This window comes from Adiantum capillus-veneris, chromosome 6, assembly GCF_014529385.1.
Source record: "Adiantum capillus-veneris isolate H3 chromosome 6, ASM1452938v2, whole genome shotgun sequence".
Classification (NCBI taxonomy): domain Eukaryota; kingdom Viridiplantae; phylum Streptophyta; class Polypodiopsida; order Polypodiales; family Pteridaceae; genus Adiantum; species Adiantum capillus-veneris.
In genome coordinates, this window is record NC_140936.1 from 159,492,925 (window position 1) to 159,565,013 (window position 72,089).

Below are 72,089 nucleotides of genomic sequence, written 5' to 3' on the forward strand. Positions count from 1 at the left end.
TTGGAGCCAATATATCTATAGATTTTTGAAATAATTCTCCAAGAAAACCATCAAATACAGGGATTTACCCCTTTTGAGAGACTTGATAGACTCTTTGACTTTTGATAGTAACAAGGAAGAGTCTATCTAAAGGGCTATAGAGTTAGCCACTTTTTATGTCTACACTTTGATATTTCTATTTGACCTTTGATTTTCTCCTCTAATATGAAAGGGAGGTTAGAAAAAATGTTGTTTATGAACTTTTACCAAGTTTTAAAAAGTAAAATAACTTACCCCTTGCCCTATATTAAGCATCGGGACGATATTCTGAGCTTTCTTCTTCCTTAGCAGACTACGCATCCCCAGTGTTGGTGTATCCACTTTGGGCAGCCATCAACTCTTGAAATATGCCTTTTTTTCTATTGAGCTCATTGGTTTTGGCATTAAAAAGTTCTAGCCTATGTTGTTTGATCTCATTGTGTACTTGTTTTTCTCTTGCCCTCCAAGGTCTTCCAGTCTCTTGTACCTTGGGAGTTTTGAATATTTATAGCTTGCTTGCTATACCATTAGAAAGAGATTCCTATTTCTCTTTATCACTTGCATCAAAGATTTTGAAGGAGAAAGAAATTGACTAAAAGATGATTCTCATATAGCCTGAACTTCCTACTTTAACGTAGGAATTTCTAGGATGAAATATTGACATCGAACTACACTTGGAGAGACTAGAGTAGTGACATAATCAATGGGTAGTGATAAAAAAATGCAGCTAGTTTTAGAGATTTTAGCATTGAGCTCAGTGAAGAAAGAAAGTAGAGATGTAGAGATGTAGCATTGATATTTCCTATAAATAGGACCTTGTTGTAGTTCTGCCATGAGAAGTCTCCAATGTCCCCAACATCTACAAGAAGAGATAGAGAGAGAGAGAGAGAGAGAGAGAGAGAGAGAGAGAGAGAGAGAGAGACAAGGATAGAGAGAGGAGGAAAGAGAGACTAAGGTAGGGTCTATTCTAATTTAGAGACAAAATTTTGTCGTGCACTCTACCTCCTTCCATGGACCATCTTGCAAGAAAAGCTCAAATTTGTTGAGGATACCAAATTTCCGTGTCCGCCCATTTCTACCTTTGGTTTGTCGATGAGACTACCACTTTGTCAATTTTCAAAATCTCTCTCTCTCTCTCTCTCTCTCTCTCTCTCTCTCTCTCTCTCTCTCTCTCCATTGGTGTCTTTCTCTCCATATTCATGGGTGAAAATGTGAGCTAACTTTCAAAAAAATACAATAAAATCTCATGGAAAGGTTAATTGTATTGCCTAATATACGTGAGAAATTTTTTTGCATGATAGCACACATCAACTAGCGTTCATTGGCTAGCAGGGGCTTGAGGCATGCAAAACTAGGGCTGATGATAGTCCAAGGGGAGGCATGTAGATTGAAGTCAAAGGAAAGATCAATTGGGGGTGGAAATTGCAACAAATGGTGGGGTCTCGGTGATGCCAATTACAAGCAAGAGTTGTCTATGCATACACCTCATATTCATGACCTAATAGGCACTGCCCTGACCTATCACCTTCCAATTTAGAGTTTTGCAAACCCTCTTCCTTTAAAATTTAAAGGTCTTTAATCCCTTGATTTTCTCTCATTTGCCTCTTCAAATGATTTCATATCTGATACGTCAATTCATCTATTTCCTTATACTTCAAGCATTTCTAAGGTTATATGAATAAGAAAATCAAGGGACTTCTATTATATTCAAGCAATAGAGAGCATCTTCTCTATATTTGGCATATTTTTTGAATAAAAATGAATGGGTATCCCCTACTCATAAAAAATCCCCTCAAAATCAAGCCTTGCAAAAATAAACATAGGTGCCAAGCTGGAAGATAACATTGTTGCCGTCTGTGTGCACTTGCACTCTAGCTCCAGCTTCCCTACTTGTTCATTGGCAATAAATATCATACAATGGAGAGCTTCTATTTATTAATGAGCCTGACTAGCAACTTGCTAGAAACCTACTGTTGTTGTCGCTACTAAATTCGACGAATGGCCTACTATCAACGGACCACCTGACTGCTGAATCTGACAATTGACCTGCTGGAAGACGAATGACTTGATGGATCTGACAACATTGTAGTAGTAAGGTAGCAGGTTTATTTTAGTTTTTTAATCACCTTAGAAATTAAAACTCTAGTTAATGGAGTTGATGGTTATATTTTCTTATGGGTGACTACCATGGATCTATACCTTGCACTTTTCTTGAAGGTGAATGTAGCTTATTCTAGATTCATCCAGGTATAGAACTTAGAGAAGGTTTATTTTTTTCATCTATGTTAAAAGTAAAGGCTTAAGCTTTAGAGCAAGGCCTCAAAGTGCATCAAGTGGGCAAACCCACTACTTAGTTTGTAGTGTAAATTTCTTGGCTGAAAATGGAAAGTCCTTATTGTAATTTGATTGGACTTTGATTTCAAGGTCAAAGAATTGGGTCTTTTAGTTATAAATTCTTGCAAATACCTCATATTTTGACATAAATATTGATTCTTTGACTAGTTTGCCCTTTGAAAACAGGCTAAGAAAATGGTTTTTCTTTTAGCATTGCATCAACCTACCAAGTGTCATTTAGTAAAATAGTAAACTCTGTAGAGTTTAGTCACACATTGCTTACATTAAATGAGTGGTACTTAGGACTCTACATATATGTTTACATATTTCCTACTTTTGATATGCATTTTGACTTAGTGTGTATTGTGATGGTTTTGTTGAAGCTAAATTGTAGGCTCATTGTAGCTTTTGTAAGCATTTATTTAGAAGATGAACAAGATAATGTTTTGACTTTGAAGGATATTGATTGCACATATCCATGAAGTATCTTGACATCACAATATTTTGATGATTGTTTTAAACTTTTAATTCAAAAAACATTTTATTTTTTAAATATATTTCTGTCCCAATATGTGAAATATGGATGTTTTCTACAATGCCTTAAATTCCATGTGGGAACCTACTAGGTAGGTGGCTTGCATTTTTAAGTTGAAAATATGATATCTATTTAAGGGGCACTGTATCAATTTTTTCCAAAGAGTGATTTTCATGTTAGTAGTGAAAGAGCATTCAACACTTTATAGATAAGCTATTTCAATGTTGATATATTGAAGCTTATTTATGATTGCAATGCCTAAAATCCCATTTTGGGATCTTAAATAGTAGGTGACATGTATTTGTTGACTACATATATGAAAGTGTATTTGTTGGCAAAATTTAGTCAAGGATTGCTTATTTTTTGTACAACAACATAATAGGGTTAGTACAGGTAAGATATGGGGCTTTTGGAAATACTCAAAAACTTGTATGTCGGGCCCTGTCTATGTAAGTTGTTATACGATCTCTATAGGTAGGGGTTGGGCCAGTGTGCATTGTTCCGTATATACGGAAGTTTTGGCTCAAGGGTTGCTCATCATAGGCAATGGTAAATCCCCCACTATGCTCTCCTCCACAAGCACAAAGATGTTTACACACCTTTTCTACTGTCTCTTGAGAGACGCAGTTTCTCGGGCACACACTTGCTCGAAGAGACGGAGTTTTCTATATTGATAGCATAGGAGGAGAGCGTTGAAGCACTTTCTAGCCAAGGTTTTCTATTCTGATCTTGTACTTTTTCTAGAGTTTTTCTACTGTGGATTTGTTAGGAAATAGGGCGTATCTAAGTAGAATAGTTTACTTAATGGAGAGAGATAATTTTCACACACGAGAGATATTATAGAGTAGAGAGAGAGAGAGAGAGAGAGAGAGAGCACAATATAGGTGGTTCGCCCAATGTGGGCTATGTCCACGGGAAAGTATCCATACAATGGCTTTAGTACTTCAAACTAGAAGTAGGTTACAAAGGGATTATACCCTTAATGGAGCTCCCACCTTGCTTTACTCTCATCTCCTCACATACACCTTGTTTCATGAACTTCACAATGCATTTTGTGTGTAGAATAGGCCTCCTTTTATAGGCCAAAAGGGCTTCCCTCTCATGAGAGGCAGGCAACCCTGGTTGGACTCTCTCACATGCCCATATGTGGGGTCTCTATGCAATCTGAGCCTCCGAGCGACAACTTTAGCTTCCCTAACTTGGCTCAACCCTCTATTAAGGAAAACACAGCACCTAGAATCATTGGCCATCGACCATTGAATTTGGCCACCGGCCATTGAATTTCAATCACCGGCCATCAACCATTGACTACTTGCCACCAGCCAACCGATCGGCCATTTTCAGACCACTTTTCGTCGTTCGGCCATAATATTGACAAAATGAGAATATTCCGGTAAACACGGTCTCAAGAAAACCTCAAGATTGGGCATGAAATTTTGGTTTTTTGGTGAGTAATTTATCTTACGCACGATGGCTTCTCCTCGTAAAGGGGGCCTTAGAAATGTGCATTTTTAAGACTAAAAGTTACAAGGGGTGAATCAGGCTCCATACTTAACCATCTCCCACTTGGAGACTGATGTCCACATCAAACCTGTGATTGCTTTCCATCCTGGCTTCTCATCCTTGAATGCCAATTGAAGATGAGCAAAAGCTCAACTTCTCCTTGTTGACCACCTTTGTAAACAAGTCTCTAGGGTTCTCACTTGTGTGCACCTTTCCTAGATTAAGTTGTCCCTCTTCCAAAAGAGTATGCATGAAGTGACATCTCTCATCAACGTGCTTTGTCCTTGAGTGAAAGGCTGAATTATTTGCAAGATGAATGGCGCTTTTATTGTCACTATACAAGACACAATTGTATTGCTTGTATCCAAGCTCCTTCAAGAATCTGTGAAGCCTCATTCAAAATCTCTTTGCTTGCCTCCATCATTGCTACATATTCTGCTTTTGTGGTAGAAAGTGAGACCACTTTTTGTAGCTTTGAAGCCCAACTTACTGTTGTGCCTCTAGCTGTGAAGGCATAGCCACTAGTGCTCCTTGGAGTATCTTTGTCACCTGCCATATCTGCATCAGCATACCCTTGTAAGAAAATATTAGTGTCTCCAAAATACAAAGCATTTTTTGTTGTCCCTTTTAGATACCTAAGTATCCACTTCATGGCTTGACAATGTTCTTTACTTGGATTATCCATGAATCTACTCATAATTCTCACTACATGTGCAATGTTTGGCCTTGTCCAGACCATATCATACATTAGAGAACCTATCGTTGCAACATATGGAACTTTAGACATATAGGCTATCTCTTCTTGTGTCTTTGGACACATTTCCTTGGTTAGTTTAAAGTGACTATCCAAAGGTGTAGAAACCAATTTTGCATCTTGCATTGCAATCATTTCTAGTACCTTCTTGATGTAATCCTCTTGAGATAGCTTTACTGTTTTCTTCGCCATGTCCCTTGATATCTTCATACCAAGTATCCGCTTTGCAGTACCTAAATATTTCATTGAAAAAGATTTAGAAAACTTCTCTTTTAGGTCTTTGATATCATGCAAGCTAGCACTTGCAATTAGCACGTCATCAACATACAACATTAGGATGATGAACTTACCATCTTCCAAATTCTTCGTGTAGACGCTGTGATCTGAGTTGCATCTTTTGAATGTGTGATCTAGCATCCATCGATCAAACTTCAGTACCACTATCTTGATGCTTGCTTGAGACCATACAAGATCTTCTTTAATATGCAAACCATTTTCTCCTTACCCTTTACTTCATACCTCTTTGGTTCAAGCATGTAAATTTCCTCCTCCAAATCACCATGAGGGAATGTCGTATTAACATCCATTTGCTCAAGATTTAAGTCATGAGCAGCCACAAGGCTTAAGACAAGCTTAATTGAGTTCATTTTTACAACCTAAGAAAATATTTCATTGAAATCAATACCTTTATTTTGAGAAAACCCTTTTATCACAAGCTTGGACTTGTACCTTTTATTCCCAGCTTCTTCTTCCTTTAGCTTGTACACCTTTTTTTTTTTTGTAGTGTCTGCTTACCTTTAGTCAACTCAACCAACTCCTATGTTTGATTTCAATGTAATGAGTCCATATCCGCTTCCATGTCCTTCATCCATTCTTCTTTGGATTCCTGTGGCATAGATTCTTCATATGATTGTGGCTCTCCAGAATCTAAGACCAAGAGATGGTTGAAGGAAGGAACAAGCCTTTTTGGAGGTCTACTTGCTCTCATAGATCTTTGAGGCATAGGTTGAGGTTTTTCATTTGGTTGGCGTTGTTGCACATTATCACCACATGCACTCCTTGAGTCTTCACCGTCCTCAAGCTCTATGTACTCATCATCTGTATCTTTTGTTTATTTTCTTTCCAAGTAATCTTTGTACATATTTTGTTTGTTGAAAACTACATCCCTACTTCTTAATATTTTACCATCTTCAAAATTCATAGGCGATACCCACCCTAACACTTTGAGAAATGCATAATTCATCAGTTTACCTGTCCATGCCTCTTCTAGAACTCCCCCATCCAATGCCATTGAGGGTGATTGATTGATTAAGTACACATACGTACTTATTGCTTCCACCCAAAGCTCAAGCGATAGGCTTGCATGTAGCCGTATGTTTCGTGCTCGTTCCATGATTGTTTTGTTCATCCTTTCCAAAATGCCATTTTGTTGAGGTGTCCTTGGGTTTTTCCTTTGCCTCCAATGCCATTTCTAGCACAAAAGTTTTCAAAAACTTAGCTAAAATATTTGCCTCCATTCTCGGATATGAGGCATTTAAGCTTGGTACCTGCTTCATTCTCCACAAAGGCTTTCCATCTTTGAAATATGAAAAACACATCAAATTTATTCTTCAATACATAAATCCATGTTTTCTTAGCATCATCTATGAATGTTATATAGTACAATAAGCCACCAAGGGATGGTGTACGTGCAGGACCCCAAACATCAGATGAACCAATTCAAGTTATTTATTTTTCTTTTATTTCTTGATTTTTGAAATTTTATCCTCTTTTGTTTATCATAAACACAATCTTTATAGAAATCTAAATCCGCTTCTTTCAAACCTAGTAGAAGGTTCTTTGATTGAAGGATTTGCATTCCTTTGGTACTCGTATGCCCAAGCCGAAAGTGTCACACTACAATGTTGACTTCTAAAGTTGTTGCACAAGTTGAAGATTGTGTGCTAACAGTACACAAGTAAAGTGTACCAACCTTTTCTCCTTTGGCAACCACCATGAGATCTTCCACCGTTTGTTTTTGAATGCAATGTTGTGACCTTCATCGTCTAGTTATCCTATAGAGATCAATTTTTTGTGAAGAGAAGAAACATGCCTAACATCTTTAAGCTTCCATTCATTTCCATTTATAGTTTTTACACAAACTGTACCTTTGTCAACAATTTCACAAGCTTCATCATCTCCCAAGTATACATACCCAAAATTACCTTTGATGTAATCTTGGAAATGTTGCTTGTGTGGTGTCGCATGAAATGAACGCCCGAAATCTACTATCTAGGAATGAGACACATTATCTAATGAGAGAATTAGAGTGTATTTCTCTACTTTACCTACCACATTGGCCTCCAATGTTGGCTTGTTGTCTTGAGACTCAGACTCCTTCTTGTTCTTGGACCAACAATCCTTCTTGACGTGGCCTATCTTGCCGCAATTCCAACATTCAAGAACTTACTTTGTGGGTGACTTGCTTCGCCTTAAGCGATCACGACCCTTTTGGTTTTTGAACCTCTCCTTTGATATTCCCCTTGTTTTTTATGATAGTGCAACACTTGATGATTCACTTGTGCTTCTCCTTTGCATTTCCTTGCTTAGGAGAACATCCATAACATCATCAAACTTAAGAGTCTTTGTGTCAGAGAAAAAGTTACTTACAGCCATCACAAGGTTGTCCCCACTATCGGGTAGAGATGATAGTATAAGGAGGGCTCACACTTCGTCGTCAAAATTGACCTTCACTGATCAAAGTTGACTTATGTTGGTGGTAAAGTCTTTTAGATGTTCTACAATTGAGCCACTTTCTGCCATTTTTAGATTGAACAAGCACTTCATGAGAAATACCTTATTGGATGCCGATGGTTTCTCATAGAGGCCATCGAGTAACTTCATCAAGTCCTCCGTAGTCTTCATCTCCAAAACGTTGAAGGCCACCATCGATGCAAAGCTTAACCGGATTCTTCCCAATGCCTTTCAGTCAAGGACAATCCATGCTTCATTTGCCATCATTGAGGGCTTCTTTGCAAGATCGTCTAGTGGCAAATAATGGTCCTTTGGGTAGAGATAGTCTTCAGTCTGAATCTTCTAGTGTTGGTAGTTGCTGCCGTTGAACTTGTCAATCTTGAGCTTACCTTACTCCACCAATGCTCTCACTCAATTCAAGGAATCCTTTCCTTGAGATACTTTAGCTATAAGCACACCTTGGTCTGCTACCAATTGTTAGGAAATAGGGCGTAGCTAAGTAGATATTACAGTAGTGTACTTAATGGAGAGAGATAATTTTCACACACAAGAGATTATAGATTAGAGAAAAAGAGAGAGAGTACACACAATATATGTGGTTCACCCCATTTGGGCTACATCCATGGGAAAGCATCCACTCAATGGCTTTAGTACTTCAAACTAAAACTAGGTTACAAAGGAATTATACCCTTAATGGAGCTACACCTTGCTTCACTCTCACCACCTCACATACACATTCTTTCATCAACTTCAAAATTCATTTTGTGTGTAGAAGAAGTCTCCTATAATAGGCCAAAAGGGATATCCTCTCTCATGACAGGCAGTCGTGTGTGCCCTTGTGTAGACAAGTCCAAGTCGGCGGACTCTCTTATTCACCCATGTATGGCCATCCTTAAGAAGACAAGTCCACTTAGAATTCAGCCACCAGCCATTGACTACTGGCCAATCGGCCAATCGATCAACCATTTTCTAACCACTTTTTGGGCACCATCTGACCATAATATTTTGGCAAAAAGGGAATATCCTGACGAGTGATTTTTTCTTATGCACGAGATTGGGCATGAATTTTTGGTTTTCCTGTGATGGATTTTTCTTACGCACGATGGATTCTCCTCATAATGGGGGCCTTACAATGTGCGTTTTTAAGACTAAAAGTTACAAGGGGTAAATCAGGCTCCATACTTAACAAGATTATGATGCACAGGTTATGTACTCATGCATGACTGTGTGGGTTACTTTAGAGAGTATTTCAAGCACAATTTTTTGCATTTTTATCATGTATGTATATGTGGATACAGAGCGATCTAGTTAGCTCGTAGGTGGTAGATTTACAAGATTTTGGATAGGTACAATTGTCCATAGAGCCAATCGTTCAAGAGTGAGTTAGATTGCCAAGATTCTGGAAATTTACGTATACCACATGTGGATTTGATAATAAGACATTGAGTTCTTGTTTATGGTCTATGCAATTTTTTGGTGAGATTTTTCTCAAATTTCAAGGAAAACTCTGCTAGATTTTTCCCAGCTTCTTGCCATGCTTTGTTGATATTTACAATTTACTCTCTGATGGTTTAGTGGTCAAGTGTAACTCTCACTTTGACAATGATCGAGTTTTTTACAACTTTGACAGGTTTTGTCAGTTTTGGACACGGATTGGTGTTCTTGTATCCACTCTCACAAGAGTGAAATTTGTGTATGCTCACAGCGGCTACAACTTACATCTAGAGTCAAATGTTCTACATGTTACAAGGATTTTATGCTCCTTTGAGAGATTCTTATCCCAGCCTTGAGTCTTTGATACTTGTTGTGACTTCATTATCATGTGGCGCTTGTTTATGCCTGATAGATTCTATAGGTTAGAAGTACAACTTAGTTGCAGTTTTTAGATCTTGCATGCAGATTTGTGGAATGCATATTGGACATCATCTTTTCTCTCTACTTATTCATATGGTTATGCATTTTATGCTATGGTGAGAGCTATTTATCCCAGTCTTGGTACTTGCTACTTGTTGTGCGTGCATTATCATGTGGCACTTGTTTATACACTGACTTTTCTTGCTTTCAAAGAGCAAAGGTTGGACACTACTACTGTACATTATTTTGGTAGAGCCACATTGCGCACATGTGAGCATCATATTGATGTAGTGGTCATGTGATATCCCACTTTGTGGCCATTTTAGCATGGTTTATGGTTGTGATTTTGATTGAGATTTTGATCAGTTTATAGGGGAGTCTCTACCACTGTTCTCCTAGGATTTCTTGCCATAGTTTTTGTTTCTTGGCATCCATATAATAGACATATGAAAGTTCAAATTCAACAATAAGGATTTGTGAGAGACAGCGGTCTTGTAGTTGCCGATATATGTGATATTGGCACATTAGGCATTATTGCTTTTGACGAATGCAAAATACAGATGTGGTTTAGACACATACTAGAGAGGTGGATTCGTATTCCAATGATGGTGATGTCATTCTTGACTCAAGTATATCTCTTGCAGATATGTCTATGGATAACATATTTTCTCCACAATGGCTACTAAATGGTGATGTTGTTTTCCACATCACACCATGTCGTGAGTGGTTTATGAAGATTGGTCATGATTGCCAAGGGAGCCCAAAGGGGCTTGGTATATCCTATGCATGTATCTAAGGTATGAGAGATCATAGTATTGATTTTTTTGTTGGCATGCATTGAGTGAGAGACGAGATGAGACATGTCTCCTTGGCAAGTGAGTTGACCAAACATAAAACTCTTTATGCGATGCATGATGGCTTCAGAGAGTAGCATATAGTCAATCACACTATCCCCATTATGTCTTCTACATGTAAATCCATTGGTTCCACTCCACAAAGATACACCATTGGCAATGAGCATACCCGTGTTATTACACATGTGTAAAACTAACTTTCCATAGTGATCCGGCTCTTTCTCATCCATTGAAGTACGATCATACAGGTGAACTTCCTCCAACTCCCTTGAAATGTATGGCATATCAAATTGTTGAGTATCATGTTGCAATGTTTTTGTGCGAGCATTCATATCCCCAAATACAATAACATCGCATTCACGTTTGAAATAAGCAATGTCCTCTTCCAAATCAGAAAATGGTTGATCTTTATCCATGCAAGCATAAAAGGGAGAATCATGATGAGGAATGTAGCAACCGGCTACAAAAATGGGTGCTCTTTTTGGTGTCATAATTTTCAGCCATACATAACGTTTGTACTTGTCATCTTTCACAATTGATACAAAATCTTCCAATCCTTTCTTAACCATACATGCTAACCCTCCTTGTCCTCTTCGTTGCTTGAGATTCTTTTACCACATCAATGAATGTACATTGTAATCCTCCAAGCCATTAATCCTTTGTGTATCATGCTCCCAAGTTTCAACAAGAAGTACAACATCGGCTTTGCTTGTTAGTTCATCAATGCCAACCCCCGCATTCCATGGGTATCCATTACAATTCCAAAAGCATATTTTCAATTGTAACTCGGTCTCATAGGTCACGCATCCCTATTTGCTTGAGAGACTTGCCTCCTCCTTGGGCACATTTTCTTCATGAGAGATCTCCTTGTTTTTATTATTCTTTTCCTCATATGCCTTGCGACGCATATTTTGTTGCTTAATAGTGCGATCTTCACATACAAAACATTTTGTATCCCTCAAATAGATCCAACTATTATCAAGGATAATCTTTCGCTTGGTCTCATCCGGCATGGTGCATACAATTGGCCGTTCTCCCGAGCGAGGAGCTCCTTGCTTCCCCACTCTATGTGCTCCATATACCATAACTTCGGACATGCCAAAGTGGGTTTTGAAGAAATCTTCAATAACAATGGCAAGAGAAGGAGGTGTCTCTAACTTCTCTTCGGGAATTCCACGAATAACAATGTTCTTGGAACGTCGCTCCCGTTCCTTCAACTCCTCCACATCCACATTTTCAACATTCTTTGTTTGAACCATAGCTTGCATGAGTGAGGAATTAGAAACCACATTGCTACCACATACATCAGCCCAAGACTTGTTTGTGCATACATTTTTCATGTCGCATACATCCCGGCTCATAGTGTCAAATTTCTCCTCTTTCAATACATGGTCATGCTCTACTTTGCTCATCCGCTCCTTCAAAGCATTCAAGTCCACAAGAGAGCGTTTACATTCCTTGACTTCCTCTTCAAGTTGCATCAAACGTGTTGTTTGCATCTCAAGTGTCCTCTTGAGATTCTCATTCTCAACCACAAGTACCCTTAGTGTGCCATTCTCCATTGCAAGTGCTCGTAAGTCTTCGCCTTGTTTGTTTACGGTCTCTTGCAATGATACCAAGTACGCCATGATCATGGTTTCCGATGTCGTTGGTTGGGTGGTTGTGTTGCTATCTCCATACTTAGGAGATTTTGGATCATTTTCCACAATGTTTGTGGACCTTGTTGAAGAAGAAGAACCCTTGCGAGTGCCGGAAGACATTGTATGTAAAATAGGAGATGAGAATCAATTTTGCTGAACCTGTTCACTTCGGAAATGCTGCTACAGAAACGCCTTCCATAACTCTGAAAATTTTTGTCTTTACATCAATGCGTAGAGGACTTTGTGCTCTTCGATTGAGGCTATAGATCACCCAAATCGGAGTTCGGATGAAGAAGTTATGATCAAAAGAGTGGACTGCTGTCTACTAGGTCAAAAAACGGCTACATGGTCATGCTCTACTTTGCTCATCCTACTCCTCGGATAGACATTATGTTGATGTTGGAACGTCATCCTATATATATATATATATATAGAGAGAGAGAGAGAGAGAGAGAGAGAGGGAGATAGAGAGAGAGGTAGAGAGAGAGGGAGAGAGAGAGATAGGTAGAGAGAGTATATATATATATATACTCTCTCTCTACCTATCTCTCTATCTCCCTCTCTCTCTCTCTCTATCTACCTCCCTCTCTCTCTCTACCTATCTCTCTACCTCCCTCTCCCTCTCTCTCTCTACCTATCTCTCTACTTCCCTCTCTCTCCCTCTCTCTCTACCTCTCTCTCTATCTCCCTCTCTCCCTCTCTCTATCTCCCTCTCTCTCTCTCTCTCTCTCTCTCTCTCTCTCTCTCTATATATATATATATATATATATATATATATATATATAGGATGACGTTCCAACATCAACATAATGTCTATCCGAGGAGTAGGATCCGGCTAGGGCATGGAAACACACAAGTGGCTTGTGCGTGCCAAATGGAGGATTAGAAGGTGAAACCTACACAAAAAGAAAGCTACGGAGAGGGTATGATGTTGCTACGAGGAGTGAGCACACTACTTACTCTACCATTCGGTCTAATCTCTCACACACAAGCTTAATCACACACTACTCTCTAATCAATAACTAATACCACTCTCATCAAGCACACAATGAGCATAGAATGACCACACCAGGCACCAACACTCTACACAAGCCTACACACACTTAGTAGCATGCTTAAACAAGAGGAAAATATGAAAAAAAAGAGAGAGATTAATTGACAAATCAGCCACTAATCTTTGATTAATCAAGCATTGAGTACACCATGAGCAAATGAGAGAGAAGAGGTTAGAGTTTAGCTATTGGCATGAGGCCGAATCATCCATGCACGCACGTAGAAAGCTCAAGAACTCCATAGCCATCTCCTTCTTCACAAAGCTTATCTCAAGTGAGTAAGAATCCCCTTTCACATTGTGTCCTTTGAGTTATATACTCTCTAGGCTTTTTAGAAGTGGCCGGGCACCCAAATGGCCAAACTCACTTAATCTGCTATCTGCACTGCCTAGGATCTAAATATAGCTCATTGTTTACAACTTGGAACTCTTGACGAGCCCAAAACATAATTACAACCCGCATTTGCGGTCATTTGACGGAAAATCCTAAAACTTAAGGGACCGTCAAATGTGACCGTAACTCCATAGATAGTCATCAATTCCAACTCTTCTCTGTATATGTTGCTTGTATTTGCTTCATCTTCATCTTTACTTAGCGTCCGCGTCATCTGGCCTCATTAGCATTTACTAAAAATAGTAAATAGCATCTTTGACTGGCCCGTTTGGCTATTGTTGACTTAGCCGCCAAACATTCCCCCCATCCGATTTCAGTGCATGTCCTCGTGCGCTGCCGGGTTGGCTTGCACTGGAGAGATTTGAAATTGGTGGTTAATGTTGTTCTGAAGAGCTGTAAGCTATTGGGTTGACGTGTTGCTGAATATGAGATTAGGCATTTGGGTTCAAGTAAAAGCAATTGGCTTGATTTATTATGGGAATAAAGAAAAATAAAAGGCTATGTATAGTGCTTTAGGGTCTGGAAACCCTGGATGACCAATGGGGAAAAACCTCATGGGAAAAATGCCCAAAGGTATGTGATCTTATTATGGGAATATACAATGATGGGTGTTTAGGGACTGAATTGAGTGGGCTTATATAAATAACGTGAAAGTGAATTGTTTAAGCCTTCTATCCCTTGAAAAGGGTCGATGTTTTGCCTTGAGTCTGGAGTTGCTTTGCTACTGCTTGTACCTGCAAGGTGTGTGCATGGGTGGAACAATAAAGAATGCGTAATGCAAATGTTCAATTATGGGACATTCGATATGCTTGCACAGATTTATGCATGGGTAAGATTATGCTGTGCAAGAGAAGTGTATTGATGTGTGCTTCTCAGAGTGAATGCAGCTAAAAAAGTAAATTAAATTCACTTTACTGGCTTCCACTACTCTTGAGAAGGGCTCTTGATGCAATGGTTTCCACTCTCTGAATGTGCGCAAGTGCGTATGTGTTTTGTTTTGAACACTTCGCCTTTCCACCATGAGTAAAATAATACATTGACTATGCTCACCTATTTAGAATGAGCGACTTGATATTATTAAGCTCCACTCTTCCAGCTTGAGCTGTAACCTAAGTAGCTAGACTCATAGACCACAGAAAAATATTAGGACTTGAAGCTTAGGTCTAACACTCTGCTCATTTATCGGCTCAGCTGCCCGACTCTTGACTTTTTTTTACTTTTTTTTTACTTGACTTGACTTGACTTGACTACAGTAGTCTTGAGCTCTCAATAAAGTATATATCTAGACATTTAGAGCTCAGATCCTCAAAAAGAGGGTTATTAAATGACCGTATTGGCAAAGTAGGTTTTTTTTGCCATACCTGGGTGACCTTGGTTGTCAAAATTGCTTGTTGTAACTTTTGGTCCATTATCTGAGAAGATTGGCTAGTTTCATTTTGTTGGAAGTTGGAGATGACTTTAATCTTCTCTTACTGGTTTGTCTGCTTTGGCACCCATACGTATCTGCTATTTGTTGTTGGCTTATTTTTACAGACGACAGATTGACGTTTTGGACCTATATCCTTGATTTGTCGGTGTTTGTAGTTGTAAGTATCTTTAAGTTGTGTAAAATATGGTCTTGGTGCCTTGGGTAGCCAGATTTGTTTTTGTCCTTTGTAATATCCCTGCACTTGAAGTATATTTGATGGCACAAATATTTTTGTCTGTACTTTTGAATTCAACTGTATTTGTTCCTTGCACTTTTTGGGACTCACGGTTGGTAAATTCCCTTGAAGATATGTAGGCCTTCTAGATTGAGAATCATTTTTGAACCTGTTTCTAGCCCTGTTGTTCGATCTCCTCTTTTGAGTTGAAATTGATCTTGATTTTCCTGTTTGTTGTTTTGGTTTGAAGCCATTTGTTACTGTATAGCGTGATATCTTTGGTTTAGGTAACCAAACATTTGGTTGACCACTGTAGTAGCCTTGCTCTTCTAAGCTGTACTGGGAGGCAATCCATCCCATTTGTTTACCTGAATTGTCTGGACTATGATCATTTACCCAAACTGGACCTTTGACATTGATGTCATCAGCCGTAACATAGGTTTTGATGTTCTGCTTGTGTCTTTGTTTACTCTGAGTTGGGTATTTTGGTTGAAAGACCTTTTTATACTCTTGTCGAGGTTGTTGGTCTTGGTTTCCCTGGGGTGCTGAAGCCACTGCTATTTGCTTTGATTGTTTAACTGTATTTGTGACCTCCTTGTTGGACTTTTGTTCTTCAGAGGAAGAGGTTAAGCCTCCTTGGACTTTTGCTTTTCCCTTGTCTTCTACTGATAAACGTCGAGATGTAATTACTTGGGATGTTTGTACCTTTTCTTGTTGATGACATGCTTTGGTGATTTCTGCATTTAAACTGACTTGAACCGTCTTTTGTGCCTCTATTTATGAACAACTGTTTGAGTCTTTAATTTCTTCTGTAATTACTTGGGATGTTTGTACCTTTTCTTGTTGATGACATGCTTTGGTGATTTCTGCATTTAAACTGACTTGAACCGTCTTTTGTGCCTCTATTTATGAACAACTGTTTGAGTCTTTAATTTCTTCTGATAGCTGGACAGAAGTAAGTTGACTCTTTTCTTCAGATGCAATGCTTACCATGGCCTTTGGTTCACATTGCTCTTTATTGATCTCTTTGTTTATCTTTTGATAGGCTCCATGTGCTTGATGCACCATTTGCTTCTGATTGTTCAAGTTAATGATGATTTGTGTCACCTTTGGCTCTTTGGCATTTTCCACTGGCGAGACAATATTAGTATCTGACTTTATGACCGGCTTTGCTTTTTGATTCTTGCCATCATTTGAACACATTGAGATGTCTTTTTCTTGGCTTTGATACTTGATCTCTGCTTCTGTTGAATTCTTGGGTACATCCCTGAGCGATGAACTATCTGTGCTATTAGCATTATTATGTAGAATCTTTGATTCCACATTTCTACTTGATGAAATCTTCAGTGGCATGTCCTTGACTTCCCGTGCCTGCTCTGGTTCTGGATCACAGATAATTTCTTCATCCAATTCCTCTGACATTGGATCGTCCACTGCATCCTTGTCGAATCTTTCGACTTCAAGCCTGAAGAATTCCAAGTTGACCATATGTTGCAGCTGGTCTTTTTTGGCAGCTTGATTTTCAATTGAAATATCATTGACCTCTTTGACTCCAATATTTTAGTCTTCAGTTTGTCTCTAGTATCCTTTGACAAGATATGCTTTCTTTCGGGCGACTTTTGACTTGGAGACGTTTGCTTTAATGATTCTGCTGCTTGCAGTCTGATACTGTCTTGGTTTTGCTGCTTCATCATATCTAAGTGCATCTTTACTGGGCAATTGGGTATTAGATGATTAATGCCACATCCGTAGCAATGCACATCTATTCCTATTTGTTCTATACCAGGTCAAGGTATCTGTTCATAGTATTGTTGTATTCGTTACCCATAGTATCTTTGATCAAATATGTCATTAGCATGACATGTAGATACTTAAAAACCAACACTGACACTGGCTTTGACTGATTGCCCTTATCTTTTTCGACCGTGGCATCCTCAAGAAGCTTGTAATAGCTTCCATTGTAACCTTGGTAGATGGTCGTTTCCGCCCCTGCTTTTGTGACCAACTTTAATTCTATGTCTGTTATGAACATGTCATCCTTTATCTGTGGCTTTTGTATAGTCTTAGGACTCTGTTGTCGCTTCGATCCTGTATTTGGCTTCTGCTGTCTACTGAATTGTAAGAAAGCATTGCGACTCTCGTTTGCTGTTTGCAGTTGATAGGGTTGTCCTGATTGCAGTAAGTGAGGTGGAGATTGGACTCCCCCCATACGAGAGTGTTCCCTATCTGTAAGAGGCATCTTGCTTATGCCAGATGTGGATATTTTAGCTTTGTCATCTAGCTCAGCTGATTGAGCTAGGTCTTTGTGACGTCGTGGTATCTCAATAGTTGATTCTTCCATTGATTGTACATGTGTTTGTGTTGGTACATTTTGTGGTGCATGTGTAGTGTTCTGTACCCGTGACTGTTGTGTTGTGGCACTCATCTGTGTAATGAAAGAAGTTGAATTGTGCTCATACAAATTCAAAGTCTGATCATGTTTCAGTGGAAGCCTAGAGATTTTAAAGTGCGCTTCCCTATCTTCTAGTGATTGACTTTGTGCAATAGTGGTAGTGTGACCAATATTTACTTGGTTAGATCATTTCATCATGTGTCCGTTGCTCAATTTGGTCTTGTGGAGTTGAAGGTGACAAGATGAAACCTGCAGCTCTTTCCGAGAATTTATCTGCAATAAGATCTAATTCATAGCATCTTCCATCTATATCATAGCTCCTGTCCCCAATGCGCGTTGCCGATAGTGTCCTAGGAACTGACTCGCAAAATGTCCTTACCCCCGTGACTTGAACCCATCTTTGTTCATCAGAATCTACATAAGTTGGATCTTTCCATCTTGTTTCGTTGATCCAATGAAGGGCTATTGGTTCAGATTGGTTGTTGACTTTTGAAGTGGTTGAAGGCAACTGTCGTTTACACATAGCTTCAAGGAATTCCTTTCTGTTGGCTGTGTCTTCATTTTTTGGCAGATTGATTATAGTAGGCCCCGTCTCTTGAGTGATTTATTTGTTCTGAACTACCACTGTATCTGCATTGGAAGCTAAAGGTAAGCTCATTACCAAGCGGTAAGTATTACCAGTTGTCGACATGTATTTGTATCCCAATTTTGAACCATGTTCATGAGCTATGAAGCACTGATCTGGCTCTTCCGTCACTTGTTGAGGTGTTTCTGCTTTGTACCATCTACCCTCCATATCTCTATAGAGACTGTTACAGTTTTTGTCCTTGTAATTTGACTTTATCAAGTGCACAGTGACTCGGCAACTGCTAACCTCTGAAAGATCTTGCCTGCGCAATTTTATTATGTCCAACTCACTACCTGGTTTGAGCTTCATGTACACCGATCCTAAACAATCTTCCATTAGGTTTTTCTGTGAATTAGCCAAGTTGGTAGCTTCTTCTACTTCCACTACCTGTATTGTCGAGCTTTTAAGAGCATTTTGCTTGGACTTTAGATAGAGATTGTCTGAATCATCCATGTAGCATGGAAAGTCTTTGAAATGACCTATTAACTCCAACCTTACGCCAATTGATTTGACTGTTAATAATGAGTTTGAAGTTGCGTCATAACTGCTTTGATTTACCGATGTTGCCATTGACTGTGGCTGTTCCATTTGCTGCTCCATCTTTCTTTCAACCCTACTACTGACCTGCTGAGCACTTGTATTCCCTTTTTCTAGCCTCTCCCATAGGTGACCAGTGGTTTTCCTAATTCAAAGTTCTCTGCTAGGCTTAGCTGTTATCACTGCTCTGACTGTTAGCTGCGATGGTCTGATTTACCTGTATAGCTGTAGCACCAGTTGGCAAGTTACTTACCACTGTACTACAACGATTGCTCCCTTTGTAGCAATTCTTGAGTCGATCTAACCTGTGTTCAGTTTAGCACTCAATCTGCAAAATTCTATTTAGCTGGCAAACTTTTTTCCACAATGAATGCAAAAATGTTGATGTACTTTTGACGGCCCCACTTGTGCCTTAAGCTCAAAGGTGACTCTCAAGTTAGCACAAGAGAAGTATGCACAACTTGCACTAATTTGCTAGCTAATGACCGGTTCAGAACTCTACAGACACTTGCGTTTTGATATCACAAAGTCATGGTTTCTTGTGTATGGTCTTACCGTACCAAATTTGTCAATGAACTCTCCATTTTACACTAGGCCGCAATTAGCTTTTACACCTTCCCGTGAGTGACCAATGGTCTTCCCGAATGATAATTTCAATCTGGTTAGAATCAGTAGTCTTTTAATGATCAATTTGAAGGCCCAAAGACCAAATCTAGTTCAATTTTCAGCTTTCCAACGATGCAAAAGTCGCCTGCACTTGTGTTCGCTCTAGGTCAACTTACTCGGTTGATTTTAGTGTCTGCCCAATATTTGTCCTTTACTTCGATTTAGAATTCCTGCAGGCTTGCAAGAGTTCTCATAAGAAATGAAGCCGATATCGTCAATAAATGACTCACTAGCCCCTCTCCTAGGTGCTCAATGTCGTAGGTCTAGTGATGTCAATGTGAATCTCAATACTCAACAATGTCTCAATGGCGCTCACTAGCTAACGGCTCAAATCTAATGTCGCAAAAGAGTGAGTCATCGGACGTGTCAATGAGATCTCTAGGATAATCGGCAATCCCAGTCATCAAGCTATCTCACCTGCTCTATGTGCAGTGAGGGTATGTTCAGTGTAGAAGGTCACAGAATTGCAAGATATGGTCTCACAATTACTCTCAGTGTGATGCTCTCTACACTTCACCTCGTCTCAATTGTTGCCACGTGCTCAGTTGTGCTCATAGTACATTGCCGACAATCTCAATTGTAAGGTGAATGTGTGTAATAGGCCATCATCAACGTGTGCTATAGGTCAAAATACCAAACGCTTTTTTCAATTACTCAAGTGTGTGCTATCAAAGCAATGGAGTATGTCGATGTGGGCTCGTTCTCAGTGGCAACCTAGGTGTTGTAGATACTAAGTCTAATTTACGTGTCAAGAGCCCCCCTTCACTCATAGAGCTGTGTGTGTTGTGTGGGGTCGGCGTCGACAACCAAGGCGGTGGGTCGCCAACTGTGGGTGTGTTAGTGTGGGCCAAGCCAGGCGGGCAAGGCACCTCGAGCAAGGCGGGGTGGAAACGAGGGTTTTTATTTTATTTTTTTATCTTTTTTGTTTTTTGTTTTTTGTTTTTTTTTTAATGGGCTACTGTGTGTGTGTGAGCGTGAAGCAGCGGGCATGATGGCGAGCAAAGGGTGAGGGAGGGAGAGTGTGTGTATGAGTGTGTGCGTTTTGGATTGCATGTTTGCAAGTGGGGTCGGTTGACCAGGCAAACGGGTAGGCAGCTGAGCCGATGCAAGTGTGTGTGTTTGAAACGCCGTCACTGCAGATGAATCAGACAATGCATTTCATGGCAGGCTAGGTTAGTCAATAAAGGGGAGGTCGGGTCGCGGAATGGGTCAGCCTGTGCAGTGTTTAGGTTTTCGCGCGCTTGTATGTGGAGATCCGTAGAGATGGCGTGCAAATGGCTATGCTTTTGTGAGTGTACCTTAGCCAGGCGGCGTCAAGTGGGTGGGGTGTAACTCCGGGTCAGCAACGCCGATAGCCAAGGTGGGACCAGTGGGCAGGTGGGGTCGCCAACTCGTATGCGCGCCAACAGGTGGGGTCGCGAGCTCGTAGCAAGACCCATCGGCAAGGCTCAACGCGTAGGAGGTCTCGAGGCAGCAACGCATAGGACGTCTAGGCGCAGCAATTCGCGTAGGAGGTCTCGAGGTAGGAGGCGTAGGATGTCAAGCTAGCAGTGATTTCGTAAAAGGTTAGGTCATGTCCGCGCGAATCACGGTGAGAATAAAGCCGGGCGGCCAACTTCCTCAACGCTGCGAGACAGCTGAGCCAGGTGAGTTTTTTTTTTAATTAAAAAAAACCAAAAATAAGAAAAACACACGAATAAGTTAAAAAAAACTCACATAAATAAATATATATATATATATACAAAAACACACAAAAATGAAAAAATTAGATTAAAAATTTCAAAAAATCATACAACAATTCAAAAAGGCTCACAGAAGATTTAAAACTCACAAAATAAATTAATAAAATACTCAAATAATCAAAAACACATACAAAAATAAATAAATGCGCACAAATAATATAATAAAAAACACAAATAACTCTAAAACACAAAAAAAAAATCAAAACATGCACAAAATTACTAAAAATTACAATTAAAATATAAGAAATAAAGAAAACACAAAACAATCACAAAAATATCCCAAAAAAATTAAAAAAATAGAGAAATTAATAAAATACACAAATATAAATAAAAAATCAAATCTTATCAAACAAAAACATAAAAACATAAAAAAATTAAACTATCACAAAAAAACTCTCAAAAAAAAAAAAATTGCCCCGGCACTCCACAATTCACTCGAATTAGGCGATTTATCAAATTTCTGAGCATAATTAGCACATTTGAGTAAAAATTAGCAAAAATTTACCAAAAATTATCAGAAAAAATTCTCAAAAATTCTAGATGAGCCCACCGACCTAAACATTCACAATCAAGCAATCAAAACACTGAAATTGATCACTTACTTAATCAAAATCGCACAAAATATCATTCCTTAAGCACACAAATCATCTCGAAACTGCGCGTAAATGAACACAAAAATCACTCACTCTTGCACGATGACTAATCGCACTCAAAACAGCATTTTGCATCAATTAAACATCAATTCGAGCATCTAAATCTCAAATTTAATCAATCATTAACACGTTTTTTGCATCAAATCATGCACATAAGCATACATAACCAAATTTGACCGAATTTCGACATCATTTCGGCATCACAACGGAATTAGAAAAGCATAACCATAACTCATTGACAACCATAAGCAATCACATGCTTCTCATAAGCAAATTGGACTCCAAAACAGCCCCAAATTACCCCAAATTAAGCACTTCCGCCTACACTCAAGCGGGCATAAACCACACCTAGTTTTGCATTTTACGAATGTACTTGGTCTATGAACCAAACCTGCACCTAAAATCATGAATTAGCATTAATTTCAGCACCTTAATTAGCCACAAACTCAGCGATTAAGCACTTGATTAGTGCCCAACACACTAGTGTGTGTGTGTGTGTGTGTGTGTGTGTCGATCCCGTAAAATCACCTACACACAACCAACAAAAATATCAATGTGTAGCATCGTTTAGCATGAATGTAAACACATAATCATCACGGACATGCATCAAATAATCAATACAAATCAGCACTTTGCAAAATGCCCAAATAATTAGTGAATGAAATTAGTGAAAATTAGTGAATAATAGGTGATTTCGGCTACGATTTGCGCACAAATGGAGTAGGATATGAGTGTGTGGATCACATAGGCATGTTGTCCATACACCCAACTCACTTTCTACTTGTGTGTAGCACAAAAAACACTTACCAATCAATGGGAAATTAGCATCAAAGTTAGGGGAAATTAGTGAAAATTAGTGAATTTAATGGTCAAAATTAGTGATCAAAATCAAGAACTAATGATATGTGTGGGTTGTTTTGTGATGTTCTAAGCATAATCAATGCTAACCCAATCACTAATCACACTAAAAACCACTCAAATAATCAACACACCTAATCTAAAAACTAACAAAATTAACAAAAAAATTAGAGAAATTAGTGTCTCCTAATCACACCTATGGCACCTCTAGCTTAGGCAATCGCTCCCCGGCAACGGCGCCAATGTTGGAACGTCATCCTAGCATAGGGAGGACATCAACATAATGTCAATCCGAGGAGTAGGATCCGGCTAGGGCATGGAAACACACAAGTGGCTTGTGCGTGCGAAATGGAGGATTAGAAGGTGAAACCTACACACAAAGAAAGCTATGGAGAGGGTATGATGTTGCTACGAGGAGTGAGCACACTACTTACTCTACCATTCAGCCTAATCTCTCACACACAAGCTTAATCACACACTACTCTCTAATCAATCACTAATCCCACTCTAATCAAGCACACAATGAGCATAGAATAGCATAGAATGACCACACCAGGCACCAACACTCTACACAAGCCTACACACACTTAGTAGCATGCTTAAACAAGAGGAAAATATGAAAAAAAAAAGAGATTAATCAACAAATCAGCCACTAATCTTTGATTAATCAAGCATTGATTACACCATGAGCAAATGAGAGAGAAGAGATTAGAGTTTAGCTATTGGCATGAGGCCGAATCGTCCATGCACGCGCGTAGAAAGCTCAAGAACTCCATAGCCATCTCCTTCTTCACAAATCTTATCTCAAGTGAGTAAGAATCCCCTTTCACATTGTGTCCTTTCAGTTATATACTCTCTAGGCTTTTTAGAAGTGGTCGGGCACCCAAATGGCCAAACTCACTTAATCTGCTATCTGCACTGCCTAGGATCTAAATATAGCTCATTGTTTACAACTTGGAACTCTTGACGAGCCCAAATAATTACAACCCGCATTTGCGATCATTTGACGGAAAATCCTAAAACTTAAGGGACCGTCAATTGTGACTGTAACTCCATAGATAGTCATCAATTCCAACTCTTCTCTGTATCTGTTGCTTGTATTTGCTTCATCTTTATCTTTACTTAGCGTCCGCATCATCTGGCCTCGTTAGCATTTACTAAAAATAGTAAATAGCATCTTTGACTGGCCCGTTTGGCCATTGTTGACTTAGCCGCCAAACAATGAAGATGAATATGTCAAGCTTTCACTTGCTTGGATTTGCATCCATAGCCAAGCTCTTGAGCATAGAGTGCATCTCTACAGCTCCCATGAGAGAGAGAGAGAGAGAGAGAGAGAGAAAGAATTTTCTTGGCCACTCTTGGCACTTGAGAGTGTGCGAATGAGGGAGAAGGGGGCCAAAAATCCAACGAGCTCTTGCTTTTATACTCATGCAGACTTGTAACTAGTCTTCAAATAGAATATATACAACTTGACCAATGAGAAGTAAACACTCCATAATGAAGCTCATGCATGCTCACACTTGTCCAAGCTTGCTATACTTGAAAAACTCACCCCTCCTTCCTTGGACTCTTCTTGTTAAGTGTACACACCACACACACTCACACACACTTGCTAACTTCACATAACGTAAGTTGGTGCTATTTTGGACATGTGGTCTAGCCAAGATTAGAAATGAAGGACTAGAGTCAACTTTCAAAATAAGGAAAAACCTTATACTTTAGCTTTTCCCTTTCGTTTATTAAAAACCATAAACTTACCCTTAATTTACCTAGCACAAGTACAATAACTTTGCACAAACCTTGGAGGCTTTATGATACTGACTCAGGCTACAATCTACTTGCTAATTTAGGACCTGCTAAATTAGTATTGACTTTGCTAAAATGAAGCTTACCCTTGGACTTTAAAGCTTCACCTCCCATGAAAAACCTTAGCATAGTGCTTTGGAGATGTTACCAAGATGATCCCAAAATCTACTAAGTTTGGATAATTTATGGCAAGTTAGAAATTTACCTAAGGCTTGCCAGAATTCATACTTGGAGTCTAAAGAGTTATTTTAATGACTTGAACTTAGCACAACTGCTTTCTATTTCTAGACTCCTATAATTACTCTAGGTAGTCTCCTTTGTCTTGTACCTTTGATCAAGGATTCTCAAGATATATTCATCCTTCCTCAACCTTTACCTATGACTAAGATAACTAAATAGAAAGTACTCTTGCTCTTTAATGGCCCCTTATCCTCTTTTGGTCCCAAGCCTTTCGTCGGGTGGTCCATAAACACTAAAATCAACTTCACTTCTTCTCTTTTATTTCCCCAGACTTAAATGGTCAATCTAAGATGGAAAATAAGTTTAGAAGGTTAGAAATTGATTTGCATTGCATTATCCCTCCCTTGAAATCATAGTCATCCTCCTCGACTATGGAGTAGGGAAAATAAAATCATAGCTAGTCCTTTTGATTTGGGTAGAGGATCCCTTTTTACCAGTCAACATTCTTCCACAGTGGTGACTAATTCCACTTAGTGCTTGGAAGGCTCTATCACAATCATGTCTTTATTTAGCCCTTATCTTTCATAGTAGATTGGCAAGGTCTAATAGATGCTTAAGAGACTGAGCTAGCACAAGCATGATTCATGATATGTATACACTTAAAACTTATAAACATTTAAATGAAATATTAGATTCAAAACAAGATAAATTTATTTATAAAACTTACTTTTTCATACCTAGTTCTTACCTTTGACAACAACCATTGTTGTAAGTATTTACAAGGTTTACATTAACCATCCTTTAGCTGGACATAATTCATCCACCTTGCATCTTCATGGGGATAGTTTTTAAATTTGACAGTATATTGTTCGATAGTCTTACCACTCCTTAAAATGTGGTCCTCATTTCATAATAAGCTCTTTGGCTACAAATTTTCTTCTTATCCTTCAAACTTAGGTGGTTCTTCAATTACTGGTTCTTTGGGTGGTTTGCCCTTATAAGGTTTTGAGAGGCTCAAATGAAAGGCATTATGAATGAGCTTGGTACTTGGTAAAAGTTTGTAAGGTGATTCGTTCATAGGCTTAAGAATTTGAAATGGAATATAGTATCTTTTTGCTAACTTAGCATAATATTTTTGGTGACCCCTTGGGAGTCCTTGTGTTCCCTTGTCTATAGTATGGCTTACGCATCCTTTTGGAAACTTGACCAATACCCAACCATTTTCTTTGAAGGTAAAGGCTTGTCTATGCTTATCAACAAGAAACTTTTTCTTTTGTTGCATGATGGATATAGTTTCCCTAATCTTCTAAAAAGATTCTTTAAGGTCTCTATTATACTCACCAATAACAAACATCTTTCCAAACATTTTGACTATCGATGGGAGCTTGGGTTTTCCTTCAATTACCTCAAACGGTGCCTTTCCTATAGAAGTATGGACAGTGCTATTGTACGCATACGCTACTAAGGGTAAATACTTTTCCCATTGATCTCTTTGATATACTTTTGTAACATAGGCTTTGAGTAGATCAATAATAGTTGAATTTTCTATCTCACTTTGGTCATCCATTTGTGGGTGATAGGCCGATGAGAAATGCAATTTAGTACCTATATCTCAAAGAGACCCTTCTAAAAATTGCTCGTCATTCTTGGATTTCTATTGGATACTATAGATGTTGGTAACCCATGATACTTAAAGACCTATGAGATAAAGAGGGTTGCCATACAGTGTGATTTAATAGTTCTTTTGGGCTGGTATAAAACGTGTTTTCTTGATAAACATTGGGGGGGGTCACCTAAGAATTTTGTGACTATCACATGAGTGCAACGAAAGGGGTTATTAAATTTCATTTTTTCTCACATTTTCACATACAGGAGCATATTGTAAAAGTAAATTGGAAAAAAAATTTACAAATTGAATTGAAAAATAGTGTGTTATATTTGTCAAAAATTCACACATAAGGAGTTTAAAAATTAGTCCTTGAACGCACACAATATACACACTTTAGACATAGTGGCACCCCCCTGGATAAACCGATCTACTATTGTCCATATTCTTGGAATCCCATGAATTGATATTGGCAATCCAAAGATGAAATCCATAGATATACTTTCCCATGGGGAATCTTGTATAGGAAATGGTTGAAGCAAGCCAAAATGATTTTCTCTATTGTACTTTGTCTTTTGACACACAATGCATTTGGCAACATAGTCCGGTATGTCTGCCTTCATTGTTGGCCAAAAAAAGTACATCTCTACTCCCTGAGAGAGTAGCTTGAATCCCCCTATGTCCCACATAAGGTGGAACATGAAATTCGTACATAACCTTTAAAATTTTATATAGGCTATGTGTAATGCATAACCTATGCCATAGAGAATATAACCATATTGCACATTGTATGGTTCCTCTTTCTTCCCTAGTGCAATGGCTGACTATTGATACAACATTTACCCTTGGTCTTGGTGAAAGAGAATCAGACCCTTGGTTGTGCTTATCAGCTATGTGGGAAATATGAAAGTTAAACTTTTAAAGAGTGTTTTTCCACCTCATTTTTTTATCACTTGATTTGGTTTACACCAAAAATTACTTCACACTTTGGTGATCTATGAGCAAAATAAATGGAGTGCCTAGCATCTAGGACATGTAGAATAACTAGAAACTCTTTTTCATATATTCCTAGATTCTTTTCTTGGTAAGACGATGATGTGGCATGTCTCGTGTGTGAGACTTCTGACCCGGGTGAGGAGGTTCCGTTGTGTAGCCCCAATGCAACTCTCTCCTTCTGTTCAGCCCATCGTCACCGAGAGTGGGCGCTTTGATGAATAGCCCGCTCGCTCAATCTATTGGCGATGAAGATTGCCCAGTTGTTGCATGAGCGCCACCTTATTCTGTTGTTCCACTCAAAACACGGTAGAAAGAATATATATATATATATATATATATATATATATATATATATATCTCAAAAAAAAGTTAAGCTTTACTCTTAATCTACAACGTTTTCATTAGGATCGGAAGAACTTGATTCCATAAAGAAGAATAAAACTTGGGAGTTGGTTCTACAGCCTACCAAGTAAAAAGTGATTGGTCTCAAAGACCAATTGGATGGTTATTTGGACAAGCACAAAGCATGTCTCGTTGCCAAGGGCTTCTCTCAAAGTCAAGGTGGGGACTATGATGAGACCTTGGCACCTGCTGCAAGGATAGTGACCATTCATATGGTTTTTTCCCTTGGTGCCTTTTTTGGAAGTATTTGGTATGACTTAGCTATGGATCCCAATCAAAATTTGTCACAATATAACCCCTCAGATGTAGCCGACGCTACCAGTATCAAAAACTAGTCGGTTCTCTTATTTGGGTCTCAACACCCGGTTTGATGTCACTTTCCTAGTGGGACTTCTTGGTTCTTTCATGCAGAATCCTGCCAAAGTCAGGCTCTTCAAACTCTATGGTATTTAAAGGCAACCAAGTAATTAGGCATTGATTATGTGGCTAGAGGTATAGACTTTTAGATCATTCTATGAGGATGGAGTGATTTAGATTGGGGTAGATATCCAAATACATAATGCTTGACTGCAGGTTACACCTTTTCTTTTGGCTCAGGAGAAATTTCATGGAGCAGTAAAAACCACCTACAATTGCCTTATCTTCCATAGAGGCAGAGTATAGGATTTTTTGTAGTGCTACATGCAAGTCAATGTGGTTTTTACGGAGGCTACGTTTGGAGATTGGATTTCCCCAATAGACAAACACAATGTACTCTGACAACCAGAGTTGTATAGCCATCAAGGAGTCCGGTGTTTCATGTCCGGACCAAGCATATAGAGATACAATACCATTGTGTTGATGAGAAGTCCAAGGATGGCTCTATTTGACTAGAGTATATTTTGACATTAGATAACCCTACTGATATCTTCACCAAAACTCTTCCATAGGCAACATTATCCTCTCATGTCAGCTCCCTTGGACTTGCTTCTCATCTAGGAGCTAAGAGGGGGTGTTAGACTTCACAATCCTGACATTTTCTTGGTGATGCACTCCACGGTGTTACCCACCCGATAGGCTGTCATGGGGTGAGACCTCTGTTCCTAGGGTTTCTCGACATCAGAGTCTCAAGTATTCTATAGTTTAGCTACTAAATGTACTAAATGTGTGTCACATGTCACATGTCAATTCTAGTGAGTTTACACATTTATTATCATTTTTAGGCATTTTTCCAAGATCATGGGGTTCTGGTCTTCGTAGGGAAAATCTCAGTTTGCTTTCTTGACAAATTTTGCATAGTAAAATTGTCTCGATCTCTTGATGAATTTTGAGTTATTTTTTGACAATATTATAGATTGCTCTCAAAGTTCCACATGTAGAGAGCGTGCTAAACTGAATGCATGCACTCACACATTTCAAAAGTGGCAACTCTCTTGGTTGCTAATTTGGACATTTTTGCTCTCTTGATAGTGATGCATGCATTGTTTGATGCTGAAGATTGATGTATTTGAGTCTATTTATGGTCATGAAGATCATGCCTCTATTCTATTGATGAGCTTATGAGAGGTTGATGCTCTTCTTTGCTTGAGAACTTACAAGATTATGCATTTAGGTGGTTTGTGAGTATGATGATCTTGTTTTATGGCAAAATCGATGTGGTGATACACATCCATTGATGCGAGTTTGATGCGGGCTTGCTCTCAAGAATATGGGTGCTTCAAGCCGTTGTGAGTTGGTGCCCTTGATGTTGGTTTATTGATGTTGTACCATATTCACTATCAACAGTCTTTGTCAACGTATGCTTATGTAACTTTGACATCCTATGGCTATTTGATGAGTTTTTGTAAAATTTATCCTCTTTTGATTGATATCTCTTTTGCACATGGTTATTAGTGGACCCACTTATGAGCCAGATTTGGTGTGCTCTTGGTGTATTTGACATTGGTGTGCATTCTTGAGATAGTGTTCACTTTATATGGTAGTTCATTTAGTGATATATTTTCAGTTTGCTTTCTTTATTTGCTACTTGATTATTTGTATCTTCTACCTATTACTGGCTTAATTTCTTGTATTTATCTCTTTGGTTTATGTATGACTCTATGGATATTTCTTTGTATGCTTGTGTGCTATCAATTTTGACATTTATGGCAGTTGGTGTTGAGTCAATTCTGCATAGGCTTTTGTACAGGTCATAGGTTGTGGTGATATTTTTTCAAATTTTATGGTAGTTGGTCTTGAGTCAAGTCTTCATAGGCCTTTGTACAATCCATAGCAGCCTATAGCTTGTGGTGATATTTTTTGAAGCTAAAAATGGGGGGCCAGCTTGCCCAATCTGAGTTGGATTACATTGCTAGAGTTTCCTTTATTGTAGCCTTGCCATGTGACAATATGGATTAAGGTGCTCGACATTATAGGCACATTCACTAGGTAGTTATTGAGTCAATTTAGATTTAATTTATTTTCTTTATTGTAGCCTTGTCATATGACATGTAAAGATGGATTAAGGTGCTCGGTAGGCATGTTCACAGGGCATTTATTGAGTCAAGTTAGATTTAATTTATTTACTTTTTGTTATACATAATCAGTTCCCTAATGTGCATGGATTTTTCAATGTCTTTATACCAAAATGCTATTGAAACATTGTAAGATTCTTACCTTAGTCATTCTTAATTTATATTGTGCTTTTCAATAGCTTTTGCTTTTTTAATTGAGATATTACCAAAATATTGTTGAAACTTTGCCATTTTTTTTCTCATGAGCTTGCCATGGTCTCGTGCTTGAATATAACAACATCAGTAGTATGTCAACGGTCTCAGCTCTCTCTCTCTCTCTCTCTCTCTCTCTCTCTCTATATATATATTTATTTATTTATTTATTTATTTATTTATATCTATTTATTTGTGTTTCTTTACAACTTTGTTGATTGATTGACTAGTTTTATCTTGTGTTTCTGTCGATTGCATCGCATCAGTGCCCCACGGTGATTATTTTCATTACTTTTGTCTTACCTTCTCATAGTTTTATGTGTATAGAATGATGACACCATCTTTTCTATGAAAAGACTGCAAAATGAAAGTGGCACTTAGAAGCATTTCCTATTGAGGTGTGTTCAAATAAATATTTTATATGGTTTAACATTCTTTTTTCCTTTTTGGTATATATTTTTGACACCGATACTCTTTCTCATCCAATGCTTTGTTTGATAGCAGCAATTGTCAAAAGCTCCCGAGTGGAATTGCAAGCTTTCTCTAAAAGTGGATCTATGCATTTCTAAAAAACTGTAGTGGAGATCATACAGGGAAGAACCTTAGTTTTTATTGCACTCCTAATTAGTAGGAAAACAAAGGTGTGGAAACATTCACAATCACATAGAACGTTATCAAAGTAGGAAATGTGAATTGCAACATCTCTCAACTTGAATGTATGTGATATGTAGTAGCCTCTCTATTCACAAGAAGTTTTGGACAAATTCTCACAATAATTCCCACAGTGTGACTTACCTCAACATCACGAGCTTCTGTGAGGGAGGCACCGCATACGTAGCTAGGTGCGATTGGGGACAGGGGACCGCCGGCCCCACGGGGCCGGCGGTCCCCTGTCCCCAATCGCACCTAGCTACGTATGCGGTGCCTCTCGAACAGAAGCTCATGATGTTATGCATTGTATGAAAAACACCGAAAAAGACTTCATGTGGGCCGAGATAGCCAAGGGGTGTGATTTGATATTGCTTTTAATCAGTTGAAGTCCTCAAAGATGAAACTTGCTAGCCTCAAAACAAGCTTACCTTTTCTGAAATTTGGACTTGAGCGAGTGAATCTCATTATGGGTGAGGAGAAATGCTTTTGAGAGAACATAATCAGGAATAGCAGACCCAAAAAGAGTAGAAGGGAGCATGATTGTGCCAGGATCTTGGCTATTAAGTGAACCAAAAAGGACCCCATGGCCCTTACCCAAGTGTATTTGGAAATGAACAAGTCCGCGCGGGAAGACCATGACATCACCGGCTTGAAGGGTCTCGGCATAGAGGGTACCATTGCTTGTGATGAAGCCAGCATAGAAGATCCCTTCAGAGACGAGTGCAATCTCTGTGGCACGAGGGTGCAAATGCGGTGGGTTTACTCCGTCGGGTTCGAAGTCAGCTCTAACCATGGACATGCCTTGAGTGTTCAAGCCAGGCCACTCTCTTACATTTGCCAACTATATGTTGCAAGAAAAACTAGTTATAGGAGCACAAGTTATGTTTGAACTAATGTAAACCCTTGGTAATCCATTCCCCAAACTCTTTACCTCAGTGGAGAAATAGTATGTGAAATACGTGTCGAAAGCAATGCACGTGTGTGTGTGTGTGTGTGTGTGTGAGAGAGAGAGAGAGATAGACTCGCATATATTAGTTTGTTTGCGCGCCCGCATGCATATATTAGTTTGTTTGCGCGCGCGCGCGAGAGAGAGAGAGAGAGAGAGAGAGAGAGAGAGAGAGTACGCTATACACACACATACAGGATGGTACCTTGCGAGCAACGCCCGAGGGAGGAGAAAGGGTGGCGGTGGCAGGGCGGCGCAGGCCCCGGAAGACGAAGTCGTCGGCGGTCACCAGTGCAGCAGGCTTGCACAGCTGCCCATTGCCATGTAGCTGCGCCGCGCCACCCACCTCCGCCGCCACGCACACGTCCTGCTCTGGGTCTCCGTCCCAACCCATCACCACCTGTTCACGTAGCCCCACCACCACCATCACCACCACCACCACATGCAGAGCCGCCATCATTCTCAGTTCTCTCTCTCTCTCTCTCTCTCTCTCTCTCTCTCTCTCTGCCTGCCTTCTTCTGCGGGGCTCTCCAAAATGCACCACACCCAGCCTTAAACAACAGCGGGTGATATATTAAAAGGCACGCCTTCCTGTTAAAATAATTGCCCACCCTTGAAAGCCTGTAAGCGACACCACTTTGCTTTGGGCTCATGCTACTCCTGTCACCTTTTCCGAAAGGCCCATTTTTGGTAGCACCCGCACTTGCAAAAAGGCATTTATTCCAATTCCCTTTCACCCCCCCAAATGTAGGTTGATGGATCTCCCTACCTTGCACACAAGAGAAGGAAATTCTTGCAAGTAGCTCTCTTGTCTCTCCCTTTACAAGAATATACTAGTGGCCAAAAGCTTTGTGGACATGATGAAACGGGACATTAGACTTCTCACTTGATCACACTGTGAGGGCTCAAGCATAGAGCATGATGATATCTTGATAGGTGGGCATAGTCTTCATGAGAAACACTTCCATACTCCTACGAACCTCTAAACACTCCATGCACAAATCACAAATTTTTGTCCATGAGGTGTTATATGTCTCATGTGTGAGTTGCATTAGTCTAGCTAAGACTACACAAACAGAAGAGACCTTGTACAATGGCTATGATGCATTGTTGTTATGGGAGACATGGTACACCATAATCTATGGTGACAACCTATCTTCAAGGTCTCAAATCATGATCTTGAGGTCCCACCTCCTTTTATCAGGAGCCACTCTCCACACAATCAACCAAAGGTAAAAAGTAGTTATGCTATCCATCTTTGCGGTTGAAAGTCTTCGAACATATGCAAGTGTAGCTTGGGTTCATCATTATCTGGTACTCGGTATCATAAACGAGCAAGGTACTATTCTCATTAAATCGTGGATAGTGCATGCACCAGTCTTCAAAGAATTTCAAAAAAAAATCATTAGTTCCCCATTGGCCTTCAAACACATGATTTAAAAAACGGTGCAATCCTGCAAAAACTTTGGTCAAACATATCTAGGAACAAAAGAGTTTTCTTATGCAGCTCCACAATAGAGAGTGAAGAGGGGCCCTATAGAGTGAACTTGTTGCACTACGTGATTGTACCATCTCTATATGTGCAGGCATGAACCACTCCTCTATGTTGACTTTGATAGGAAGTCACTAGATATCAATGTCAACAATATACCATTCCCATCTATCATTAAATATCTTCCTTCATTGTTTTGGGAAATATTATGTCTCTTAGAGCCATGACCTTGTCACAGAGGTGCCGGCATTGTCAAATCCTACCATAAAAACATCACCACTAGTCCTAACCTCATGTACCCCTGAGTTAGCAGCTTTTGCCACCCCATCCTTCTCTCTCTCTCTCTCTCTCTCTCTCTCTCTCTCTCTCTCTCTCTCTCTCTCTCTCTCTCTCTCTCTCTCTCTCTCTCTCTCGCGTATAAGATACCAGTATAAGAACTTTGTGTCATATGCCATACTCATGTAAAGCTATTGTTGTTGATATTACAATCAACTTGTGTAGAATATGAAACCCAACAAAGTTGTGAAACTTGAGCCCTATATATATCACCATTAAAGCACTAAACCAGGTGAAGATTTATACACGAGATATCGCCACTTCTTAGCTTGAAAGGAATGAGACAATAGCCAGCTAGACTGTACTATTTGAAAGTTAAAAACAATGAAGAATCAACTCAATAGTGTGAAAAAATCTCCACCAAAATTCTGAGGATTTTCATTTGATTTCAGCCAAAGATCTATCTTGTTATTGACGAATCATGCATGATAATCTAGATTATCAACATGCTACCAAGACATTGTGATTTGAGGCATAGTTTGAGCATGTTAAGATACATATAGCACCTCATTAGTCATCGTTCCAAGTAAGATATCTTGATCACCTATCGTAAGTGATGTAATCAGTGTATTTGTGTCTGGTGTTGTGTGAGTGAGAGAAAACCCCAACATTTAGGTAAGCCTAGTCAAGCTAGAAATAATGAAGAGGTGGGAAAGATGGTTCAAAACAACATCTAACCATAGTTTTAGGCCAACAATGAGCAAAAGAGATCACAATATCTCATCTCAATAAATCAATAAAATTCAACCTAGATTCTGTCAAATTCTAGCCTATCAAATGGTAAGACTGAAGCCCAAAATTTTAAAGCTGAAGGGTCAACTTCCGCCGCTAATATTTCCTATAAAAATTTGCCAAAGTTTTGTTTACATTTTGGCCTTATTTTCCAAAAGTCCAATCATTGCCATATCCTCGGAGATCCTCACTTGAGGTTTGACTGGCAAGTAGATCAAAGGTATATGTCCAAGAACCCATATATTCTATTGATTTCAGTGTAGGCATGTTTAAAAACCAGAATCATTGCAACCTCTATATGTCCTATACAAGCAAGTTAGTGGTTTCTCTTGAATAAATGGTTTGTGTGCATACACACTTTCATGTATTTGTCCAGCCATGATTAAGGTATGCTAACAGCTTCCCCATCTTTTAAATTCAAAAACATCAATCAGTATCATCATTTACCAGTCAATTCCATATTTATGCGTATATGTAAAAATCTACCAAAAAGTCAACGAGCATTTTATTTGTAATATCATCATTTTTTCAAAATCAACCACATACGACGGGCATACGACATCTCTTGACAGAACATCACCTAAGATTATAAATGTAAATCCATATAGTTATCCATATTTTATTTCAAAAGTTCCAAATCAAAGTGTATTTCAACCTCGATTATCATTGGCACATCAGCCCAATGTGTTGTATTTTAGATGTCAACCAACAAACCTCTTCATCGGAACTATCATCAACTAGTATTGTTTTAAAAACTAGTTTCATATCTGTATTTTCAACAAGAAGAAAACTTATACACATTGAGTAGGTGCATAGGCACCTACCTATGTGTCAATCCGGATGTAAGAAGGAGGCAAACAGCTGCATAAATGTCCCTTTCTATCATCCAAATGACGAAAGCCCCATAGAGGTCAGTGGGCAAAGTGAGCCTTTCTATCATCCAAATGACGACAGACCCTAGAGGTTTATGATAGGCTATGAGCCTTTCTATTTTGTCAGATTAGCAAAGCAGAGAAATTGGTGTGTGTGTGTGTGTGTGTGTGTGTGTGTGTGTGTGTGTGTGTGTGTGTGTGTGTGTGTGTGTTTTCTCTAGTGAGCCAAAAGCACAACTCAGAACCTATGCAATTAGATAAAGCCATGAGGTGTCATCATGCAAGCTAAGAGAGAGATCGAGGAGGCATGTGTGCATGGTAAGTGTGAGAGACTGTGATTCCGTGCCAGCCAAGCTAGAAAAAAACTGGGGGAGTTAAGCGGGATTAGGCCAGGTGGGTGAGCCAGGAAAATTAGCACTTTATGAGATCTTGGAACATGCAAGCAGATATGAGCATTACCATGGGACTTTTTAATGAGTGTGAAGGCTTCTATTCATAAGCATAGAATTGGCATTCGATGCACAGGGAATGTTCGTAACCTTCATCAGTTATGTGGGTGAGTATGTGGGTGGCTCCACTCTTAAGCATGTGTAGTGCCTTAAATGATGCTTGTCCACATCCCCTTGGGGTAAAAATATGTTTTCTCGTCTAGACAAGTGTGTGTGTGTGTGTGTGTGTGTGGCTGTTTTAATTTATATAATAATACATAAATGAACTTTTACATTCAAAAGACAGCTGGCTTTAGAGAAAAGGCAATAATTAGTACAAAGTCAACTCTGTTGGAATTAGGGTTGCAGAGAAACACACACAGCTTGGAGAAGACAAAGGAAGCTCAAGGCACACAATTGAGAGTGTGTTACTTAGTGTGCAATGGAAAGATAGATAGCCCTAGAGTGATGGGCGTATATACAATGCACGGGGGGAAAAACCTCCTAAAGAGGGAAAAAATGCCCCGGCGGTCCTAGTGTGTTCACACACATCACTACCACATGTATATGGTAACAAATCCCCCTTGGAGTGATGCGGTGAACAAGAGCTGGCACATGAGTAAAGGGAAGTGCCATGCCCTGAGGACAGGATCAGTCCACAAAGGGGCGGAAAGCTTCAAGCTTCTCACGAGACAATGCCTTTGTGAAAAGATCTGCAAGGTTGTCATGTGTTGGCACATAAGCCAAGTTGATCTCTCCTGCTGAGAGCCTCTCCCTGACATAGTGGTAATGCACCTCAATGTGCTTTGTGCGAGCATGAAAAACTGGGTTCCTCGCAATTGCCAATGCGCTCTGACTGTCAGTGTAGATAGTGTTGGCAATGTCTTGTCCAACACCCAAATCAGCCATAAGGCGTCTGAGCCATACACACTCAACCGTAGCTGTGAAGACTGCCCTATACTCAGCCTCACAACTCGAAGTGGCCACAGTAGGTTTCTTCTTGCTCAACCATGATATACATGAACTTCCAAGCATGAAACAAAAACCACTTGTGGACACTCGCGTGTCAAAACAACCAGCCCAATCTGAGTCCGAAAAAGCATGTAAGTCTGGCGGCAATGATCCCCCCTTGGGATAAAACAAGCCAAGATGTAAAGTGCCACTAAGGTAGCGGAAAATCCTCTTGACAGCCTGCCGATGCTTAGACCCTGGGCTATGCATAAATCTGCTGACCTGTGAGATTGCAAATTGAATATCCGGCCTCGTGTTGCATACATAAATGAGGCAGCCAACAGCAGTTTGGTAAAGAGTGACATCAGCAAGATCACCAGCATCATGTAGACTCAACTTCAAACCTGTTTCCATGGGAGTGGCAATAGGTTTGCAATCCTCAAGTCCAAACTTACATAGCAATGTCTCTATGTAACTTTTATGACACAAGGCAATACCACCATCACACTGCCTAAACTGTATACCCAAGTAATGATGCAACAGCCCCAAATCTTTCATCTTGAAAGTAGCATTCAAATCAGCCTTAAATTCAGCAATATGTCTCTCATTTGGTCCAGTGATCAGCAAATCATCAACATAAAGAACCACAATGAGAAGTACATCACCCTCACGCTTTACATACAATGTGCTTTCTGTTGGACTGTTACGAAAGCCTTGTTTGACCAAATGAGTGTAAGCTTTCTCATACCAAGCACGAGGAGATTGCTTCAACCCATACAAAGCCTTGTTACATTTGCACACTTTGTCCTCTTGTCCTTTTATGACAAAACCGCGAGGCTGCGTTACATAAACTTCCTCAAATATGTCACCATTCAAGAAAGCAGTAACAATGTCTGATTGATGTACATCCCAACCAAAATGAGCTGCCAATGCACATAGAAAACGCACAGTAGTCATACGACAAGTGGGAGCAAAAGTCTCTTCATAATCTATGCCTTTTTGTTGTGCATAACCCTTTGCAACAAGTCGAGCCTTATGGCGATCGATCTCACCATCCGGCTTGCGTTTCAACTTGTAAACCCACTTCATACCAATGGCCTTTTTGCCAGGAGGCAAATCACATAAAGTCCATGTGTCATTTTCTATAAGTGCATCATATTCTGATTGCATGGCAACCATCCAATTTTCTGAATTTTGTGCTTCATCAAAAGTCAGAGGCTCCTCAACATCATGTAAGCTAGACACAGCCAAAGCGTAACAATCTGATGCATAAGATGCATGGCGAGAGCCTGAACGAGTACGACTAGACAAAGGTGCATCCAATTTACTGTCACGCAAAGTGTGCATCAGCCATTTTGGCATTCCTCTAGCCTGCTCATTTTCAACCCTTTCCTCATCAAGTACATCATGTACATCTGCATCAGTAATAGGCTGATCTAAAACATTTTCAGAAACCCCCATAGGCTGTACATTTGCCTCATTGGAACTTACATTCGTATTTCCACCAATGAAAAGAGGCAACAAAGTGTCATAAATGTCATGTGAGCTTACATTACTGTCTCTAGTACATGACAGCAAGGGCTGAACAGAATCTTCCACAAACACTACATCCCGTGAAACCAGAATACGTTTTGTTTGCGGATGATACAACCTGTAACCTTTGCTTTCAGCACTATAACTACCAAAAATACATTTGACAGCCTTATCATCCAATTTTCTGCGCTGCACTTGTGGCACCAAAGCATATGCCAAACAGCCAAAAACACGCATGTGCTCAATAGAAGGCTTTCTATCATGCCATGCTTCATATGGAGTAATAGACTGCAAAGCTTTCGTAGGACACCTGTTAAGTACATAAGTGGCACACATGATGGCCTCAAGCCAAAAAGAATGCGGCAAAGCTTGACTTTTGACCATACATCGTGCCATTTCCGTCAGTGACCTGTTTTTCCTCTCAGCAACACCATTTTGCTGAGGTGTATAAGGCACTGTACATTGGTGTTTTATCCCACGACTAGCCAGAAATGCATTAAATTCATGAGACATATACTCCCCCCCTCGATCGGAACGGAGGGTGTCCATAGTACATTTCGAGACATTTTCAGCCATAGCCAGAAATTCTTTAAAGCACATAAAAACTTCGAACTTTGCTTTAAGCGGAAATACCCATGCATGCCTGGAGTAATCATCAATGAAAGTCACGAAGTACAGGTAATTGCCCAAGGACCGAGTTTGCATGGGCCCACAAACATCACTATGCACAAGCTGCAACCTGCATGTGGCCCGAACTGAACCATCCTTTGGAAACTTAGAACGCTGCATCTTACCCAAAATACAGCCTTCACAAACATGTTTGACAGGTGCTTCAAGAGGTGGCAAAGAAGCAACCATATCAGATTTTTGCAAACGCAGCAAACTGGCAAAATTTAGATGACCAAAACGTGCATGCCAAAGTTTTGCATTTGAAATAGCCCTTGAATCTGCAACAGCATTTGCAAAATTGTGTCCACACTTGTCATACAAAGTGAGCTTATACAGCCCACGACACAAAAGCCCAGATGCAACAATTTCATCACCAAAACTGAGATCATGAACTGTACATCTGTCATCCACAAATTTGACTACAAGTCCAAGTCTAGCAAGTGCGGATACAGAAAAGAGATTCTTCTTGATCCCACGTACATAAAGTGCATCAACAACTGTGAAGGAACTGCCATTAGCAGCAGTGAGCACAATCTTTCCAACTCCCTTAACTGGATAAGAGGCGTTGTTGGCACAAGTCACTGAATTCCCATGAGGGACAGACTCGAGAGAGGTAAACAATTCACGATGTGAGGTAATGTGTTTTGTAGCACCACTGTCGAAATACCACACAATATGTGAATTTGCAGCAACTGACAAGCATGCATCATGGACAATAGGATTGTAAGTGCACTCTGCGCTAAAAGCCCATTCTGCATCAACATCAGCAACACAGTCTCGTTTCACAGAAGACTCAACAATGGCTGCATTTGTAGTGGAACCAGTATTTGCAGTGGAACCACCCTCTTTCTTCTTAGCCTCTTTGGCCTTCAACTTAGGACATGACTTGATCAAGTGATCATTGGCTTTACAATAATGGCAACGCATCTTCTTTTTGCCCTTATCACCATAATAGCCAAACGCATTAGGAACAGAATTTTTGCCACTCGTAGCAAAACCATAAGAAGTGGCTGCATTACTGTTACCACCCTTTCTTTGAGAAGTAATAAAAGCCTGTTCAACTGCACGCTGCCTAGTCCTATTTTTTCTGGAAAGTGACTCTTCCAACAGCAATGTGCATAATGCATCAAACTTGACAATTTCAGGATATCCTTGGGTCATAAGTCTCCAAGTACTAGCAAAAGTCTCGTAGGAATCTGGTAAGGCATCGAGAACAGTCTGCACAAGGGAACTGTTTGAAATGACTTCACCTGCAGAAATAAGCTGCTCATTGATATCCTTGACACTAGCAAGGAAAGTGTCCATATCATCTTCCTCATGCATAATCTTCGACTCCAGCTCTTTACGCAGCAAAGCAATTTTAGCCTCATTGCGGCTTGCATAAAGACCTGCTAGAATATCCCAAGCCTGTTTTGCAGATTTTGCTGAACGGATGTGAGGAACAATGGTGCGCTTCACAGACAACGCAATCAATGCATGAGCCTGCGCATCCTTAACATCCCAACGAGCTTGTTCTGCCCTAGGCAAAACAACTCTAACAGCTGCAATCCTTGTAGCAAGACCAGCAACATCCTCAACATCGCCTACATCATCAGAACCAGGACGTACATCAATGCCCTGCACAATGTTCCAGACACCCTTTGACACAAGAACATGTTGCATCATATAAGCCCACATAGGGTAGTTGTCCCCATCCAACCTGTCCTCAGCAGCAAACATCTTGAACACATCTGTGTTGTTGTTGTCAGCCATGGTAAATGCTGCACCTAATGTGAAAACTGCCCGAAAATAGGAGAAACGGAGCGGGAACAACCTGTGCTATATAGCACAAACTGTAGAAGACTATAAGGCACCTGTAATGCAAAAAACGGCACTGACAGAAATTCTGCACAAAATGACGAAATAGCCTGTGCAGTACTGCCTGTAGTGGAAACGAAGGCCGAAATGAGCCCAAATCAAAATTCTGAGCAAACCAAGCCCTTCGAGCTCGCCCAAAATTTTTGTCGACATGCAAACGCTCGCCAAAGCTCACTGAAATTGGAGAAAGTGAGCAGGCGTGTGCTGGAGCAGCTGGCGACTAAGCCCCAGAGGACGTGACCTGCTCTGATACCAATTGTTGGAATTAGGGTTGCAGAGAAACACACACAGCTTGGAGAAGATGAAGGAAGCTCAAGGCACACAATTGAGAGTGTGTTACTTAGTGTGCAATGGAAAGATAGATATCCCTAGAGTGATGGGCGAATATACAATGCACGGGGGGAAAAACCTCCTAAAGAGGGAAAAAATGCCCCGACGGTCCTAGTGTGTTCACACACATCACTACCACATGTATATGGTAACAAACTGAGTCTTAGAATTATCTTTGTACATGGTTTATGAGAATGAAGCCTCATTCTAGTATACAATGATAGTGACCCAATAAAGAAGTAGTAGGAGCAAGTGTAATCTCAGGCAGACAATAGCTTTAAGCCAAAAAAAAATCCAAGAAAGGATAGAGTGATCACCTACATCCATCCGAACAAGACAACAAATATGTTAGACTTGGATGTGTTTTATAGGTGTCAATGAATTGTTTCAGTTGTTATCCATGTCCATCTTACACCTTTTAAGAACTTAAACTTGTTGTCCAAAGTGTTAATGTAATCCAGATTTTTTGTAAAAAAGTTTTAGTGTCCAGATAGACTTATAAGTAAGGTTTCTAACAAACCTTAATAGATAATAACATTTATTTTGATAACAAGGCATCCACCCCTTCCGAACCAAGTATGTTAATCCTTATAACTTCTCATCATTCATTACAATCACTACAACATAGCCCAAAGTTATCGACGCCCGTACCTTTCCACGCGGATATCGACGTTCTTTTACCCCGTCGATATATGCGTCGAAATAGCCGTCGATATGCGCGTGGAAAGGCATGATTTTCCACATGTATATCGACGGCTATTTCGACGCGTATATCGACGCACTTTTCGACGCTAAAATTTTGGGGGGGGGGGGGGGGGGGGGGGGAAGAAGAACCCGCGCGCAGGGGCCATTTTTGCCTTCAACGCGCGCGCTCAGATCTTGGCTGAAACCTACTGCGCAGGTATTATGGCACTCTCCCCTCCCCCCCCCCCCCCCCCCCCCCCCCCCCCCCCCCCCCCAAACCCCTCTCTCTCTCTCTCTTTCTATACATCGTGTGTGTGTGTGTAGGAGAGAGAGAGAGAGAGAGAGAGAGAGAGAGAGAGAGAGAGAGAGAGAGAGAGAGAGAGCGGTGTGTGTGTGTGTGTAGGAAAGAGAGAGAGAGAGAGAGAGAGAGAAAATGTATGCGTAGAAAATTAAAACTAAAGAGAGAGAGAGAGAGAGAGAGAGAGAGAATTAATGTATGCGTAGGAAATTAAAATTAAAGAAAGAAATGAAATGAAATGTTATATTAACGTCTTCAAAAGGCCAAAGTGACCTATGAGACCAGAAAGTTACAATGTGGTGGATCTGATACAAAATCAGAATAACAAGATGACAAAATGACAAAATAAAATATTATGGAATCCCAAACTGCTGGGTGTGGACTAAGTAGCTAAAACAGCTAGCTGGGATAGGTAGATCATAGGAGATCCAGCATCTGTCGGGCGGACCTCATCAATCTCCTCCATGGTCAGTAGTCTGACCGGGGGTTGTGCATGTCGAGCCAAAGTGACCTAGATCCTCTGATGCAGCCTCTATCGATGTTGTGTAGCCTGGCCTCCGCACTCGTGGGCGTCTGGATCTCCCTAGCTCAGTCGCTCGTTCGATCAGTAGAGAGATAGGGAAGTAGAGAGAGAGAGATAGGGAAGTAGAGAGAGAGAGAGAGAGAGAGAGAGGAAAATAGAGAGAGAGAGAGAAAGAGATAGGAAATAGAGAGAGAGAGAGAGAGAGAGAGAAAGAGAGTGATATATATATATATATATATATATATATATATATATATATATATATATATATATATATATATATATATATATATATATATATATATATATAGAGAGAGAGAGAGAGAGAGAGAGATAGGGAAGTGGAGAGCCAGACAGAGAGAGAGATAGGGAAATAGGGAGAGAGAAAAAGATAGGGAATAGAGAGAGAGAGAGAGAGAGAGAGAGAGAGAGAGAGAGAAGTGGAGAGCGAGACAGAGAGAGAGAGAGAGAGATAGGGAAATAGGAAAATAGAGAGAGAAAGAGAGATAGCGAGAGAGAGAGAGAGAGAGAGAGAGAGAGAGAGAGAGAAAGGGAGAGAGCGAGAGCGAGATCGAGAGAGAAAGAACGAGAGATAGGGTACATAGACAGAGAGAGAGAAATAAAGAGATAGAGAGTGATATATATATATATATATATATATATATATAGAGAGAGAGAGAGAGAGAGAGAGAGAGAGAGAGAGAGAATTAACTAGAGATAGCTAGTCTCTACAGAGGTAGAGAGAGAGAGATAGATAGTAGATAGAGAAAGAGAGAGAGAAAGAGTTAGGTTGGCTGACCAATTGTGTGAAAGGACAGAAACTCTCTCTATCTCTCTCTCTCTCCCTCTAGAAGAAACTATGGAACTGAAAGAGGCAAAGGGGTTTTGCCCGCTACATGCATTGCCATGTACACCTGGGAGTGCACGTATGTGTCTACCCATGTAGGATTTGACCAATAAAGACGAGATTTTGACTCGGTGGTCCTCATCTCTGTACACCTCTGGACCGAGGTGTACGGAGATTGGGCAAGACTAGAGAATGCGAGGTAGTTTACATTGTGAGGAGTATATATATTAAAACAACATTCATAATCATTGTAGATGGCAACATCATCAACTAACATGAAGGAAAAGATTGCATGCTCATGCACGCTGTGCAAGTATGAAATCCTGCGCAAGTGTAGGATATGTAAAGAGCATGTGCACAAGTACGGAGAGTTTGCTAGAGAAACCGTACAAAATCTACGATACGACTCCTACAGAACGGGCATTGTTTCACGACATAGCACCTACATCTGAGAGAGAGAGAGAGAAAAAGGATTATGTGTGAAGGTCCGACCAATATAGAGCCAAGGATGAAAGCAGAAAAGGGCTTACAGACAGAAGACGACGACATGGAGGAGATGCTGGATGCCTTCTTCCAGACAAGCGAGGAGAACGCTAATGAAGCAGCACCAAAAGCCGTGCACCTATCTCCTGAAGACATGTTGAGAAAGTTGGCACGTCAACCAATCTATGAAGGCGCCAAAATATATGTGCTTCGTACTTGTCTAGCATTTTTGAATCTTCAGTCAGTGTACGGGTGGTCAGATGCAAGCGTCACTGCTTTGTTTAGGTACGTAATTTACAAAAGAGATTTTCCAATTGCAACGGTGACGTGCTTGGAGAGCTTTTTAATTTAATGTGGCTTAAACAGGTTGTTGCGGGAGCAACTTCTCTCGGCTGGCAATGAAATGCCCCCCTCTAGGCCAGACGCAAAGCAACTATTGACCTCAGACGTTGGCTTGGACTACAACAAGATTCATGCATATCCAAATGATTGCATTCTTTTTCGCAATGAATTCGCAGATTGTCTGTCGTGTCCTAAGTGCGGAGCAATGCGCTACAAACAAGATGCAATTGGCGAGACAGTGCCAGCTAAAGTGTTGCGGCATTTCCCTATTATTCCTAGGATAAAAATCATGTTTTGTTGTGGTTCCATTGCAAAGTTGATGCGGTGGCATTCTACGAATAGATCCACTGACGCCCGCTGATTCAAAGGCCTGGAGGCACATTGAAGATACCTGGCCACATTTTAAGAGTGAACCACGCAATTTGCGTTTAGGCATGGCAATGGATGGAGTCAATCCATTTGGCTTGAGAAGCTCATCATGGAGCACTTGGCCTGTGTGCCTTATCAATTACAACCTCTCGCCGTGGCTTGCCATCAAGAAGGGTCATTTGATATTAAGCTTGATTGTACCTGGTAAGTTCAAGGCAAAAAACATGGATGTTTATCTAGCTCCACTAGTTGACGAGCTCCAGGAGTTATGGCATGGGATCGACATAGCAGATGCGGTTGAACCAGTAGGAGAACAACATGCAAGGATCCATGGACTTCTTATGTGGACTATGCATGATTGGCCAGGATACAGAGAAGCTTCTGGTAATGGTTCTTAATTTACAAAATTCTCGCTATTCGTAAGCACTTTGCCTTGGCCTGATTCATGCTTTAATATATGCAGGGCTAACAACTTCGGGATACAATGCATGTCCAATTTGCGGGCAGTCTTTGGATGTGCACTATTCTGCCTCTCTTCGAAAGACAATTTATCAAGGCCACCACCGTTATCTTCCAGATGGCCATCACTTGCGCGAAGGTCAGCTTGGTCGTGTCGAATGTCGTCATATGCATGTACAAGAGTGGCGTCGCAGATGGGAGCAACATGAGGGGCAACCTGTTCCAGGAATGAAATGTTTGTCCATTCTCCATACGTTGTCGTACTGGGGTGATCTACTAATTAACCATTTGCTGGATCCAATGCATATATTCAAGAATGTGGGAGAGCTCCTCTGGAGGCAATCATGGGAATGAAAGACAATCGAGCAAAAGAGCAGGGCCAGTGCCAGAGACACGAATGAGAGCACTAGCAACCTGGATTACTATGGTCTGGTGTCAGATATCCTGAAAGTCAGCTTCAGGCGGTTTGAGATGTTTTTGTTGGGATGTGAAGTAGTTCAAGGTGATTACTTCTGGTCGCAATGCAACGGTACACAAAGATGGAAACAAGCTTGTGCAAATAGATTCTACAAAGGTTTGGACAGATGCGAGCGACACATTTGCTCCCCCCGAACATTGCGAGCAAGTGGTCTTTGTACCGGACCCTCGAGAGCGACAATGGTGGTTTGTGGTTCAGGTTGCTCCAAGAAATAAACAAGTATTTGAAGGGCAAGAGCTCCTGGAGGAAAGTCAGTCAGACGACGTCCATACTACTGTGACATTAGATGAGATGGACGAAGGTATGGCAGAGGAAGCTGAAAGATATACAAGGGATGACGTAGACGAGGCAGAATTGACACTTGTACATGAAGATGCAATGGATGAAGACAATCTGCCAGAACGAGTTGGGGCAGAGTTATGTTTGCAATTAGAGATAGACGATGATACGGTGCAAGATCTTATCGATGATGCCTCACTCGTCGAGGCCTAGGCCTGTAAGTGTTTTTGTGAAGACGTTGATTTAAAATTAAGCTTAAAGTTAATTTAAACAAAGGTGTTCTGACGCTTTATTTTACTTTCTTTGTGCAGGACTTTAGTATGGCAGACCAGTTTCCAGATCCCACTTCTATGAGTGCAGATGCATTCATGGACTTCGTCACACGGATGACGCCCAGTCAGATGGCAGAGGCTTCTCAGTACTCGGTAGCCAGAGGCACGAGTACTACGCCTCCGGGCTTCACACCCAAGGGTCCGACGCCTATGGGGGGGACACCTGGGGGGGGGGACGCCTACGGGTACAACGCCTGCTTCTCCCATCACGGTCGCTTCGACACCTAGGGGTGCGGCAGAGGCGGGTACGTCCTCATCTCCGCAGCACAGGCGCACTCGCCGATCTCAGCGATCGTCAGGTGGAGGTGGTGGTTGCTGTGGAGGAGAGTCCACAGATGCTTCGACCCCTCCTCGCTCACGACCCCCATCCTACCCAGGCACACCTCTCGACACACCTCTTGGCACACCTCGGACACCTTGGGGGGCACACGATCCTAGTGCCTCCAAGCTCTATACTGTACGGGCAGATGGTTCTATTGACATGGATAAAGTCGGGACTGAGATGAGACAGCGGATTCGCTAGCTTGCGGAGCTGCAGTTTTCGACCAGCATTCTGACGCCTTGGCTTGAGCAGGATGAGGACAAAGTCACTTATATAGTGGAGACCATCATGAGAGAGTACCAGCCTGCTCCGGGTTCAAAGGCTGTTCCAAGGAGGTGGATCAAGGGTGTTGCACGGGACACCGTGAAACATCGACGATATGCATCTCGGCAGGCTTTCAGGATCGGCTCGCCAAAGCCTTCGGACATCCCACACGAGACGTGGCAGCAGATCAAAAAGGATGAGCGGACAGTGGACACGCGGTCCAGACAACAGCGTCAGGCTGCGCAGATACGAAAGATGACCAGGGGGACATCTCATCTTGGCAGCGGAGGCTTCGACACCTTTCGCTATGAGTTTGTGAGTTTCTAATCCAATCCTAACTATGGCGTTTTTTAAAACGTGATGAATCATGTATTCTTATTACTTTGATTTTTGTATAAACGTAGAATCTTGCGATGCATCGAGCCCCGACACGTCAGGAGGAGACAGATGGATATCGCAGAGGTATCTATGAAGTATTGAATGATCTTGATGCTTCAGGAGAGCCTGTAGACTGGGAGGCCTTAGAGTCTCGCTGATCGCTTGAGGTGAGACGTTAATATGTGTGAGTTGATTTAATTAAATAAGTATATGTGAAGTAATATCAATACTAATTTTGTGACTTGTCCTATGTGCAGGTTGTGACGCCTAGTCATCAGTGGATTTCATATATATGCTTTGTGGACACAGACACGCTTCTGTGTCTCTTTTTGGTATAGACATATATGGTTATGGTTATTGTTCAGACAGTTATTGTTTTCCTTATGGTTATGGTTATTGTCATTGTCATTGTATAGACATGGTTATTTCTCATATTTTTGTATAGACATGGTTATGGTTCTTGTTTTGTTTATGGTTATGTTTAACTTTCTGGTTATGCTTATGGTTATTGTTAATTTTGTTTATGGTTATGGTTATCTGCATTATGGTTTTGATCAAAGTGGTTATGGCCGGTTATGGTTTTAATTTGGTTATGGTTTTGCACAAATTAAGTTCGTCATGGTTATGGTTCTAAGTTGCTACGGTTATGGTTTTGCACAAAGTTCATTTCATTTCTTTCATTGGCCTTAAATCTCATGTGAGCTACATGGATAGCATGTAGGAGGCGTATACATGATATGGTTTTTTTTTTAAAGTTTATGTAAAAACGAAGGAAACTCTCTCGAAATTTCTGCGGGAGCACGGTTGATTTTGGTGATGTTTGCTTTCTTGGGTAGAGGACAGACAGTCTGGCTGTGGCTGTGTCCATCTTTTCACTGGGCACAGGCCAAGCTGTCTGTCCTCTGCCCAAGAAAATTTTTTAATGTTATGGTCGTCGCTATGTGCGTCACTAAGCGCGTCGAAATACATGTCAATAATATTACCTTTCGACGCGTATATCGACGCATATAGCGACGGTTTTGTAGGGACACGTATATCGACGGGCTTTTCGACGGAATGCGTCGAAACCTGCGTCGAAGGTCCCCTTTTTTTTGTAATGAATATTACTTTGCCTGATTTGTCAAGCTTCAATTCTTCTAGCTTAAGTATCATGAATCCACAAAGCAACCTAAATCTAAAAAAAGCTTTAGATACCACTCTAAAAAATTTCCAATAGTCCATTTAAGTGTGCCAAAATTGGCTAAGTTTTTAAGCAAAACTAAGTTATACACACCCATTGGCTTACTGCATCTATCTTTCCCCAGTTTGCATATCAAATGAGAAGAAAACTACATCCAATTAACTTGGTTTTAATAAAGTTTAAATACTTGTTGTGCCTCAATGCTTAGCCTAAAAAAAGGCACCCTTTACTTATGTTGGTACCAGTCAGAGCGAAGGTTACTCCAACATAATAATCAGTCCAAAATGTATAACGACCAGTCACCCCTTGCGGCTAAACTTATACAATAAACCATTTTCTTAATTGTGAGTGCCAGGAGTGTAATGTAATATCCCATCATTTCTCAAAAAACTAAATATATGTAGTTTTTAATGCTTTTAGCTGAGTTTATCAAAAATGTAGAAATAACCGGTAAGAAAAAATGCCACAGTTGCTATCAAAGTACAGGTTTTTATCGTATCCTGTATGCGCAGAGGTCTCTTAATACATCAACCAAAGGGGCAACATATTTTTACCAAAAAGAACCCATATCTTACTAACCATAATATAGACTTCCAAATAGGGTGATCAATTCTGACAGATCAAGATTACAGCACCTCTATGCTATCTGTATCATGTTAGAGAAAAAGTCCCACCATGCAGATATAATCTGTTTATAGTAGCACCATTAACCCAAACTCCTATGCATAGTACGCAATCATGGCAAGATATCCACCGCCCTGCTTTTGTTTAACCCAAGTCAAGCTAGGCAGTAGCTGCTTTATATGTAAGGGGTCTTTTTACAAAAAAAATTAATCGAATAACTTTTCAAAATGTAATGCAATGTTTATACAGCAGAAAAAACTTAACCAGTCACAGTAACAAGATGATTTCTCTCATGCATTATGTACAAAATCTTCACAGTATGTCATCAAGGTTGAGTCAAGGTTCCATTAAAAAGGAGAACACCGACCTGAGACGGTAATTCAACCACCTCCATGGTTGGAGTGTCAAAGCCCTCACACCTCACTTTAAAAAACACACGCAAAGAGAAATACACCACGGACTAAGCGAGGGGCCAAAGCGCCCTCACCTTTTATAGGGTTCAGTTCATCTAGCTTGCTCAAGGTGAGAAAACGCCCCAGTACTCATTAGAAACAAGTTCCCAAGCAGCAGTTATGGCTGCCCCTGCTCGCATAGTGGGGTTGAGAGGGAGAGAGAGAGTGTGTGTAAGAATTAGCACTCGGTTTCCCTGAGTACGCAGTGAGCTATAGTACAGACAAGAGGGAGAGAGAAAGAGAGAGAGTGAAGGGTAGGGTAGATATCAGAGAAATGAATGCCATAATCTAGACACATTACTTTAGGGGTGGGTACCCATGAGAAAAAAAGGAGGAGAATTGCCCCCCCTTTTTAAAAAAAAAACGGGCCATATGATGGTTTAAGGTAAACCTAGGTGTTTTGATCAAGGTAAAAAGGTATTCTCGAGAAAAATTTAGTTTTATTTACATGGTTTAATTGCTGGATAAATAAGTACTTTTGTGTGTGTGTGTGTGTGTGTGTGTGTGTGTGTGTGTGTGTGTGTGTGTGGGCGTGCGTGTGTGTGTGTGTGTTTTGATTATTCAAGAATAGATTAAAACATACAATCTATTGAACCATACAATGGAAAAGACTAGGCAATATATAAAAGAATATTTAACCATAGAAAACAACTGCAAAAAGTTTTGACATAAGAACTTTTTCAATAAGTATAAATCATTCTCATAACCATACAGAAGAGATATATTGTGTAATCATTAGAAATATAACCAACGTAAGTTTTCTCATATGATGTGGATCTTAGTCTAAATTTGTAGTTTACGAAGTAATCCCAAGGAAGGAGCCTCTTACCTTTCACCAACCAAAAAACTCAACAAGCATCACTACTCTTGTTAGAATTTCCTTGAGGATAGGTGCCAATGACCCCTTCCCCTTATTATCGGTGTCAAAGATTACTACAAAACTAACATCATGCAAACAAGAGATAAATATATACCATTTGATTTAGTGGTAGGTACTTCTTGTTTGGTCATATGCATGATCGATATGCTTTGAACAACAAATACTGACAGCATATTCAAAGAAAATCTGATAGCAACTTGTTCATATTTTGACCTTGTCATCAAAACTCAAGCCATTGCCATCAAGACCACCACATGAGTTTCAAGCAAGCTTTCAAAATGTAAATACACCTCATATAATTACCAAAGAAAAGGTATATTTATCACCCTTGAGATGACTCTATAATACGTAGAAGAGACAACATAGATCTCATCTTATTACTGAAGCAAAAACCTTTATCACATAAAATTTCTCCTTAAACGTAAGCCATTGAGTCAGCTTGTGCCGCATATCCAACAATGTAGCTTAGTCGATACAAAGCACTAGCAAGTCCCCTACATATTGCAAATAATGAAATCAAAGTAATTTAAGTGTGGACATAATTAAAGTACGTTCAAAAAAAGCGATAGCCATATGAATTTCAGGTTTGTAAAACTATATGAAAATACTTAGTTCATATGACATAAATCTCATATATATCCATTGAGTCATCTTGTGCCGCCATATCTAACACTGTAGCTTAGCCAACCTACTTCCATTAATCGGATACAAGGCACTAGCAAGTCCCCTACATTGCAAATAGTGAAATCAAGTAAACTAAGTGTGAACATAATTAAAGTACATTCAAAAAAAGCGATAGCCATATGCATTTCAGTTTTGTATAAGTAGATGAAAATACTTACTTCATATGACATATATTGCATATATAATCGGCTATGATTTTTACTTCACATAACCCAAGATGAATAAAATAGCCGAATTTTGTTTATTCTAGGCTATGAGCCTTTCTATTTTGTCATACCAGCGAAGCTGCAGAGAAATTGGTGTGTGTGTGTGTGTGTGTGTGTGTGTGTGAGAGAGAGAGAGAGAGTGAGAGACAATAATACACATTGATTCCAATCTATTGGCATAGAATTTCCCAAGTGCAAGTGGTACACATGCCAAAAATGGCTTGGCAGATTTGAGTGCAAATTTGGCTTTGTCTAATCAAATCTAAAACGGCCTTGTAGCTCAAAAACGATTCTTTTTCCAGCTTCAAATACCATCGTCAAAGTCAATATTTGATAAATGTATTGAATGTGGTTCACACATTGAGCACGATAGTTTCTATGTACGGGAGGGACAATAACTTGTTCTCATAATTTTATTCATGGTGTTTGATTGTCGAGTCACCATTGCACCAGTTGCAGATCCTCCACCCAGAACAGCATGGGAGATTGAAAATTACAAAGAAAAAAAGGCTTCATTCCACTTATTCCTTGGCGGGATGAAAATATAAGCGGGCTAGAAAATACATTTTTCTTATCCGGTGTAAGGGAGCAAATTTGAAATACTCCTAGCTTTTAGGTCATAATTTGAAGCTTTTGTTCGTAATATACTAAAACTTGTGTGAAGGTCCTAATTATTTTATTTTTAAAAAAATAAGCTCAAATTATAACCGGGATTTGCCCTTGTTTAAAGCAATGATCCAAGGTTGGTTTTGAAAATCCAATATAAAAGAAAAGTTTTGAAAGTGACCGACTAGGTAGGTTCATATTTTTTTACTCCTAGGCTCAAAGTCCACAGCCATATGTGGCCATAGGAGAAAAAACAATAATTTGTCAATGACCTGTGTGTGTGTGTGTGTGTGTGTTTTCTCGCCTAAACCCGTGCACACTCACTCTATGAGACAGTAGTCCGATAGAGTGGGGCCTAATGCCTCATCATAGTGATGATGGTATTTGTATTGGCTTTTGTTCCACACCATTCATTTTTATTAAGAGATTGAATAATGGTATTCATTATTATAGGTTTTAGAAACCCATTGTGCATAAACTTGTTTATAAGTTTAGAGATCTCTTCAAATGCTATAAAGGAGTCACTCGAAGAGTACATTATAAGGCATAAAACTCCTAGGCAAGTATTAATCGCATTTTTTAATGGGTGATTACTTTTTTCTTTGACAAATTAAATAGCAATGAATTGAAATTTATCTTATTTTCAACTATATCTTGTTGTGAAGTCTCCTAAATAAGGTTCTAGTAATGTAATTTTTAATGTAAGATAAGTTGTACTAGTCGTAAAGGGTTCTCCATTTAGTGAAATAATTGTGTTGGAAGTATCTTCTATTTTAAGCACATCAAGGGGATAAATGTCCATAAGTTGTTCTTTGAAAAATCTATTATTTGACCTAGCAATATCATCCATATATCTTGCAATATGTATGAATTATGTAAGTATTTTTTGTATTTTAGAGTCGTGTAATTGTCCGATATACCATTTGTATTCAAAGTAAGTTAGGTAAAGATTACACACCAATGGACAAGAGAATCCCATAGGAACACCTTTGTGTTGTTTAAAACATTTTGCTCCAAGTTGGATAATGCTATTATTGAGAAGTCAATGGAGGTGAAGTATTAACTCCATATGGTAAAAGTAAAAGGGCTTTGTGTGTGTATTTTTTAACCCAAGTTGGTTCCCTAATGAGTGAAATAACAAAGTAATTTTTTTAATCTATTTTTAAAGGCGAGATCAATCGGGTCTTCTAAAATAGAGAGCAAACCTATACGTCTAAAAATGGAGATATTTTCAAAGCATTGTGTAACGTATTTCGTACAGATCAATGTAATTTGTTCCGAGAGGTTTAAGAATAGCTTAGTACTATTCTTGAGTATCCAAAAAGGATCGTAATTGATAAGAAGAAACTCACAAGTTGTTTTTTGTTTAGTTGCACAATGGTGTTCTAGTTTTGTGAGGATTAAATTAAGACATTTAGTCATGCAGTCTATAATTTTTGTGTAAATTCCATTTGAGGCATCCGAAATCCATCTAAATTTATGTTATTGTGCTTTGTGAGTGGGTTAGAGTACATGTAGTTTTTTGTTATTAGGGTTGTAACCTAGTTCTTGAAGTTGTGTTGTAAGTAGATTCCCAGTGTCATTTGGGTTGAGAGAAGTAATGGCAAATTTGTCTCCCTTCAAGTGTACAAGCTATTTACATATAATTGTAGATGTATTTCTAGCCTTGTCAAGTCCCACAATAAAGAATTTAGATGCGAGATCTCTAATCTTTGTAAGTATATAGTATACCAAGTAGTGTCAGTGCTAAGCCACTGTGGATTTAAGTTTACTACCTTGTTCAAAAAGGAGTGAAAAAAAAGTTGAGAGAGGGCATGGAGCACCTCTGACTCTGATTGGAGTTTATTAACCAAGTTGGTTAAGCCATTAAGAAGGGGAGCAAAAGCTTTGTTAAGCAAGGCACGAATCTCTTGATCCTCGCAAGTGTTTAGATTTGAAGTACAAATGCGTGATCCAAATTATTAAATTGAGATGTAAACTCGGCATGATTAATGCAATTACAAGTTGGTACGATGTGTTGTATTAAAAAGTCAATATTGTAGAACCAATTTTTTAGTGGATATGTGTACTTCCAACCACACATAACAGGATTAAGTAGGGATGTATTGCCAAAATTTTGATCAAAATTTTCCATTAAGCAAAATCTGGTTCTCAGCCTCCTTCTTACCACTCAAGATCTTCCTACCCACCAGATTACTTGAAAATATCACAATCACATATCAAGAAAATGTTTTACAGGAAGATTTTTGGCTTTCCCTCTACTGGTAAAACTTTTAAATTTTTCTCTTCCAAAGTTAGAACTAGAAATACTAGAGGGAGTTAAAAAAGAGGTAAGCAAATTAGGATTGTTAGTCAAAGAAATGGGTCTTTTAAGGGATGGGGTAGATTCTTCCTCTGTATTGGGTTTAAGAAGACTAAGGAGAGTCTTCACTCCTTTGTAATTGCCATAGGATGTCAAAAATGTTATAGGTACATCCTCTTTAAGCTCCTTGAGAACTTCAAGCATCATGTTACGAAAGTGAATGAATGAATTTGTGCTAACACAAGGTTACGTGCTTGTCTCCCAAGCGATGAACCTATTAATGATAGATGAGACTCTGTAACTTTGTCAAGAAATAATAATTCCAAGTGCTTAAGTATGTACCAGACAACATGATCAAACCAAATGATACTTGACTCTCATGTAGATTTGTTGTGAGGAACTTACAAGCACATTTGATATATGGCCGGTAAATATTTCAAATAAAATATGAGTAGTAATCTGCATTTGGCTTAGAAAAGACCATAATACCTTTTGTGCATTCATAAACCCCAGTATTAGTGGAACATTTTACGGGATCCAAAAAATTCATGGCCAAGGGAGCATTGATTAACTCTCCTTTATCCAAGAATTGAGTGCCTTTAAGTATATGAACTCTACACTCATCCATGCAAGCAGCAGGTAAGTTGGCTAAAGAAATCCTAGATTCAAGAGGGATAGGTGCCAAAAAACCTTTGTTGGGGAGGGTTCAAAGTTGCCCGTTCTACCACAACTTGTTTTGAAGGAAGAAAAGGAAAACACTTTGAGACTTTAGGAACCATTTCCAAAAGTGTAGACTCACTAAGGGAGCATAAATCATGTGAGAAATTCTTAACCACATCTAGCGTCACAAAATTGCAACTAGAAATGTTGCGTGACACATTGATAGATGGAGTTGTCGGTGTAGTAATGAAGGCCGCGTTAAGTCCACATAACTTTTTAAGAAAATTGGTAAACTCTGCACCTAAGGCGGAAAAGGTAGCTAGTGATTGTGTGCGAATTTTTTGAAGAGTAAGTCCTTCTTTCTTATTTTTCACAAGAGCAACTAAGAGCTTGATCCAATCATTCAAAGAAAGAAGTTGCAGCAAGGAGCCGTGAGGATAACACTCTACATTTGTAGACCCGACAATAAGTTTAGAAGCTGTTGCATCCTCAATGCAATGTAAGACATATACACTTGCTTTAGAAGACGTGAGCGTGGCAGGGAATTCCATCCCAAGGGCAAAGGAGTCATTCTAAATTAGAAAGATCAACATAAATTAGAGACAAAGAAGGAAATACAACCAGTAGTTTAATATTTTTTTGGTAGCCCTAGTAAGCTAAATCAAAGACAATCTACGGTTACATTTGTAAATTTTGGCACGAGCCATTCTAGTGCCACTTCCCCCAACTTGCGAGCCCCGTTTTCATGTGATTCCTTGCGTCCCTTGTATTCGGCACTTTCTTATGATATTGATCATTCGTTCGCGTCCCTCACTCTCGTGTCCCTCTTGCATTCAGTTTTCAAGTTGCGTTCTTGTGTATGCGTTTGCTTGCCTGCAGGTCCCGTTTGCAACGCAGGTGAGCCAGCGCGGCCCCTTTTCCGCGACGCCCGGAACAAGGGCATCACACTAACTTTTTGTCATAATAACTAATATCTAATTCTCCTAAACGATTTTCTCATGTTAAACTGATCATTTAATATGTGGAAGTTCCAAGGGAGAAAAAGGTAAATCAAAGACAATCTAGGGTTACATTTGTAAATTTTGGCACGAGCCATTCTAAGTTTTTGTATCTATTTATAAGGTAAATCAAAGACAATCTAGGGTTACATTTGTAAATTTTTCCACGAGCCATTCTAAGTTTTTGTAATAACTAATATCTAATTATTTTCTCATGTTAAACTGATCATTTAATATGGGGAAGTTCTAGGGGAGAAAAAGCTAGAATATTGGTTAAGCTGGCAGACCGGCCACAGTAGGGATCCAAAGGAGGGAAAAAAGGGATCCAAAGGAGGGTCCATCTGCAAAAGAGCAAGGTGCAACAATGGGCTTAAAAGACCCTAAGGTTCATCCCATTAAGACTTCCAAAATGCTAAGGTTCCAAAATTCAAAGGTTGTGTCCAAAGGTCAAACACTAGGGAAATTGGATGCTTTGTGTGTGTCCCAAAAAGTCTTCATAATCCCTACATAGGAGGGGGCGAGCCTTGTACTCAAACCTATTGGATGTCTATGGAGGTGGACCAATGAGAATTAGGCTAGAGTAAATCTAGTTTAATTAATTTAAAAACTCTTAATAAAATAACCAATAAGAACTAAGCTCTCTAGAAGACTATTGGACAGTCTCCCAAGGGGTCGAATGAGCATTCAGCAGCCCAAATGGCTTGCCTAATTCCTATTGGCCAGGAGGCAAAGGGTTCCAATGAGAGTTTAGTTGCATGTATTGATTACCTAAGCTCTCACAAAAGGGGAAAGGGGGACACATGCCAGAAGGCTATCACTTATGCTTCTTACTACTCATTGGCCAAGCCTGGAAAGGGCCAATAGGGTTGCAGCATGAGCAAATAGCAAGAGAGGACGACTAAAAGAGAGAGGGGGCTGATTTTCTCAAGGCATTATCCACACACACTCACACAAACTCATGTGTGAATCAAGAAGATTCTCTCTCTCCTTCTCAAGCTTTAATGGAAAGCTTATCACCTACTCAAAGCTTGTGAGAAGGGAGGCCTACACCAACAACTCTTGGCTTTGTGATGCAAATCCAACCAAGAGCCAAGCTTCAATGCATACTCATCTCCTCTACCATGCTAATTACTAAGCTAAGCTATGCTAATATGAGTGATTATGTGAGGAGATGTACATCTTTCTCGTAAGACCACTCCTTCTTCCTCTCAATCTACTCTCATACCTAGCTAGCTCTCACCATGTTCAAAGGTGTGTGAGGTCTTGGGTCTGAGATCATGAGGGAATCGATGTTGTGTTTGATAAGTGTTTTGCTTAGTGCTTGAAGTTTCCATCTTCATTACAATAGCTAGTATTGAAAGAACACAAAGAATTGTATTGTAAAATGTCTCTCTTGATGGGAGAAACCATAATACAAAGCCTTTTGGAGGGGGGACCGGCTCCATGTAAATCCGGTCCTCAACTATTGTCAATAGCTTAATTTCTCTCTCTTTTGAAGTATTGTTCATGCTATCTAACTAGGTGTTATACTTTTTGTTGCTCTCTCCACCCAAGCACTCTTGTTATTCTCATTAGGAATCTATTCTAATGAAAGCTCACGATGTTCATGCTATATTCTACTACACACAAGTTACTAGGCCATTATATATTACATTGGTATCATAGCACAAGGTTTCTCTTTTCTTGCTCAAGAAGGGAGGTCCTCAAGCTAGCTATAAATGGTTGGTACTATTAATTGCATGTGAGTAAGTAGAATAGGGATTTTTTAGCCTTGTAGTGCGCCTGCCTTCGCGCAAATACCCCAGTATCACCGTCGAGAGCTATGGTCTTAATAGTGGAGTCCTACGGGGCTTCCCTACGGCTTAACCACTATTGAGCTATTAGAAGCTTGACAGGAGCCGGTGCTATTTTGGTGTTGAACGACCCTCTCTTCTATTCCTTGCAATTACTGGTATTCGAGCAACGGGTACAGTAGCTTGAGTGCTTTTTCTAAAGGGGTAAAGAGGAGTAGCAACTAGGGCTTGAAGTGCCAAAGTACACCTAAAAAGTTTACACCTAAAAGTTGTTAGAATGGCTCAATAGTAAAGAGAGTGAAAGTAATGTTGATAACTTTGATTTTGCTAATGAGCAGGCTACTAATGATGCCCCTTTGCGTATTAACTAAATTGTTTCTAGGCTTCAACAAGCTATGGGCAACCCATCCCTCCAAAGTGAAGTGCAACGATAGCTTCGTGCTCATGGGATTCTCCAAGCTCCCCACCATGACGAGAGAGCACCTAGGAAGCCTCCTAGCGAGACTTCCAAAAGAGGCCTCTCTCCGATTTGAGAAGAAAAAGAGGATCCATACGAAGGGCTTAGAAATTTGCTTCTTGATGATGCATCTCCTTCTCAAAGGAGAACTCAAGAGCCTCCACTGAAGGAACGAGAAAGAAGTGAGTCTCTTGCCACCTCGACGGAGATGGTTCCACAAAGACGGCGGGCTAAACGCTCTCAATCCTATACCGCATGGAAGAGGTCATCCAAGCTCAAGAAGTTCAAAGAGGGAGGGAAGAGCATCTCTTTCCTTACCTACGATGGCACCTTTGGTGCTACAAACAAAGTATTGGCCTTTATCCAATAGTTTGAGCCGGCGTTTGAGATGAGGGCTTCACGGAGTCCTCTAAGCTACGCTATGTAGCTATGCACTTTCAAAAGTCCGTCAAGCAATGGTGGTCTAGCCTACGGGCCAACGGCGAAGCTCCATGAACATGGAAAGCTTTAAGAGCTTCCATTATCAAGCAGTTTTTGGCCAGCGATGCCAAAGACAAAGTACTCACCGAATGGCGAAGCTTGAAGCTCTCTGCGTACGAATCCATAGACAAGTTTTGGGACCTACAACTCAAAGCCACTATCTTCAAAAAAAGTTGGATTTTGGAGAGCAAAAGCAACAATTTTTTGCGGGCTTAACTGAAGAAATGACGGAGTATGTCAACTCCCAAAGGCCACGCACCATATCGACGGTTATACACCATACTATGGTGGCTTCTCGAATCAATTTCCAAACAGGGGCTTAAAGAAATTCTAAGCCCACGTAAAACAAGGGTTCTAACGAGCCTAAGGGAAAGGACAATGTCCAAAAGTCTCCTAAGGGAAATTCCAACAAAGCTAAGGAGAAGGGAACTTACAAAGGCAAAAACAAACTCTCTCCTGAAGAGCTTGAGCGTTATCGCAAGGATAACCGTTGTTCCAAGTGCGGCGTGCAAGGGCATGCGTACTACGCTTGTCCCCAAAACAAAACCTACCATGAGCCTCCTAGAGCTACCTTGGTTGAAATCCAAGAGGAGGAAACTCACCACAAAGGATCTCCTCTATGCCATACTTGGGGAAAGGTAAGAGAACATGATGCTTTTATTCTCTTCGACCCTGGTTCTACTCACAATTTCATATCCACAGAGTTGGCCACCAAGCTAGGCATACAAGCTTACGAGATGGGAGATGTCCTACCCGCAGATGGTGCTTTCAAGGGGCAAGAAGCTTCACTCACTCCCTTAATCAGGAAATTGAGGCTCCATGTCCAAAGCTATGTGGATAAAGAGGACTTCTTTATCTCTCCTCTCAAGCACGAGGATGTAATCTTAGGGGCACCATGGTTTGATCGCATGGCTACCAATGTTAAATTCCTTAAAAGAAGAATCTACTTTAGGTTCAGGGAAACAGATATGTACATAGATGCTAAGCAAATGGGTAACACCATACCCATTGTATATACGCAAGCTTTCAATAATTCAATAACGAACTCTATTTCCATGTACATGATTTCTGTTAAAGGTTCTCAAAATAAACCTAATGTTTTAGCAAAAGAAAATATACACACTCACAAGGAATTAGAGTTATCCAATTTTCTCAAGGGGTTTCAAGATGTCTTTATTGACGACATCCCTTGTGAGCTACCTCCTAAATGAGGCAATGATGACATGCAATTGAAATTCTTCCAGGAAGTTCGCCGCCTCCTTATAGAGTTTCTCAATCTCAACAAGAGGAGATTATACGGCAAGTGCATGAGTTAGTTGAGAAGGACATGGTTAGGCCTAGCTCATCTCCATTTTGCTCACCTGTGCTATTAGTGCAAAAGAAAGATGGCACATATCGTATGTGTGTCGAATATAGAGCATTAGGATCACTATCAAGAATAGGTTTCCCGTTCCACAGGTAGAAGACCTATTTGATAAGCTGCAAGGGTCCATCTACTTCAGTAGGATTGACCTAAAAGTGGCTATCATCAAATAAGGATCGTTGATCAAGACATTGTAAAGACCGCATTTCGCACTACGTTTCGTCTTTACGAATATAAAGTCATGCCTTTTGGCTTGACCAATGCACCAGCCACATTCAACCGCTTGATGGAGATGCTATTCAGGCCTCACCGAACCTTAGTGAATTTTTCTTACAAGAGATTCAGTATTTAGGTCACATTATCTCTCAAGATGGCATCCAAATGGATCCATCAAAATTAGAGGTAATAAAAGGATGGCCTAAACCAAGGAATCTTCATGAACTAAGAAGCTTTATAGGTATCTGTGCATATTGTAGATGCTTCATAGAAAAGTTCTCACTAATAGCAGGACCATTACATGACCTAACAAAGAAAAACGTTAGGTATACATGGTCTGCCAAGGAGAACAATGCTTTCAAAAAGCTTAAAGAAAATCTTATCTCCCAACCTGTGCTTACATTGCCGGATCTCTCAAAACCATTTGAGGTCCAATGTGACGCTTGTGGTGATTGCCTTGGAGCTGTTTTGCTCCAAGAAGGGCACGCCATAGACTATGAAAGTTGAAGGCTCGTCGACCCTGTTGAGCAAGCTCTAGGCATATATGAAAAGGAGCTCCTCACAGTTCTACATGCCTTAGACTCATGGAAGCACTATTTATTGGGGACTCCTTTCATTCTGCGAATGGACCACCAAAGTCTTAAGTACTTCATGATGCAAACCAAGCTCTCCGACAAACAAATGAGGTGGGTAAATTTCCTTTCGCAATTTCATTTTCATGTTGCTTACATTGCTTGCAAGCATAATCAAGTAGCTGATGCACTCTCAAGACGGCCGAGAGTGAATGCAGTTTCGATAGCAACTCACAATGATCTATCTTCTATGATAGATGAGTATGCTATTGATCCCAATTTTAGAGATGTGATGTCAGCCCTTGCACTAGGGAAGAAAGAGGAACCATTTACTTTACAAGATGGTTATCTTCTCTATGGCAATGGACTATGTGTTACTAACTCACTACGTGAGAAAGTCATGTATGAATCTCATGCTTCTCCGTATGCGGGGCATAGAGGGATTCAGTCTACCCTAAAGGAGATTGAAACATATTTATATTGGCCTTCCCATGAAAGCAAACATATAAGAGTATGTTTCTAAATGTGTGGTATGCCAAAAGACGAAGTTTGATAGAGGGAAGCAACCTGGATTTCTTCAACCCTTGCCAATCCCTAATTCACCATGGGAGAGCATATCCATGGATTTTATATTTGGATTGCCTAAGTCTATCCATGGGAATATGGGAATATGGGTGATAGTAGACAATTTCAGTAAACAAGCTCATTTTATACTTGGCAAAAAGACTATCACAACCCATCAAATGGCAACCCTCTTCATTTCGCAAATCTTCAAGTTACCATGGCTAGCCAATGTCCATAGTGTCGGATAGAGATCCTAGAATGACCAGTAATTTCTGGAAGGGTCTCTTTGAGAATTTAGGGACAAGGCTAGATTTCTCTTCAGCCTATCATTCACAAACGGATGGCCAAACTGAAATAGCTAACCTAACAATCCTTAATCTACTAAAAGCCTATGTAACGGAAGTAGATCAAAGGTCCCAATGGGAGAAGTACTTACCCTAAGTGGAGTATGCCTACAATAACACTATACATACTTCCACGGGAAAAGCACCTTTTGAGGTAATAGAGGGAAGATCAAAAAGTCCTCTGCTACTTAAGGTACATGGGAAGATCTTCGCTGCAGATGAGTATAGCCGAGAGACCTACAAGAATCTTTCCAAAAGATTAAGGATGCTATCTCTATCTCACAGCAAAGGCAAAAGGCTGTTGCTGACAAGCACATGAGAGCCAAGCCTTTAAAGAAAATGATTGGGTCTTACTTAAATTTCCCAAGGCTCGATTAAGGCACACGACGGGCAAGAATCCTACGGGACACCAAAAGTACTATGCTAAGTTAGCAAAAAGGTACTATGGTCCCTTCCAGATGCTTAAGCCAATCAATGAGATGGCCTATCAACTCAAGTTGCCCAGCCATTGGATCATACACAATGCTTTCCATGTGAGCCTACTAAAGCCTTACAAAGGAGAGCCACCTCAAGAACCTACTGTTGAAGACCCACCGGAGATCGAGGACCAAGAAGAGGTGATGTAGCCCGAGTCCATTCTCCAACATGAAGACAAGGTACTAAGAGGTGGTATAAGACTATCCGACAATATCTTATTAAGTTTAAGAGTTATCCTTTTGAAAATGATAGATGGATGCAAGGCAAACAATTAAAGGATAACCTAAACCTTGTCAATGCTTACAATGCTTCCCTAGAGTAAACAAATGTACAAATATTAAAAATGAACAAAGTTTTTGTTTTATAAGACTCTCTTTTTCTTAATTGTGCACAAAAATGAAGTAGTATGCATGCTTAGATCAAGTTTGCGAAGACGACGTCTCCCGAACACCAAGTAGAGCTTGTCACTCTACTATGGAAGATTGATAGGACTAATGTGCATACAAGCTTGTGATAGCTTAAGCTCTCAAGCGCCAAATGGACTAGTCATCCATTATGGAATGATGTGGTAGGGTAACATAGGGATCATCTACCTGCTAGAAAAAGGACTAATGAATAGTCTTTATCTTCTCTACCCCATAGTCGAGGACGACTATGATTTCAAGAGAGAGGTAATGTCATAATAGCTAATATCTAATTCTCCTAAATGATTTTCTCATGTTAAACTGATCATTTAATATGGGGAAGTGCCAGGGGAGAAAAAGCTAGAATATTGGTTAAGCTGGCAGACCGATTATAATAGGGATCCAAAGGAGAGAAAATAGGGATCCAAAGGAGGGGCCATTTGCAAAAGAGAAAGGTGCAACAATGGGCTTAAAGGACCCTAAGGTTCAGCCCATTAAGACTTCCAAAATACTAAGGTTCCAAAGTTCAATGGTCGTGTCCAAAACTCAAACACTAGGGAAATTGGATGCTTTGTGTGTGTCCCAAAAAGTCTTCATAATCCCTACATAGGAGGGGGCGAGCCTTGCAAGTAGGGGATAAAAGAGAAACACACACACACACACACACACACACACACACACACAAGCTCCCTTTACACAAAGTGTTAACCCTCACGCACATTCATATCACCTACGACGGACGCTATATTATTTATTTGGTAGAGTCATGTACCGGGCTTGTCGGTCCAATAGGAAAAGGGTAAGAGTAATCGCAGATGAGAGGCGCACTCTAACTGGAACATTCAAGGGATTAGTTGACTAAGCATGGGCGCCTAAGTGAGAATGGGGCGAGCTCATATAAAAGTCAACTAAACTTAAAATTCACTCATTCTCTCATTTGTGCAATTGAAGAGTGCTCTTGCTCCATGTCCATCTTCTTCTTCTTCTTCTCCTGGTGTGTGTGTGTGTGTATGCGTGAGAGAGAGAGAGAGAGTGTGTGTGCGATCAAGCATTGCGGCGGCACGATGGCGGTGAGGCGGTTGAGCGCGGCGTAGCGGCGTCTTCCTCTTCTTCACGGCGAGGAATCCTCCATGACAGTAAGCGTAGAGCAGTGAGTGACACACCATCGCCATCTTTGAGCTTACTAGTTTAGGCTTGTTGTGTGCTTGGAGCCATTTGTGGCTCGCACACAATGTATGGCAAGTTCCTTGCATTGACACGTGCGATATACGTGCACATTTTGGCGCCGTTGTCGGAGAATGTCATACACTAAGCTTGAATGGCACTCTGTGCTTCTTTTGTGGTGCAATTTCAATTGTAGGGAAGGTAGGGAAGGAAGGTGTGTGTGTTGAGAAGAAGGATTTTGTGTTGCTACTGTGTATTTCTGTGTTAATGAAGTTTTGAAAGGTTACTGTGTTTTTTCTGTGCTAATGTATTAGTATTATGGTTGTTAGTTCTGTGTAATGTAAAGTACAGTAAGTAGGAAGTAGATCTATGAGAGTTAATGAAGTGTGTTAGTTGTAAGTAGGTAGGTAGAGTGTGTGTGTGCTCGCGCGCGCAGGCCGCGGCGACCTTATCCCAAAAAACAAAAAAGGTAGGACCGGGATCGGGAATATCTCCCCCGAGACCCAAGCCCAAGCTCACGCTCAGGCTCAAGCCTCAGTCGCCCTTTAAAATTACGTATTTTAGCTTCACACGTAGCTAAAAATCGACTTTTTTGAGGACCAACGGAGTGTCAGATGATCGAACGTTGTGCTGTAAAGCACACCGCGACCCTTTGAGTGATATGCTCATTTTGAGCTATCACACACTTTAATCAAAACATTGATCATTAAAAAACATTAAAAAACGAGTAAAAACGAACACCTAAAAAAGTAAGCGGTTAACCTTCGAGGTTATTCGCCGATGCTTGTAGGGTGTCAAAGGCACATGCATTTGTGCTATGGTCGTTTGCTAGAGACGGAGCAACTAGAGAGAATTTTGACTTATGCGAGTTCTCATTATCCACCTACCTTAGGTTCTGGGCCTTCGACGAGGACCCAAGGTAGTACAAACCAAGACCCGAACATAGCGGCTAGTGACTCGTCCTCTGACTTTGACGGCATGGAGAGTTTCCCAATGCCTAATCCCAATAGCTCAAGCCAAGACATGCATGCCATGGGCCCGTGGTCCGGGCCGAGCGTGCTTAGCCACTTGAAGAAAACCTTTAGTAGAGCCACTCACTCTGAACATGGAGCTAATGATGTAAATGAGGGGGGTGGGGAAGTAAATTCTCCATTCATGACCAACGTAGAGCCTATGCCCTTAGAGAATGTGCACGTGAATACTCCATTCACTGCACCTCCTGACTCTTCAGAGCTATTCCCCTCCGAGGTCATATGACCCGATGGTAGAAGCCTTGCCGAAGTGCAAGAGGTTGAGTGATATATCATTGCGGCTAGGGAAAACGAAGTCGAGAGCTTACACAAGGCGGAGCAACGAAGAGAGTTAAAAGCGAAATCCCCTATGTCAATATCCTTGCTAAGAGATCAATCGAGTGCTCCTGACTTAGCAACCGCTAAAGGGCAACCTCTAGAAAGCAACATTGCATCTAGCTCAAAGGACACCCCTAGCACCTCAATCCTAGATGGAGCGTTCTTAAATGAGAACTGGGAGTACGAACCACAAACGGAAACTCTAACCAACCTATACACAGGTCACACCTATCATGTGGGTTAGTTAGATGTCCTACAATCCACAATGGGTGCTATTGTGGAGGATCAACAACAAAGAGTTTGTGAGGTCATCCATAGGGTCATTGAGTTAGAGAGACAGAACAAGGGGATCCACATGCCTTCAACGGGTCTCATGAGATTCTTGGATATAGGAAAGGCTAAACAACCGACCTTATCGCAAATGGAGACTCCCTCGGTAAGTCCGATGGATCCTCCATATGTTGTTTCTCTAGGGGTCTCAGTGCAATCTGAGCCCACAAGTGATAGCTTTACCTTTCCAATCCTAGCTCATCTTTCCCTTGATGACACCACGGCTACCATGCCTACCCCAATGATGGGCATGCCGAGAAACACGACATGGACCTCATTTGTTAGTAAAGCCCCACTACATGGTAGCTCAATGCCTGCAATAGTACCTACAAGTGTGTACCAATCGTATACACCCATGGGTCCTCGTACTCATGTAGTCCCTACCCCTCCCATTGTTTCAACAACCTATGCTCCACAACCACAACACCCAAGTTCTTATTTCCATGGGACTATACCGGCTATCATTAGCATGTCACATACGACGTCTACTATGCCTAGGGCCACACATATGAACTTTGGGCCGCCACATGGCACAACACCGTACCCAACGTGGAAACCAAGGGCTTCCTATACGCCAAGCCCAATGCCAATACCTACTCCACATGTAGTCTCTGGAGCACTTAGGTGACTTGGCAACATTTGCTCAAGCTACTGATCGATCTATTGCTGAGAATATGCGTAACACGCCTGATAGAGAGCCTAGAAGTAAGGCAATACAAATAGCCAAGCTCACACAAAAATTTAGTGGAGACGGGGATGTGAGAAAGCATATCAAAGTGTTTGAACAAATATGCGATTCTCTAGGAGAACATAATGACCTGCATAAGAGTAATGCTTTAAGCCTAACCTTAAGTGGGAAGGCAGGGGATTGGTATAGAACCCTAAGGGTGGAAGAAAAAACGATTTACCCTACTCTTAGGAGAGTGTTCTTGAAAGCATACATACGAGAGGGAGTACTTTGGGGTGTAGCCTCTCAGCTCCAGAAAGCCCAACGAGAGGAAGGAGAGTCGGTGAGATACTTTATTAGTCGCTTGAAGCATTTGAATTCTCGTTGTAATCCAAATGAGTGCTTCAATAATAATTGCTTCACAGATTCATTAGGGAATTACGACATGAGGATATCTACAATGGCCTAGTCATTAGAGGTATCACCACTTGGGAAGCAGTCACCACCAATGCGATCCAATTGGAGGATAATTTAATGATTCAAGAAGAAAGAGTGTCTGTTGAGCCTAAATATATTAGCTCCCAAGCATCAGGGCATCAACCAATGACCCTAAAGCCTATTGCTAAAGAGCCAAAGATATTTGAGATGACTTTAGCAGATCTCACCAAGGCTATTCAAGAGAGTCTTAGAGACAATCGTGCTCCGCAAAACAATCATATGTATCCAAGAAGGGAGCAACAATGGTGCTCAGTATGCTATGGACCGCATAGTACCAGTGAATGCCCTACTTTTAGAGTAAAATTCAATGGGAATTGCAATGCCTGTGGAAGGTATGGTCATCAAGCTAAGGATTGCATAGTATTTAAGCACGTGATGGCCAATAGACCAACCTTAGCAAGGACAGACACACCTCGAGTGCCTGCATTGATGCCGGCCCCACCTCTTGAACAAACAGCACAACACATGGTCCCTAGGATACCACCTCCAGTGCTAGGACCGCAACCACCACATCCGAGGATCACTTCTATGAATCAAGTGGGTTGTGAGTCATCTATTGCTTGTTTGGAAGGCTATGAGGAAGATATGGACTCTAATATTGCCTATGGGATGGATGTGCTCTTGCGGCAAGAGGCCAAAATATCAATTACACTACTAAGAGACCACCTCTTCAATACTATGAGTGTGGAGGTCCACATCGTGTAGCCGAGTGTCCTATTAGGCTACAAAAGAACGCCACACTAATGCAAACCAATCAAGCGAACACGTCTACAATGCCGATACTCATGTGTAATCGATGTGGCATAGATCATTTGATTACCCAATGTTCAAATAATCCAAATGCACCGAAGATCACGCTGTTAAACTTGATTGAAGTTACCGAGGAGCCATCACAAAGTACACCTGTGGTACCAGTAAACGTACTCACGCGATCGATGCTCCAAAAACAAAATTATATTCTTGAGGAAAGAGACACGGCATCAATTGCCCAATCTCAAAAAAAGAAGAAAACACGAAGAAAGAGATCGCAAAAATCATCGAAGTCAGACCCCAGTTCAAAGACCAACATAGGGACTGGTGACGACCCCGTATATATGAATGACGTTGAAGAGGATTCTGATTCAAGTGAAACCATGGAGACCAAAACGACCACTAAGATAGAAACCAACAAGGAAGATCTTCATGAGCCACAATGGCCAGGATGCAAGAAGAAGATAGGAACTTATCCAAACCCTACAAAGGAGATCGAGTGAGTCAAGCAATTAAGGAGTTTGGTAGAAGATACCCAAAGGGATCTAGAACCAGCACCAAGGTTAATCCAGTTTACAGACACCGTGTTCCCTACGCAATAACAACCTCACCAAGTCCATAGACCCTTAGCAATACCTAGTGTCATCCAAGAAGAAAGTGACTTAAAGTCATGGGAAAGTGGGCGTACTCACTTCTTGATGGAAAGAATGTTTACAGAGGGACTACCTGATCCTATCGAAGAAATGGAGATCCCATCTTCCCCACGTCAAGGGACTGAAGTCCAAAAGGTGTCGTTAAACATTGCTAAATTGATGGATTTCATGTCTTCGGAAGTTAGAACCACCATCATGTCCAAACTATATAAAGACCATGAGCTAGTCTCAGCTCTTTGAGCCTTCCTCAATGGAGAACTGAAGTTTGGGCTACCACAATTTGCACAGATGGATGGAGCTGGGGAGATGCCAATAGTGGAGGAACACTTAGATCCACAACCCAACCTAGATGAGAACCTTGTCATAGAAATACCTGTTAACAAGTTGGGACAATACTTTGAGGGTGATGAATCCAATGCGACCATACCAATCAATACTAAGGGATTAACTGTGAAGGGAATCCTTGATGGTGGCGCTGGGGTTAGCATTGTGACTAAAAATTGATGGGAAACTATGGGAAGACCTCACCTTGCGACCACAACTATAGTAGTGAAGATGGACAATGGGTCTATTGTTAAACCTATTAGGATGCTAGAAGATCTCAAGATCAAGGTCTTTGGACATAAAATGAGGATTACCTTCATTGTTATGGATTTCTCCAAACACACTATGACATCGGAGATGATCTTAGGACGTCCTTTCATGAGGGAAGCAAAAATGGTGCATGACTGGTCTAGAACTATGTCTACTTGCAGTTCCAAGATTCTGTCATTCGAGTGGATCTTGTGATGGGTCGAGCACATCCTTTAGGAAACAAGTTTATAATTGATCATAGATCTGACACCACAGTTCACTCGGCCCCATTGCAGTATTATTACACGTGTAAAGCGGACACTGATGTTGGGGAAGATTCTCCTTATATGGATGTACTACCTGGGATGATTGAGTCAGACAATGTGGATTGGGTCCACCTCGCAGCAACTTGATTTCTTCATCCTTGGCTCGTTGTAGGGCCCTATGTCATGATGTCATGATCTATCTATCATAGTTTTCCAGTGCTAGTGCTTCTTTCAAATCTTTAATCTCTTGATTCAAGGAGGCAAATCTTGCAGTCATCATTGAGGAGGAGGGGGTCTCTTGTATGGCAAGGAGTTGAGTGGGAGATCTGCAAACCCAGCATATGAGCCTTGCAGCTTCTCATTTTGTTCTCTTTCTTTGGCTAGCTCCTCATCAAGATGTTGTTGTTCGACTTGTAGTGTGGAGTTTGCTTCGTTAAACTGTTGTGTCTCTTTGTAATAATAGGCTGCATTTTCTCGTTCCCTTTGTAGTTTCGATTGTGCCTGGAGCTGTGCTTTTTCTAATGCAAAGTAATCTCACAAAAGTGCTTCATCTAATTTCCTGATTCCGCTACTCTCAAAGTTCATAGGCCATTTCCATTACATTGGTATCAAAGCATTTGGTTTCTCTTTTTTTGTTGAAGAAAAAAGGTCCTTAAGTAGCCTATTAATGGTTGTTTTTGTCAATTATATTAGGGTAAGTGGGTCTGGAATCTATTATCATTTTTGCCATAGACACTTGGGGAAATAGGGGGACGACCTAGGTAACATCTGAGGGGGATGAAATGCCCGTACCCTTAAATATGCTACAAGCAATGCATATAGCTTCTGACAAGACTCATCTCAATATAACAAAGAAAACATACAAGTGGGTCCCTAAATCTTCTTTAGCGACCATAGCTAGTGCTAAAAAACAGAAGCCTTGTAAGAAACGTCCCACTCGCTCCAAGAAATGTAAGGAAATGTGGTGTTGGATTCCTAACCGACTATTGGAAGCCCAAGGCTACTATCAAGGAAATGATCAAATCTGGGTACCAAAACGTAGATTGTGTTTTTACCTGTCACCTAACCCATGTGAGCCCAATCCAATAGCTCCAAAACGAATCAACGATCGCAGAAAGAAAAAAATCACAGAATGCTACACACCCGCTCCAGAGCTAGTTTGTGTATCGAAGAAAGAACGATTTGTTCCACCTAGCTCAGGAAGGGGGGAGTCCCATGAAGCTTCTAGCTCCTCATGTAATGCATCCATAGAGGTAAAAGCTTCTCCACAGCCTCCACCTACAATAGTGGACCTCCATAAAGTTACAAAGGAATCCACACCTCCAGTGTTCAAGAATCACCTGATGAACCTCTTCAAGTTCGATCCTGGGAGAGTACCTTACCACCCTTGCAACTCGATGAGGCACCTAAGGTAATAGAAAACTAATGGCAAAAATCCTCACCTATTACCAACTAGAACAATTGGTTTCAAAGGGTAACGAGCACATTTCAAACGGTACGATCTACCCAAGGAAGGGGGGAGTGTTTACTAACAGCCATCATTCACTCACTCCCCTCTCAACCTTCTTCCCTGACCTCTCAATAACCAATCTTAGGGAATGTATATATAAAGCCTTATACTCACAAAAAAAGAAAAAAAATAAAGAGCAAGAGCAATTAGCAAACGAGTATGCACAATAAAAGTCAAAACATTGACCCAGACCTACACATTCACATCCGGTACACTGAAACAGAAACCTATGTCATCAAACACCTTTGATCCTCATCACTCGAGTGATGGAGGGTAGGTAGGATTAATACCATAGGAGTGTTCCTGTTTTAGGGTTTAGTGATTATCAAAGTTCTTTCTTCCCACTGATGTGCCTCCTAGAGGTATTCTTTGTGTTTCTTAGTGTGTACAGGAACGTGTTGCTGTTGTTAGGATTTGGACCTTTATGGGATTTTTCTCTCATTCACACTTCAAATCAAGCGTGACCATCAACACAAACAGGTGTTTCTTGTCCATTAGCATTGCCCCTTATCTTTTTTGCATCCATGTTTGTCTGCTTTAATTGTGATTGGTAGCATAATATTCAGACATTTACTTAGTATCAAACATTAAATTCAATGTAATTTTTTGTCATAATCACTTGTCTAGGTTTAAAAATCAAGCAGTCCAAATAAGTCAGTTTGACCAAGTTAGGTGTTAGAGATCTTCTCTTAATAACATGGGTAATGCCTTCCTAATTATCAATGGTTACTTAGGTTCTTAATCTGATTTAGGCAGCATTGTGTGAAATGTACTAGGGCTTTCTAGTGGGCTTAGTCCATATTGACCTTTAGCTTAAGCATTATAAAGGGTGTTCACTAGAGTGATGAGCCTGGGGAGGGTAACAATGTTATATGACCCCCCAAAGCTACAAAATTAAAATGTTGAAAATGAACAAACAAAAAATCAAAGTGCCACAATGTAAAATCTTAAGCTGGAAGAGAAACCTCAGCTTGATTTGGTACTCCACTCACATGTATAGCCTATGGTACTAGAGCCATAGAGATTCGCAGTGTGGGCGCTTTTCCTTGAAAAGCAAAAAACCCAAGGCATACAAAATAAGCACACACATCAAAATTGAAACAAGGTGAAAAGACTTTGGGGGGTCAAAGAAAAGGAAATAAGTCTGGCGATGATTTCATGAGCAATTCCTTTTATCGTAGCTTAACTACAAGGTCTTCTCGGTATAGCCTCTAGTCAGCCCTCGAACATGAAATACTTGGCTCTCGCAATTAAACAACTTAATTGACCAGAGAAAATTAAAAATCTTACCCATGGTATTAATAGTCGATCTTTAGTGCCTTTCCACCGTTAAATTAGCGACCCCAGACTTGTTCAATTTTTTACCTTTACAATTGTTTATGCGTTTGATTATATTGCGATTTAATGTTTATTGCTGACAAATGGTTTAGAATTATGCTACCAATCAATTTGTCTGCCTAAAACTGCATATGCTTTTTAATTGTATATGAGAATGCAATTACTGTGCCAATGTTGTTTGATTTTGTAGTGACTGAAGAAGACTAAGGACATTCATCTCAACTGCTCTTCCACCTCAAGGAATGAGCTTCAACTCAATAGCTTCCGAGGACGGAATCTACATCAGGAAGGGGGGCATGTTAATCCTCACGTACATTCCTATCACCTACGACGGACGTTGTATTATTTATTTGGTAGAGTCAGGTACCGGGCTTGTCGGTCCAATAGGAAAAGGTAAGAGTGATCGCCGAT

The 72,089-nt window shown here is 40.4% G+C and overlaps 3 protein-coding genes across 3 annotated transcripts; all 3 read right to left on the bottom strand.

Moving 5' to 3' along the window:
* Positions 1-16,219: 16,219 nt before the first annotated feature.
* On the bottom strand, positions 16,220-16,801 carry LOC147456599 (uncharacterized). Its single transcript, XM_086515509.1, has one exon. It carries the CDS (start codon positions 16,799-16,801, stop codon positions 16,220-16,222), a length of 582 nt encoding a protein of 193 aa, XP_086371635.1.
* A 1,508-nt stretch (positions 16,802-18,309) lies between these two features.
* LOC147456600 (uncharacterized) lies at positions 18,310-18,933 on the bottom strand. Its single transcript, XM_086515510.1, has one exon. It carries the CDS (start codon positions 18,931-18,933, stop codon positions 18,310-18,312), a length of 624 nt encoding a protein of 207 aa, XP_086371636.1.
* A 12,526-nt stretch (positions 18,934-31,459) lies between these two features.
* Positions 31,460-32,604, bottom strand: LOC147456601 (germin-like protein subfamily T member 2). The gene is made up of 2 exons (XM_086515511.1): positions 32,266-32,604; positions 31,460-31,955 (listed from the first exon to the last, which is right to left on the bottom strand). The coding sequence occupies exons 1-2, from the start codon at positions 32,518-32,520 to the stop codon at positions 31,539-31,541; spliced, it is 672 nt and encodes a 223-aa protein (XP_086371637.1). The 5' UTR covers positions 32,521-32,604; the 3' UTR covers positions 31,460-31,538.
* Between the last annotated feature and the right edge of the window lie 39,485 nt (positions 32,605-72,089).

Excerpts from the sequence above, each read along its gene's own strand:
- LOC147456599 (XM_086515509.1), bottom strand. The coding sequence starts at position 16,801 with ATGGTCAACTTGGAATTCTTCAGGCTTGAAGTCGAAAGATTCGACAAG.
- LOC147456600 (XM_086515510.1), bottom strand. The coding sequence starts at position 18,933 with ATGGAGCAGCAAATGGAACAGCCACAGTCAATGGCAACATCGGTAAAT.
- LOC147456601 (XM_086515511.1), bottom strand. The coding sequence starts at position 32,520 with ATGATGGCGGCTCTGCATGTGGTGGTGGTGGTGATGGTGGTGGTGGGG. Across the intron at positions 31,956-32,265 it reads CCTCGGGCGTTGCTCGCAAG|TTGGCAAATGTAAGAGAGTG; the intron begins GTACCATCCTGT and ends TGCAACATATAG.